A 55633-nucleotide genomic window follows, 5' to 3' on the forward strand; every position below is an offset into this window, starting at 1 on the left:
GTGTTTTTCAGCTCCATCAATTCACTTATATTCCTCTCTGTGTTGTCCATTCTTGTTAGCATTTCGTCAAATCTTTTTTCAAGGTTCTTGGTTTCTTTGCATTGGGTTAGAACATGTTCTTTTAGCTCACTATAGTTTCTTATTACCCACCTTCTGAAGTCTGATTCTGTAATTTCATCACACTCCCTCTTCATCCAGCCTTGATCCCTTGCTGGTGAGGAGTTGTGATCCCTTTTAGGAGGAGAGGAGTTCTGGTTTTGGGTGTTTTCATCCTTTTTGCGCTGGTTCTTCCCATTTTTGTGGGTTTATCCACCTGTTGTCTTTGTATTTATTGACTTTCAGATTGGGTCCCTGAGTGAACTTCCAGTTTGTGGATGCTGAAGTTACTTCTTTTTCTTTGCTTTCCCTCTAACGGTCTGGCCCCTCTGCTGTAGGACTGCTGAGGTCCACTCCAGGCCCTGCTTGCTGGGGGATCACCTGCAGCAGCTGCAGAACAGTAAGGGTTGCTACCAGTTTCCTCTTCTGCTATCTTTGTCCCAGAAAGATGCCCGCCAAATGTCAGTCTGTTCTCTCCTTTATGAGGTGACTCTTTGGATATATGGGGGTCAGGGAGCTGCTTGAGGAGACAGTCTGTCCTTTATTGGAACTCAAGTCCTGAGCTGTGAGCTCCGTTGTTCATTCAGAGTTGCTGTGCAGGTACGTTTAGGTCTGCTGCAACAGAACTCATAAACTCCCCCCCTTTTTTTTCCCCCACGTGCTCTGTCCCAGGGAGTTAGGGCTTTATTTATGAGTTTCTGTTGTGCTGCTGCCTTTTTTTTTCTTTCAGGGCTGCTCTGCCCAGCGAGGAGGCAGCCTAGTCACTGTCTGCCTGCAGAGGCTTTGCTGAGCTGCTGTGGGCTCTGCCCAGCTGCCTTGTGATCTTCCCTGCAGTCCTGTTTATATGAGTGTAGTTAGAACTGCCTCGGCAGTGGTGGCCTGCCTCTGTTATGGCGGACTTTCTGTAGTGGCAGGTTGCCTCAGCAATGGCGGGTTGCCTCAGCAACAACGGACTGCCTCAGCGATGGCAGACTGCCTCCGTAGTGGTGGAGTGTCTCAGTAATGGCGGACACCCCTCCCCCACAGAGCCAGACCGTCCTGGGTTCAATTGTCCTTGCTGTGAAACTCTCAACCCAGTTTTCAATTGCTGTTTTTTTTGGGGGGGGGGGTGGGTGGGACCGAGCCTGATCACCTGGCTCCCTGACTCAGAGTCTTTTGTTGTTGTTGTTGTTGAACGGTCGACTATCTCCCTGTTGAAAAGGCACCAGGATCTCCCGTGCCGCGACTCACTGAGCCGGCTGAAACAGCTGCGCTGAGATTCCTGGTGGTTTTTTTGCCTAGGAATCTCCTGGCCTGGCTTGCTATTTCAGATGAATGGGCAACTCTGCCATCTCAGGGCTCCAATCGCCAGCTAAGAGGGCACCCGGACCAGTGTCTTTTGTATGGAGAACCGCTGCGCCAGGGTGCAGGCAAAGCAGCTGCGCGGGCCAAAACAGCCGCACTGGCAACCCGTGGGGCTCCTCCGCCTGGGAATCTCCTGGTCTGTGGGCAATAAAAATCCGTCTGGAAATGCAGCATCCACTCACCCTCTGCACTTTCACTGGGAGCTGCAATTCTGAGCTGTTCCTAGTCGGCCATCTTCCCCTGATCTCCTTATTTTCATTTATACTTTAAACAGAGACTATTTCCTCCTAGTCAGTGATATAAATGGATATTTTTAAAAACTAGACTTTGTTTTTATTTTATTTTTTGAGACAGAGTCTTGCTCTGTCGCCCAGGCTTGAGTTCAGTGTCATGATCTCGGCTCACTGCAATCTCCGTCTCCCGGGTTCAAGCGATTCTCCTACCTCAGTCTCCTGAGTAGCTGGGATTACAGACACCCAACACAATGCCTGGCTAATTTTTGTATTTTTAGTAGAGAGAGGGTTTTGCTGTGTTGGCCAAGCTAGTCTTGAACTCCTGACTTTGGGTGATCTGCCTGCCCTGGCCTCCCTAAGTGTTGACATTACAAGCAGGAGCCACTATCCCCAGCCTAGACTTTATTTTTATATGGCAGTTTTAGGTTCACAGCAAAACTGAGAAGGTACAGAGACTTCCCTATGCTGTGCCCCCACACAGGCACAGCCACCCCCTCATCAGTATCCCATCCAGAGTGGTGTATAGAACTGGAATTTGAACCCAGCGCCCACAGTCCTTCATTCCTGTGACACTACCTCACATGAACCTCTGCACCTCAGAACTGCTCAGGCAGCCGAGCCACGGTTGGTGCCACAGGCCTAGAGCATGGGCGACTGCAGGTGCCTGGAAACAGCTAACTACACACAAATGGCAGATTGAGAGTCCTCATAGGAAAAAGGTGTCTTTCCTTGGAAGCAGAGCCTGAGACAAGGATTCTTGTGCAAGCACTTTACTGAGAAAGTACTTTCTGGAGAAACCTGAGCAGGAACCCGGAAAACTGGATAGGCTATGGGGTGAGGCCAATCAGAGAGGTGGTTCCAGGAGAGGCCTGGCCTCAGCCTGATCCCAGGAGGAACTTGAGGGTGTTGTTCCATCCAGACGATCCTGCACAGAGGCGGCGGGGAGGGGGTGGGGTGGCAATTGTACCCTCCATGGTATCAGTCTCTCCTGGCCATGGGTGACAGGTGGCCTCTTGATGGGAGGGGTGGGGTGGGGGCCTGGCAGCTCTCAGTAGACCAGGGCAATGCTCAGGAGAAGGAGGCTGATTGGAGCACTTGGCTGCCAACACCTGGCCTCACTCTGGAAGACGGGTCTTGGGCCTGGAGGGGATCTGAGTGGTCATCCACGCCGTCTGCTGTAACCTCTGTGTATCTGCTGTGGGCTCACCCCAACCACAGGCATGAATCGAGCACCTTGTTTGTGGGAAAACAGGGGAAACAGAGATGGCAAAGACATGGTCTCCATCTTCCAGAGGCTCCAGTCTGGTTGGGGGAGATCAGAGAAGTTCCATTTGCCACCCTAGGCCAAGCTTGGTAATGGCAGAGCCATGAAGCCAAGCTGTGGGAGCCTGGAGGAGGGAGAGAACCCTTGCAGCCAGGGAAGAGGAGTCAGCCCGGGGAGACTTCCGGAAAGTAGCCCTTTGACCCCAAGGAGGTGGGGATCAGTGGTGATTAAAGTAATAGCCATTCAGTAGCCCCTGGTAATTCACCCTGAATTACCAGTGCTTGTAGGCCGGACAAAGTACTCACGGCTCTGGTGCCTGCAGCCACAGAGCTTGTCTAGTGCTTCACCCAAGAGGGATTTCCATAGCTCCTTCTTGGTTCTGAGTGTTGCTTTCGGCACCAGGGATGCAACTGAGTTTAAGACAGGTATGGTCTCCACCTGCAGGGACTTCAGAGCCTGCCTGGGGAGAGGGTCACACGGCCAACTGTGTGGGGTCCCCAACACCTATGAGAGGCTTTACCTTACGACAGTGGAAGGCCTTGAGGTTTTAAGAGAGACAGCCACATGGACAGAAAGATCAATATTGCCCTTGAGAGTGGCTGTTCCAGTTGCAGATCTGAGATTACATTGGAGGGGTGAGAAAGGACCGGTGGGGGGCCAGCAGGTGGGGGACAGCCACAGACCCCTCCCCCCACCCTGATGCTTTGGTCCAAACACCATCCCTGAGGGCTCCCTGGCTTGGGCTTCTCCCAAGATTCCCATCCACCCTCAGAGGACACAGCTGCTGCCTCAACTGGGAGGCTCTGGAAAGCTTCAGAAGGTCAGCAGGCACTGGTAGGGAGTTCAGGGGAGGCTGGGACTACCTCCCCCAGGAGTGTTTGAAAAGCCAGGCTGGTTCAGGTTAGATACTGGGGTGGGGACGCTGGAGCTCCATGCTGAGGAACAGGGTAGAGGGTGTGGGCTTCTCCTAGCACCCAGGGGTCTGCCCCTGGCAGTGGGGCCGCCAGTAGAAACGCAGTTTCTTCTGGTAGGTGTCCAGATTGCGCTTCAGGCAGAAGGCCACGTCCTTGTCACAGGCACACAGCTGCTGCTCACACCAGCTTCCCTTGTCAGCTGTGGGTGGAGGATGGAGAGCTCTGTGTCTCCTTTCCCAAGACAGAGCCAGGTATGGGTCTAGCAGCCTCTGAAGGCAGTGCAGTTCCTGCTCAATCGAACCCCGGATGGGAACCTAGGGGTACTCGTCCCAGCGACCTTGAGTCTAGCTGCCTGACCTTGGCCACATACCGTAACCTCCCTGTGTGCCACTGCATCTTCACTTATTTATTCATCCATTCATTAAACAATTATTGAGCACCTACCGTGTCATGGCAGGAGAGGACTGAACGATAGAGGCATGGGAGAGAGGCAGGTATTAGAGCACCACAGGGAGGAATAAACAACTATGCAAAGTGGAAGCAAGGAACCATGCAGGGCTAGGAGAGAAGAAAACAGAGTGGAAGGGCCGATCGAGGTGAAATCTGAAGGGTCTGCTCTTCCTGGAGAAAGCCAGGGTTGGGGAGTGGGGCATGGCAACAGTGTATGCAATGCAAAGACTGAGCAGGAGGGATCACAGTTTCATTATCTATAAAGTGGGGATAATGGTAAGAGCTGCCTAGGGGCTGTTATGAGAGTTTAAAGTAAGGAAGACAAGGCACTCAGCCTATGGTAAGTGCTCAATGAATGTTGGATATTATTGTTACTGTTACTATGAGGTCCTCAATTAGCAGCAGCTGCCTTGATGAGCCCTCTTGATGAGCCTTGGAGACCTGCTACATTTCTACACTTGTGATGCTGGAAAGGATGCAGGGGCCAGGTGCCCTGGGTTCTAGCCCAGGCTCTGTCAATTGGAGGTAAACACTTCCCCACTCTAGTTTCGGTTTCCTGGTCTGTACAATGGAGATAATCAGGGTTTTGCTGATCCTCGACAGGCTGCCGTGAGCATCAATGATGATGAAAATCACAGCCAATCGGGAGCCCTGTGTAATTTACTGTGGCAGGCATCCTGTGAGGCCCATTCTGTCTGTTTCATATCAGTTCTTACAATAACTGAATGGGGTAGATTACAGATGAGGGTACTGGGGTTTGGAGAGGTCAAGCAACGTGGTCACCAAGCTGGTCAGTCGTGGGCCTGAATTCCGGATGTTAAAGGGGTCAATCCTCCCATGGGAATTCCGGATGTTAAAGGGGTCAATCCTCCCATGGACCTTCTCTGTACCCCCATACCCATTCTTGCCTCTTCCCAGTCCAGCTGCAGCCAGTGAGCCCGTGCAAAAAAGAGAGGTCTAGTGGCTGTGCTGTGAAGGCAGTGGGGCCAGAACGCCCTTTCTGGGTCTCCAGCTCCAACCCTGAGGTCTGGGTACTCACAGCAGTGGATTTCCCCCTGGGAAAAGTTGTATCTGTAATGGTCCGTGTGGAAGCGGCACCCGTGGGTCTTCAGGTGGGCGTAGCAGCAGTCATGGGTCCGGCAGCACCTGGAGCAGACAGGGTGCACAGCTGCACGGGTCCCCGGCCTACTGGGGTCTCTGGCTGCCCTCACCCGGGAGAAGAACCCATGTCCCCACCTGGGAAGAGTCAAGGCCTGCAGGGCTCCAGTCTTCCTTAGGATCATGGTAACTAACATTTTCTGAGCGATTCCTATGTGCCAGACACCTGCTTTATCTATGTATTCTGTCTTAATCTTTTAGACCACCATGGGATGGAGGTGCTCATATTATCCCCTTTTCAGAGATGAAGAAACTGAGACTCCAGGAGGTCAAGCCACTTGCCCAAGGTCACACAGCCTATAAGTGGCAGATCGGGGCAGTGCCTCCAGGCCTGGCTGCCTCTCACAGCTCCTCTAGCTGACTCCCAGCGTTGTTACGAAGATCAAATGAAATAATGACAAAAGGAGGGTGGGGGCTTTAAAAAAACAATGTCCATTGCAGTGGGGAGTGAATGTGGTCCTTGTAACTAGAGTAGGGGATGGGAGTGCAAGGGAGTGTCTGGCCTTCAGGGACCCTGGGGAACCTTCTGTAAGGGAAGCTCCAGGAGGGCTGGGATGGTGTCGGCACTCAGTGGTTTCTAGCACATAGTAGATGCTTGACAAAATGGATTCAACTCAACTAAATGAATAGGTTGGTGGAGAGGAAAGAAGAGTCCTGGAGTCGGGGGCAGAATAGGATTGCCATCCCTGGGAAAGGAGTTACCAGTCGGAGGCATCTTTGGGCTGGCCTCTGCCACCTAGTCCGCAGTGACAGCCGTAGGGCCAGTAGGAAAGGAAGGGTGTTTTCCCAGTCACCTGCTTGATCATCTTGTTCAGGTTCAGGATCCCGCCCTGGATTGGAATCACACCTGCCAAGCAGCCCAGCAACCAGGAGAGGAGAGAAGATACATTTCAGGGCAGCGCCAGTGGGCACAGGATGGCACCTCTGCTCTGCCTAGACCAAATGGGTGATCTCAAATGATGATGAAAATAAAATGACATCTATTACTGCTATTAAAAAAAAAATGACAGGCTAGGCACAGTGGCTCACACCTGTAATCCCAGCACTTTGAGAGTCAAAGTCTCACTCTGTTTCCCAGGCTGGAGTGCAGTGTCATGATCTTGGCTTTGGGAAGCCAAGGTGGCAGATTGCTTGAACCCAGGAGTTCGAGACTAGCTTGGGAAACATGGCGACACCCTGTCTCTACAAACGAAACAAAATTTAACTGCGTGTGGTGGTGCACTCCTGTCATCCCAGCTACTTGGGAGGCTGAGGTGGGAGGATTACCTTAGCCCAGGAAGATGGAGGCTGCAGTGAGCCAAGATCGCACCACTGCACTCCAGCCTGGGCAACAGAGTGAGACTTTGTCTCAAGGAAAAAATGCCAATTATTGAGTGCTTACTATAGGTCTTCTTGTGTATTGATTTCTTGACTCCATTTGGCTAGATAATTGCTGTTATATTAAATAAAGAAACTTTTTATTTTAGAGTAATTCTAGATGTAAAGAAAAGTTGCAAAGATAGAAAGTTCCTGTATACCCCTCAGCCAGTTTCCTCCAGTGTTATCCTCTGACTTGTGATTCATTTGTTAAAACCAACATTGGTACAATGAATATTATTTTTAACCCCCATCTTACAGATGAGCTGTTTGAGGCTCAGTAACTTGCTCAGAGTCTTGGTGGCTGGTAAATGGAGCCAGAATTCATCACTTAAGATGGTCTGGTTTCATTCTCTGTCTCTGGGCATTGATGTCCCACTCCACAATGGGAAGAATAATCCCAACTTACCCTTCTTAACCCCAGCCCCTAGAAAAATCTGAGTCTCTAATAAAGACAGTGTGTGGGTCTCCTGGGAGACAGAGTGATTTAGAAATTGATGCTTTTCACGGATAATTCTATTTCATTCATAGTAATTGCTGGTTAGAATTGATGGTAAGGGGAATTGATTTTACTGGAAGAGAGAAATGCATTATGTTGAGTTAGGAGAAATAAAATATATTAAGTCCATGAATTCAGGTGGGAGGTTGGGAGAAACAGGTAAGACAAAAGGGAACAGAAGTGCACATGTGTGCAACCCCAGGAGATGATTCGAGAATGCAGGCAGCACACATCCAGATGGGGCCCAGAGTCTCAGAGAGACGGGGCTGGGCAGCCCCGCTTCAAGGGAGCCTAGTTATGGAACCCGCACCCAACCTCAGGCAAATGAAGTCAATAGTACAACTTCCCTTCCCACCCCAACGGGCTCCAATGTGAGGTACCCTAACTTCTGTCTTCCTAGGGTCCCGCATTGGGGCCCGTTGGGGTGGGAAGGGAGGATAGGAGGAACTCATGCAGTGGACAAACAGTGAGACCACAGGTGGGTGACCTTGGGTTGCAACTAAAAGTGACTGGGCCTTCATGTCCCCAGTGTGTTCCCTCGAAGCGTGGGAGTCCATGTTGCCATGTCTGTTTGACATGGTGACCCCAGCTGTCAAGACATGTAAAAGAGAAGCCTTCCTAACCTTTGGCTGCACTGGTGAAGGATCCTGGGGCCTCTGGAATCATACACAATCCATCAGAGATTCCTGGATTCCATAAGGAACCCAACTGCAAATGGAGAGTCCACCTGGCAGACCAACCAGAGCCCCGTGTTCAGAATCTTGCCTTTCTTAGGGTACCTCTGTCCTCTTTTTCTAAATCTAGCTCTTTCAATCTGGGGTCAGAAATACAGAAACTGAAGTCACACCTGAATGATGCAGCTCTCCCTTGCCATGCAAGAAGTACATTCAGCTTTGATTCAGAATGCTTTTGGGTGGTCTTATTGGTCATATATATATGTTTTTGAGATGGAGGCTCACCCTGTCATTCAGGCTGGAGTGCAATGGCGCGATCTCGGCTCACTGCAACCTCCACCTCCCAGGTTCAAGTGATTCTCCTGCCTCAGCCTCCCGAGTATCTGGGATTATAAGTATGCACCACCACGCCTGACTATTTTTTGTATCTTTAGTAGAGACAGGGTTTCACCATGTTGGCCAGGCTGGTCTCGAACTACTGACCTCTTGATCCACCCGCCTTGGCCTCCCAAAGTGCTGGGATTACAGGCCTGAGCCACCGTGCTCAGCTTATTTGTCATAATTTTAAGATGAGGAGGACCCAGCCTGAGAACTGGAGCTGGAGCTGTGGCTGGGGAGGTGATGGTGAACTGACTCAGCTTGTCAGCAATTCTTGCCTGGGTAGCTTTTCCCACCCTTGGCTGCCACTGATGGGGATGAAGCTCCTTCTCCCAAGGGATGGGCACAGTGAGTGGGAGGAGGTGCCACTGCCATCTTTCATGCATGTGCCATGTGTAAAGCTATTATTTACGCTTACTCAACACTTAGTATCTATTTTCTCATTAGAGTCCTTCCTTCTAATAGCCCTATGAAGGGGGTTGTGCCCATTTTACAGATGAGGATATTGAAAGGTTGGGTAATTTGGCTAAAGTCATACTGCCAAGAGATGGCAGGGCCTGCATTTGACTGAAGGTTCATCTATGTATTTGATCTCTGCAGTCTCTTCCCTCTTTACATCTGAGAGATACATTTTTGCAGCTTGATTGCAAATTTCCTAACGGTTTTTGCTGTAATCCTGGAGACATGTTCCTCTAGAGAATTTCAGAGTCCCAAGATACCACAAAACTACATGTAAACATGCAAGTCCTTTCTCAATCACAATTTTGAGATAGATTGAGGAAAAAAAGGCCAATTTCCTAGCAAGTGCATTTTACATTTGGTCTGCTTAAGATCAAACGGAAACTGCTCCACCCCTCGTCGAAGGTCAAGGGAACCCTCTTCCCAGGTTATAGGAAGATCATGAACATGAAACAACTCTAAAAATATGGAGTGCTATGCATTAATAATGGTTGTTCTTTTTTTCTTTTTTTTTTTTTTTGAGATGGAGTCTTGCTCTGTTGCCAGGCTGGAGTACAGTGGTCTGATCTTGGCTCACTGCAATCTCCGCCTCCTGGGCTCAAGCGATTCTCCTGCCTCAGCCTCCCGAGTAGCTGGGACTAGGTGTGAGCCACCATGCCCAGCTAATTTTTGGATTTTTAGTACAGGTGTGGTTTCACCATGTTGGCCAGGATGGTCTCCATCTCTTGACCTCATGATCTGCCCGCCTCGGCCTCCCAAAATGCTGGGATTGCAGGTGTGAGCCATTGCGCCCGGCTGGCAATGTTGTTACTATTCAGTGGGAGAGGCAGGGGTGAAGTGATCTGTGTCCAAAGCATCATCATCACGGACCAGCAGGCCCCCGTTCTGGACTTCTAGTGTCTTACTGTCACAGCTTGGCCACCCATGGCTGAAGCTACCATGCTAGGAGACTGGCGGCCACTGAAGGCTTTTTGCAGAAGGGCAGAAGGATTAGGGAGTGGGGACCAGGGTCCTAGGGATCAGAGCAACAGCCCCCAATCTAGCAAAGACAGGTGCACTGGCCTCCCTCCTTCCCTTCCCAGTCTGGGTTCGGTCCCTGACTCACCAGCCATCACCACCAGCCCACACAGCAGGGCAAGTTCCATGATCACAGCTCAGGGCAGTGGAGGCAGCTGCTGGAAGTCCCTTTCCATGCAGGCAGCCCCCCCTTATATCAGACGCACCACACCCAGCCTTGTCCAGCCCTCCTCCCACCCCACTCTCATGGAGGCAACACATGCTTCTTTCGCTTCCACTTTTCTGGCACTGGGGAGGTTTTTTTTGTTTTGTTTTGTTTTTTTAACATATGGGCTTTGTTTCCCGCTTATTTATTTATATTCATATATATGTATATTTTGAGATAGGTTCTCACTCTGTCACTCAGGCTGGAGTGCAGTGGTATGGTCATAGCTCATGGCAGCCTTGACCTCCTGGACTCAGGGAATCTTCCTTCCTGAGCTTTCCAAGTAGCTGAGACCACAGGCATGTGCCACTATGCCTGGCTCATTTTTCTCTTTTTTTAAACAACACTGTGTTGCCCAGGCTGCTCTCCAACTCCTGGCCTCAGACAATCCTTCCGCATCAACCTCCCAAAGTGCTAGGATTACAGGTGTGAGCACCAGGCCTTGGCTTCCCCACCACGCCCTTTCTGATAAAAGGAATATACACTCGGTGTAGAAGATTTGGAAAACCTAAACAGTAAACTTAAAGTCACCTGTAAATTGATTAAGCACATTGGCATTTTGATGTACGTCCTTCTGTGGCCCCGTTGCTGCCTGCCTCTCTTTCTGTCTCTCCCTCACCATACTTTTCCCCTAACCAAAGTAGGAAAATGTTATCTATGCAGTGCTTCATAGCCTAGTTTTTCATCTGCTGACATAACTTGCAAATATTTCTATGTCATTAAATATTCTTCTATAGTAACACTGTGAAAGGCAGGTTCCTATTTCATTATACTGTTATATACGTTATTATAGTGCTACATCATTTATCTAATGAAGCTCCATTGATGGATATATGGGGTTGCTTCTGATTTTTTTTTATTAATCTAGACTGTACAGTGAAAGAGGGCCAAATTTCAGTTCATGTCCAGAATTGTTTCCATAGTATCTACTCCTAACGTGGACTTGCTGAGTCAAAGCACACACACAATTTGAAGGCAATTGATGTGTGTTGACAACTTCCCCTGCAGAGGTTTGCCCCAGTTTACATGTGAGAATCCTAACGAGGCTAACGGGGTGGAGCCAGTCCAATTTGGGTGGAGAAGCTGACGGGAGGACACACATGGCCACAGCATGGAGATGGTAACCACCAGGGCCAACCCAAGAACCTTGTCCCCCCACAGCAGAAATTGCTTCTTTGATACCTGTTAGGAGGCTAAAGAGAGAATGCCCAGGCTGACCTCTGCTGCCAGCAAACCAGCTCATCCAAAAGAATATGCCAGCAACAGTCACTGCTAGGAGCTTCTCTCTCTCCCTTCTCTTTTCTCTTCCCTCCCTTTTAAATCTGATTATTGCCTTTGTTCCTCGATTCAGTCAACCAACTGACCACCTCACATGGGTGCCAACAATCTACGTGCAAAATAACTCAACAGCAAGCAAAAGAGATGCCTCTGGCACGTTTTTTGATGCACCCCTGTCCACACAGGCTCAATATTCATTCCCTTGTGCACTTACCAGTGTGACGTCTTACCCTGTAGACAATCCTAGACCGGGGCTTTTGGTGGGTCACATGGCTACCTCTCAGAACCCACGCCACCCTCCATCTGGTACGGAGGGATGGGAGTAAAAGTAGCTACAAGCCCTTTGTTGATTCCAGAAGGCTTTTCCCTAATGGGAGAGAAGGGCTTTGATGCTACAAAGCGTCCTCATAAGCCCCATCTTCAGTGTTATCTCGGACACCTCCAGAAACCCCAGGGCACACCCAGCAGGCAAAGTGTGGGATCAGACAGATCTGGTTCAAATCCTCGTTCTTTGTCTTACCAACGGCGGGACCCTGGAATAATTACTTTACCTCCAGGAGCCTTAGTTTCTTCATCTGCAAAATAGGGTCAACAGACCCTCCCTTTCCTGATGGCTGTGAGATTTAGAGACAACATCATAAAGTACGTAGCATCAAGCCTCACTGATTCAGACAATGCCATTACAGTAGCCACAGCACGCCTGGAGGGTAAGAGGACTGGGGAGATGGGATTCAAACCCAGATTGCCTGGGTTAACAGCCTGGCCTCCCTGACATTCTGGCTGCTTACCTTGGAGCAAGCTGATTATTAGCTCCTCGTCTTCCTCTTGCTCCTGTGTAAGACAGTGGTGATGACAGTACCTACTTCGTAGGGTTATTGTGAGGATGAAAAGATGATATGTGAACAGGGCTTGGTTCATAGCTAGAGACCAATAAGTGTCAGTTGCAGTGACTCTCATCCTCCTCCTCCTCATCATCACTGCTTATAATAAGAAAACTAAATAACCTTTTCTTTTGCATGCTCTGATCTGCTGTCAATCCTATCCATTTTTTTTTTTTTTCATCTCATTGCATTTGGTCCTCTCTGTAAATTTGATCTAGGTCTTTTAAGTATCTTCCATGCTTCTACTGAACATGTTCAATCTTTACCTTTTTATTTATTTATTTAGAGATGGAGTCTCACTCTGTCAGCAGGCTGGAGTGCAGTGGTGTGATCTCGGCTCACTGCAACCTCCACCTCCGAGGTTCAAGCACTTCTCCTGCTTCAGCCTCCCGAGTAGCTAGGACTATAGGCATGTGCCATCATGCCTGGCTAATTTTTGTATTTTAGTCGAGATGGGTTTTACTATGTTGGCCAGGCTGGTCTCGAACCCCTGACCTCAGGTAAAACCCACCTCAGCCTCCCAAAGTGCTGGGATTACAGGCATGAGCCACTGCGCCTGGCTTCTTTTATCTTCTTAAACATATAGAAGCTACAGTAGTTCCTCCTTATCAGTTTCCTGGAAGTTTCGCTTGCCACGGTTTCAGTAACCTGTACTATACAGGACACTGAGATATTTTGAGAAAGACAAAGAGAGACCCACATTCCCATAACTTTTATTATTGTTGTGGAAGTTCAGGAGACAGGAGAGACCAATGGATGAAACAGGAGAACTTTATTTAGGTGCACCAGCTTAGTGGATTCGCATCCGAAAACTGATCGCCAAAGAGAGGGCTTGACCTTTTACATATACATGACGTACGGAGTGGGGAGAAAACAAGTTTGCAGGGGCAGAACAAAGAGAGTTTATCGAGCAATGACAGGCACATAATTCAGGCTTACCTATGGCTTTCACTGTGTGGCACAGATGCTTGTTATCTGCAGACCTCAAGGATTTTAGCATGGGCTTTATCTGTTGGCTTCTGCCACAGCGTATACCAACCTGCTTAGGCATTTCTCATGACCTTCGCTGTGTTACAGAAACTTACAGCTATCGGCTCTGGAAAACAAGAATACAAGAATTTGTAAACTTATAAAACTTATAAAGCTTGCAAAGCAGGATACAATTCCACAGGAGGAGGAAGGACTCAGGGAAGTTTGCTTATAGAAGAAAGATTTGATTTCTGCCCTTCTTTCCCACATTATTATAGTATATTGTCATACTTGTTCTATTTTATTATTTGTCATTGTTGTTAATCTCTTACCATGCCTAATTTATAAATTGAACTTTACCGAAGATTTGAACAAGCATAGTCTATCTGGGGTTCGGTCCCATCTGTGCTTTTAGGCAGCCACTGGGGGTCTTGGAATGTGTCCCCTGAAGATAAAAGGGGACAGCTGCAGTTGTAATTTTCAATGTCCTCCATCTACTAATTCTATTGCTTGTGTTATTACTGGGTATTTTTCTTTTGTTTGATGGTTTTTTTAGTATAAATTTCCAGAAGTGAAATTTCTGGGACAGAAGATATAAAGGTTTTTGGAGGCTGGGTGTGGTAGCTCACACCTGTAATCCTAGCACTTTAGGAGGCTGAGGTGGGTGGATCTCTTGAGCCTAGGAGTTCAAGACCAGTCTGGGCAACATGGTGAGACCCCATTTCCACTAAAAATTTTAAAGTTAGCTGGGAGGCCAGACGTGGTAGCTCATGCCTGTAATCCCAGAACTTTGAGAGGGTGAGGCAAGCAGATTGTTTGAGACCAGGAATTCGAGACCAGGCTGGCCAACATGGTGAAACCCTGTTTCTACAAAAAATACAAAAATTAGCCAGGCATGATGTTGTGCGCTTGTAATCCAGCTACTCGAGAGGCTGAGGTGGGTGGGTCACTTGAGCCCAGGAGATCAAGGCTGCAGTGAGCCAAGATTGAGTCATTACCCTCCAGCCTAGGTGACAGAGTGAGAGCCTGTCTTGCAAAAAAAAAAAAAAAAAAAAAAAAAAAAGAAGTAAAATTCACTGCACATGGTGATGTGGGTTTGTAGTCTCAGCTACTCAGGAAGCTGTGGTGGAAGGATTGCTTGATCCCAGGAGTTTGAGGCTGCAGTGAGCCATGATCAAGCCACTGCACTTCATTCAGCCTGGGCGACAGAGTGATATCCTATCTCAAGAGAAAAAAGCATTATATAATTTACATTTGAAGAATTAGCAATGAGGATGAAGATATAAAGATTTTCGTGCCTTTTCCTATCTCTGAAAGTCTGTGTGAATTTGAAATCCCTTTGCTTCTGCCCATCAGCAGGTCTTAGTGTCTACTGGGCCTGGCTGTTTCTTGGGACGTATCAGCAAGTCTGTGTGTTTTTACTTCCCTGGCAACAGTCGGAAAAACATTGATGATACTGTTAGGCCACAACCTGACAAGCTCTCCAGGTGGAGGGTGGAAGGGAGCAGGAAGGCTATCAGATGCTGAGAGGGGAAAATCTGTGAAAAAGAGCTACTACTGACTGAGTTTGTACTGTGTGTCAGACCCTGAGTTCTTATCTCATTTGGTTTTCACAGCCACATCATGAAGAAGACACTGTGATTCCCATATTACAGGTGAGGAAGCTGGAGCTCAGAGAGGTTAGAAACTTAACCAGGGTCACACAGCAGCTACAGGCAGAGTTTGGGTTAGACCACAGCTCTGCTGGAGCCCGCCTTACTGTGTGGGGGTTACTGCCCTAAGAATTCCACACATAATAAATATAAGCAGGTACTGTCATAATCTCCATTCTACGGATGAGTCACTGTGTCTTGGAGCTCTGCCATACGAATTCTCTTACCCGCCCAGCATAGACAGACGTGGAAGTCAGAAGAGTTGGCGGAACCTGGAAATTGGCTGCCCCCACCCTCACTGCAGACCAGAAGAGAGTGGACCCTCTTTTTCACCTCCTGAGAATACCCCCATGAGGTGACAACACATCCTCTCAGCCCATGGTATGAGACCTCCCCTGAAAAGCCCTATTGACCAGAATAGTCCCATTGCCTGGATTCCATCCACCATGAAAGCCTGCCAGAGAGTATCTGAAATGAAGCTCCAAATTCCCACAGGTCCGCAGGATGGGAGGGAAGCCAAAGGAGAGGGCCTTCCCCAGGGCGAGGAAGAGGGAGGTGGGAGAGCCCAGCTTGTGTGGGAGAGTGACCCACTTTTCTCCATCTGAACCAAAGGAAACGGTTAAACAACTGGAAACTGGAACCCTCCAAACGCCTGTCAATAGCAGAATGGACAGACCTGTGACAGTGTAGTCACCCGACGAGAACACCATGTCAACAAACCACAATGACACACAAGGACATGGATGAATCCCACAAGCATAGAATGTAAAATGAGGCCAGACACCAAAGAGCACAGAGTAGGAGCAGGACTCCATTGCCATGATGTTCCACAACAGTCAAGCTCATGTGTGATTTCACAAGTCAGGACAGCCGTTCCCCATGGCTCTGTGTGCTGATTGGAGGGGGTTACTACAGGTCTTCCTGCAGGGGGTGCTGCTGATGGTCTGCTTGGTGTTGGTTACATGGATGTGTTCACACTGCAAGAATTCATCCAGCTGTTCACTAAGGTTTGTGCATTTCCTGGATATATGTTACATTTCCATGCATCTGAATGATGATGATGATGATGATGGCTTAAATTTGATTTGTGGTATCTGTAATCCTAGCACTTTGGGAGGCTGAGGCAGGAGGATCCCTGGAGCCCAGGAGTTTGAGGCTGCAGTGAGATGTGATTGTACTACAGCACTCCAGCCTGGGTGACAGCTGAGACTCCGTCTCTTAAAAAAAAAAAAAAAAAATAGGTTCAAACTTCAGCAGGAAGTCCTTTGGATATCCTTCCAGATTATTAGGTATCCTTCCAAATTTGAATAACAGAGGTCGTGTAGTAGAAGGAAAGCCCCAGCTTTGATATCAGAATGTTCTGTCTTTGGCTTCTAGCTTAATAACTGTGTTACCTTGGTCTGGTTGCTTCATCTCTCTGAGTGGCAGTTTCCCATCTGGAAAATGGCGCCAATGATGCATCTCCTTTAGGCTTGTTGTCATGATACAGGTAGCATGATTGGCACATGGTAAGTGGTCAGTCATAGGAGGAAAAGGTCTAGGGTTCTAACTCAAGCAAGGGGCTGGGCAGACTGCCCTCTTTCTGCACCCCAAGCCCAGAGAGTCTTGTTTCGAAATGACACAGAGCTTGTCACATGCAATGGGGAGATTCTTGGGCCAGTGGTCACAAGAAGGCACTTTCAAAATCACTTGAAATCCCCATGCTCAGCAGCTTCCAGATGGCCACTGCTGGAAGGTTCTTTCCTGTGTTTAGATCCAGCCCAGCCCTCTGTTGTTTCATAGAGGCCACATCTGGTGGGAGGTTGCAGAGCCTGGGCATTCAGAAGGAGGCCTGGGGGTCAGACAGACCTTACGTGGATCCTGACTCCCCCTCTGTTTTCTCATCTGTTACAATGGAGGAAAGTGATAACACCCAGCTAGTGGGATTGTTATGAGGATTCCTAGACGTGTGGCATGCATGGCGCTTGACGATGTGCTTCGTGCAGAATAAACACTAGGTAATGATAGTTGGTGGTGCTGTTACTAGTATTAGCTCATGGGAGGAAAAGAGCACACTTCCAGGAAGTCCTACAGGAGCTCAGCATATGATTCCATTCCAAGGACATTCCTGAGCACCTACGCTGTACTCAGCACACTGAGTCTGCAGGGTGCAGAGACAAAGGAACAAGACAAGATCCTGCTCACCAGGAACTTCCGGTGTCCTCAGAGAGACCAGACACGTTTCCAGCTGGTTGGGACCTGGGCGGTGCAGACAGTTGGCTGCCTGTCTGGTGGGTGCAGGTGAGAGGCTCACACTGATTTGCATAGAGGTGGGTTGCCCTGCCTGAGGAGTTGGAATGGGGGCTGACACCAAGATGGTGGGTTTGACCTGAGCCCTGCAGAGAGAACCCTGTAGAAACTCCTGACATCCCTCTGGTCACCGAGAGAAACTCTGCAAGGCACAGGTGATAGAGGGCATCACTGTGGCATGAGATGGGACTGGGGGCACACACCTCTTCCATGCAGAGCGTGGTATGTATGGCTCTGAGGCTGGGAGGCAAGGCAACTTTCCTGGCACCCTGAGAGTCTGCAGCTTTGGGGGAATCTAAGGGCAGCACCCTGGGGTAGGCCCAATCTCTGTGGGTGCCAAGACTTCCATGAGTGGCTATGAGTGGATGTCAACTGCGGGGCAGGGGTGCAGAGCAGAGGGATATGAGTGGCTGGGGCTCCCGAGATGCTTCTGGAGATGCTCAGATGGGAAGGCTTTATTTTGGGAGGGGCGGGAACTGACTTATGAGGGTGGGACAGAGGCATTTCCTCCTGCTAATATGATCCCATAGGCACTCACAGCCTCCGGAGACCTGGCAGAAGGGTTGGCCTGAAGGGTTCACCATCCACTCCACAGGAGGTAATAGCATGTGGGCACGCACAAAGTCTTCCATCTTGCTTGCTCCTCAAAGCACATCTTATATTTGAGGCACGACTTTTTCCACGTGCAGATGAAGTTGGTGGGGCTCCGAAGGGTCTACTTCCTGTCTCTATGAATTTCACTAAGTACTTCACATAAGTGAAATCACAGAGCATTTCTCCTTTTCTACCTGACTTCTTTCATTTAGCACAATATTCCCAAAGTTCATCTGTGTTGTAGCATATGTCAGAATTTCCTTTCTTTTCAGGCTGAATCATGTAATCTATTTTTAAAAATAGCTTTATCGAGATATTCACATACCATACCATTCACTCAAGTGTATAATTTAATTTTTTTTGTAGATTCACAGTTTGCAACCATCACCACAATCTAATTTTAGAATATTTTTTTCTTTTTCGTTTTCTTTTTTTTGTGTGACAGGATCTCACTCTGTCACCCAGGCTGCAGTGCAGTGGTACAATCTCGGGTCACTGCAGCCTCAACCTCTCGGGCTCCAGCAATCCTCCCATCTCAGCTTCTCAAGTAGCTGGGACTACAGGCATGCACCCCCATACCCAGCTAATTTTTGTATTTTTTGTTGAGATGGGGTTTTGCCATATTGTCCAGGCCAGTCTCGAACTCCTGGGCTCAAGCAACCCACCCATCTTCACCTCCCGAAATGTTGGGATTACAGGTGTGAGTCACAACGCCAGGCCTAGGACATTTCCGACATCCCAAAAAGAAGGGTCTCCAGCCAAGGACTGATCAGAACCCATTATTCTCACCTGAAGTCTAATTTATCCCTCCAGAGGCCCACAGTCAGGAGCCATATGGTGATGCTATGGGCAGCACCACAGCCCATGTGTCCCACACCCCAAATTGCTATGTTCAGGTCCTAACCCCCAATACTTCAGAATGAGACTGTATTTGAAGATAAGGCCTTTGAAAAGGTGATTGAGTTAAAATGAAGTTACTAGCACGGGCCCTAATCCAAAATGACTGGTGTCCTTATGAGAAGAAATCAGGACACAGACAGGAACACAGAAAAGATCATGTGAAGACACAGGGAGAAGCTGGCCATCAACAAGCTTGGAGAGGGGCCTCAGAAGGAACCCGCCCCGCCGACACCCACCTCTTGGAAGTCCGGCCTCCAGAACTGTGAGAAAATCAATTTCTGTTGCATAAGCTACCCAGTTTGTGGGACTTTTTTATGGTGGCACCGGAAATCTAATACAGGTGTTAAGAGAGGCCAGAGGAAATAATGAATACACAGTAGGCTTCTTGGAGGAGGTAAGCAGTTGGTAGGTCATTGCTTTCTTTCTTCTGCCTGTTCCCTTTTCACTGGCCCCAGGTATACACCTAGGATCCCTGCGGGACAGAGGGACTGGCCCGGTCCTCGGGGAGCCGCCTGTAGTTGGGTCTCCCCTGGTTCATGGGGCTGAGACACATGGCTTCCCAGCTTGCTGTCTCAGTTTCTACCTCCATAAAATGGGAATAATGACATTTGATGCTTCCCTCTCCAGAGTTAACAGCTTAATGATTAGGAAATATTTGGTGAAATGGTCATTATCTAAATATTTTTGTTATAAAGGTAGAAATTATTTCTTATAAAAATTATTATTATTATTATTATTATTATGTAGATTCACAGTTTGGCAACCATCACCACAATCTAATTTTGGAATTTTTTCTTCCTTTTTTTTTTTTTTTGAGACACAGTCTCACTCTTTATTGAGGTACAATTTACGTAAAATAAAATATATCCACTTGAAGTTTCGTGAATTTTTACAAACATATGACATTTGTCAAGCATTTGTATGATAGTGACAGAAGTGGACCAGTGACAACTACTGGTCCATTTCAGTCACTGTAGGTGAGTTTTGCCCTCTCCAGAATCTCAGAAAGATGGAATCACACAATTTGAAGGATTTTGTATCTGGCTTCTTAGACTCAGCCTAATGCTCTTGAGGTGCATCTGTGTTGCTGCATGCATCAGCAGTACAGGAATTTTATTGTTGAGTGGTATTTTGTTGGAGGGATGTAACAGTTTGTTTATCCTTTCGTCAGGTGATGGACTCTGGTTGTTTGTAGTTCTGGGCTACTATGAATATGAGGCTGTTATAAACACTTGTGAATAAGTCTTTTTATGAACGTATGCTTTTTTTTCCTTTTGGATAAATACCAACAAGCAAAATGACTGGGTGTTATGTGATAAGCGCATGTTTAACTTAACAAGAAATTGCCCAACTGTTTTCCAAAGTGGTTGTACCATTTTGCATTCCCACCTCAGCGTAGGTAAGTTTCAGTTGCTTTATGCCCTCACTAAAATTTGATATGGTCGGTATTTTTAAATCATAGGTGTTCTAAGAGGTGATCGGTAGAATCTTATGTTTTTAATTTTTATTTATCTGGTGACTAATGAGGCTGAGTAGCTGTTCTATGTGCTAATTTGCCAATATGTATACCTTCTTTGGTAACATGTTAGTTCAAATATTTTGTTCATTTTTTATTTAGTTGTTTATTTTCTTATTAACGAATGTGGAGAGTCCTTTCTATATCTGGGATACAAAATCTTTATTGGATATGTGCTTTGAAAATTTTTTTTTCCACTCTGTGATTTTCTTTCCATTATTATAATTATTATTATTATTATTTTGGAAACAGAGTCTCACTCTGTCACCTAGGCTGGAGTCCGCTGGTGTGATCTCGGCTCACTGCAACCTCCACCTCCTGGGTTCAAGTAATTTTCTAGTGCCTCATCCTCCCAAGCAGCTGGAACTATAGGTGCACGCCACCGTGCCTGAGTAATTTTTTTTTTTTTGAGACAGAGTCTCAATCTGTCACCCAGGCTGGAGTGCAGTGGTGCGATCTCGGCTCACTGCAACCTCCGCCTCCCGGGTTCAAGTGATTCTCCTGCCTCAGACTCCCGAAATTTTTTGTATTTTCAGTAGGGACAGGTTTTCAACCTTGTTGACCAGGCTGGTCTCAAACTCCTGGGCCAAGTGATCCACCCGTTTTGGTCTCCCAAACAGGCATGAGCCACTGCGCCCAGCCTCCATTATCTTAACAGGATGTTTGAAAGAGCGGAAGTTAAATTTTCATGAAGTCCTTTTTATTGATTTTTTTTTTCTCTTACGTATTGTGCTTTTGGCGTTGTATTAAGAAATCTGCCTAATCCAAGGTCACAACAATTTTCTCCCTCATTTTCTTCTAGAAATTTTATAAGCTTAGGTTTTATATCTAGGTCAATGATCCATTTTTTAAATATTTATTTTTTAAATGGTGGTAAATACACACAACATAAAATTTACCATCTTACCCATTTCTTAGTGTACAGTTTAGTGGTGTTAAGTACATTCACATTGTCATGCGACCATCACCACCGTCTATCCACAGCACCCTTTTAATCTGGCAAAACTGAAACTCAGTACCCTTTAAACACTGACCCCCCATTCTCCCCTTCTCTCAGCCCCTGGCCATCATTCTATGTCACGTTTCCGTGAATTTGACTAAGTACCTCATATAAATAAAATCATAGAGTATTTGTCCTTTTCCAACCAGTTTATTTCACTTAGCACAATGTCCTCAAAATTCTTCTGTATGTCAGAATTTCCTTCCTTTTTAAGGTTGCATAATATATTCCACTTTTTAAAACAGCTTCATTGGCTGGGCGTGGTGGCTCACACCTGTAATCCCAGCACTTTGGGAGGCTGAGGCAGGAGGATTGCTTGAGCCAGAAGTTAGAGACCAGCCTAGGCAACATATATTCCTATACCATACCATTCATTCATTTCAAGTGTATAATTCAATGAGTTTTTTGTGTGTATGTATCCATAGTTTTGCCACCATCACCACAATCTAATTTTAGAATACTTGAGATACCACAAAAAGAAATTCTACCCAATTCCTGTCACTACATACTCCCTTTCCTCAGCCCCTGGAAACCATCAGCTACTTCCTCTTTCTGCAGTTTTGCCTACTCTGGACATTTCATAGAAGAAAAATCATGTGATATGTGGCCTTTTGTGACTGGTATCTTTCCTTTAGCAGTGTTTTCAAAGTTTGGCCATGTTATAATGTGTCACTACTCTATTCCTATTAATGAGTGAAGAATATTTTCTTGTATAAACATACCCTATTCATCAACCAATGGACATTTAGTTTTTTCTACCTTTTGGTTATAATGAATAATGCTGCTATGGACATTCGTACAGTTTTTGTGCATAGATGCAAAAATATTAAAAGTACAAAGTGCTAAAATGGAGACATTTCTCTTTTTTATATTGTATTAGTCTGTTTTCATGCTGGTGATAAAAGCATTCCCAAGATTGGGTAATTTTTACCGGAAAAAGGTTTATTGGACTTACAGTTCCACCTGGCTGGGGAGGCCTCACAATATGGTGGAAGGCAAAGAGGACCTCCTACGTGGATGGCAGGGGGCAAAGAAAGAGCCGATGCAGGCAGACTCCCGTTTATTTAAAGCCATCAGATGTCATGAGACTTATTCACTATCACGAGAACAACACGGGAAAGATCTGCCTCCTTGATTCAGTCATCTCCCACTGGGTGTCTCCCACAATGCATGGGAATTATGAGAGCTACAAGATGAGATTTGGGTGGGGACACAGAGCCAAACCATATCAGTTATATACCTAGGAGTGGAATTGCTGGGTCTTAGGGTAACTCCGTGTTTAGTACTTTAAAGAACTGCCAAGCTGTTTTCCACAGTGGTTTCACCATTTTACATTCCCATCAGCAGTGCATGAGGGTTCCAGTTTCTCCACCTCCTCACTAACCCTTGGTATCATCTGTCCTTCTGATCGCAGCCATCCTAGTGGGTGTGAAGTGCTATCACATTATGATTTTTGTTTGGATTTCCCTAATGACTAATGATACTGAGCCTCATTTCACATGCTTGTTGGTCATAAGTTTATCTTCTTTGGAGAAATGTCTTTAAATCTTTTGCCTGTTTTAAAGATTGTATTGTCATCTTTTTACTGCTGAGTTATAAGAGCTCTTTAGATATTCTGGATGCAAGTTCCTTATCAGACATGGTTTGCAAATATTTTCTCTCATTCTGTCTTTTTATTTTCTTGATGATACACTTTGCAGCACATATATATTTTTAATTTTGATAAAGTTCAAATTATCGTTTTTGTGTCGCTTGTGCTTTTGATGTACTATCTGAGAAACTATTGCTAACAGCATCACAAAGACTTACTCCTATGTAAAGTTAGTTTTTTGGGTGTGTGTGTGTGTATGTGTGTGTGTGTGTGTGTGTGTGTGTGTGTATGTGCGTTTTGTTGTTGTTGTTGTTTGACAGAGTCTTGCTCTGTCTCTCAGGCTGGAGTGCACTGGTAAAATTTCAGCTCACTGCAACCTCTGCCTCCCAGGTTCAAGTGATCCTCCTGCCTCAGCCTCCCAAGTAGCTGGGATTACAGGTGCCTGCCACCAGGCCCCGCTAATTTTTTGTATTTTTAGTAGAGATGGAGTTTCGCCATGTTGACCAGGCTGATCTCACACTCCTGACCTCTAGTGATTGGCCGGCCTGGGCCTCCCAAAGAGCTGGAATTACAGGTGGGAGCCACTATACCCAGCCTAAAAGTTTATTGTTTTTCTTTGAAACAGAATCTCTCTCTTTCACCCAGGCTGGAGTGCAGTGGCACCATCACAGCTCACAGCAGCTTTGACCTCCTGGGTTCAAACAATCCTCTCACCTCTGCCTCCTGAATAGCTGGGACTATAGGCATGCGCCGCCACGCCCAGCTCATTCTTTCATTCTTTTTTTTTTTTTTTTTGGCAGAGATGAGATCTCACTATGTTGCTCAAGCTGGTAAAAGATTGATAGTTTACATTTAAGTCTCTGATCCATTTTGACTTAACTTTTGTGTACGGTGTAAGGAAGGGGTTCAACTTCATTCTTTTGCATATGGGTATCCAGTTATCTAAATAATGTTTGTTGAAAAGACCATTTTTTCCCTATTAAATTGTCTTAGCACCCTTGAACTATGATGAGCTGAGTTTTGATTAATTTTTGAATATGGTTAGAGGTATGAACTGAAATCCTTAAATTCTTATTTCTTTTCTGTTTCTCTCCCTTCCTTCCTCCCCGATCCCTGTTCTGTTTCCCTCTCTCCTTCTCATCCTCTCTTTCTTCTTTCTCTCCCTCTGCTTCTTTTTCTTTCTCTCTCTCCCTTTCTCTCTCCTCTCTCTCTCCCTGTCTATCTTTTTCTCCCTCCCTTTCTTTCTCTTTCTGTTGATAGTTGACCTAGCAACATGGCTGAAAATGCTGTTCTTTCTCCATGAACTGCCCTTTGCATCCTTGTCAGAAATAAATTTTCCACACATGTAGGTCTGATTCTCAATCATCTATTCTGTTCCACTGGCCTATTTGTTTATCTTTATATCAATACCATACTCTCTTGATTACAGTAACTTTTTTTTAAGACAGTCTCACTCTGTCATCCAGGTTGGAAGGCAGGACACAAACACAGCTCACTGCAGCCTTGACCTCCCAGGCTCAAGCAATCCTCCTACCTCAGCCCCCCCAGGTAGCTGGGACTACAAGTGTGTGCCACAAAGCCACGCTAATTTTTTGTTTGTTTGTTTGCGGAGACAGGGTCTTGCTATGTTGTCTAGGCTGGTCTCGAACCCCCAGGCTCAAGCAATTCTCCCACCTTGCCCTCCCAAAGTGCTGGGATTATGGGTGTGAGCTGCTGCACCTGGCCCACTTTATAAATCTTAAAATCAGGTAATGTAAGTCCTGCAATATTATTCATCTTTTTATAGTCGATTTGGCTATTCTAGATCCCTTGAATTTCCATATGAATTTCAGGGTGAGCTTGTCAATTTTTATAAGAAAAGTCTGTTAGGATTTTGACTGAGACTGCATTGACTATAAAGCAAATGAGAATCGACATTGTAGCAATACTGGGCCTTCTGATTCATAAGCATGACATATCCCTTGATTTACTTTGGTCTTCCTTGATTTCTCTGAGCATCTGATACTTGTACAGATTTAATGTACAAGTATCCATTTTTTGGTCAATTTTATCCCTAAATATTTCATATTTTTTGATATTATTGTAAGTGTATTTTTAAAAATTTCAATATCCAATTATTCATTGCTAGTATGTGGAAGTACAATTATTATGACTATTTTGTAATTTTATCTTATATCCTGCAACCTTGCAAAATTCAGTTGTTAGTTCCAGTAGCTTTTTTGTATCCTTTGTAGAATATTTTACATGGACTATTATGCTGATGCCAATAGAGATCAACTCTCTTCTACCTTTCCAATCTGAAGGCCTTTCATTTATTTTCTTGCCTGTTGTACTATCTGAAATCACCAGTACAATGTAAAATAGAAGTGGTGAGAACGGACAGTCTTCCTAATCTTCAGGAGAAAGGCATTCAGTCTTGCACCATTAAGCCAGATTTGGCCATATATTTCTTGTAAATGTCATTTATTTATTTTTGAGATGGAGCCTGGCTCTGTTGCCCAGGCTGGAGTGCAGTGGCGTGATCTCGGCTCACTGCAACCTCTGCCTCCTGGGTTCAAGTGATTCTCCTGCCTCAGCCTCCCGAGTAGCTGGGATTACAGGCATGTGTCACCACACCTGGCTAATTTTTGTATTTTTAGTAGAAACGGGGTTTCACCATGTTGGCCGGGCTGGTCTCGAACTCCTGATCACAGGTGATCCACGTGCCTTGGCCTCCCAAAGTGCTGGAATTACAGGTGTGAGCCACAGCACCCGGCCATAGACACCCTTTTTCAAGTTGAGGAAGTTCTATTCTGTCTCAGTTTGCAGACAGTTTTTAAAATTGGGAATGGATGTTGGACTTTGTCAAATGGCGTTTGTTTTGTTTTCTTGGATTTGTTGAGATGATCATATGGCTTTTCTTCTTTAGTCTATTAGTATGGTATATTACATTGACTGATTTTTCATGCAAAAAGCAATCCTTTTTTATTTTATTCCTGGGATAAACCCCACTAGGTCATGGTATATTTGCCTGTTTGACAGCATTTGCCTGTTTGCCAATATTTTGTTAAGAGTTTTTTTAAATCTATGTTGATGAAGAATTGTAGCTTGTAGTTTTTATTTCTTGTAATGTCTTTATCTGGTTTTGGTATTGGAACAATGTTGGCTTAGTAGAATGAATTGGGAAGCATTTCCTTCACCTAAATTTTCTGGAAGAATCTGTGTGTAATTGGTGTTATGGGGTCCATTGTTTTCCCCTAACCCAGATTTGTAAGTTGAAGCTCTAACCCTGGTACCTTAGAACATGACTGGGTATTGGGAGACAATGCCTTTAAAGAGGTGATTAAGTGGGATCAAGGGCGGACCCTAACGCAATATGACTGGTGCCTTATAGGATGAGTAAATTTAGACACAGGAAGAGACATAAGGATGCGCAAGCGCAGAGAAAAGGCCACACGAAGACACGGCACAAAGGTGGCATCTTCAAGCCACGGACAAGGACCTCAGAATGAAATCAGCCCTGCCAGCATCTTAATCTTGGACTTCCAGACTCTCAATTTCTACACGAAGCCCCTCCCTTTGTGGTCTTTTGTCATGGCAGCCCTAGAAAATTCATACAATTGGTGTTACTTCTTCCTTAAGTATTTGGTCAAATTCACCAGTGAAGCCATCTGGAGCAGGAGTTTGTTTATGGGAAGGTTTTAAACTACACATTCAGTGGCTTGCATAGACACACAGCTATTTCCAGTTGAGTGACTATGTGTCTTTCAAGGAAATTGACCATTTCATTATGTATTCTTACATTCATTGTAATACCAAAAATTACAAATAAAAAAAATAAAAACCACCAGTTATTCCACTGTCTAAAGACATCTGCTACTAATGCTTTTACAATGTATCCTTCTAAATACTTGTACGGATGTGTATACCAACTCCTTTTTAAAATGCTATTACCTTGTAGTACAGGGTGTTTATTTTTGTATCAGCAAATATTTGAAAACATGATTATGGATGGATGGCTAATAATTTGCTTAACTAATCCCCTAATTTAAGTTGCTTCCAAGGGGGTGGGGGGGGCATCAAGAAAACATCCCTTCGTGTCCCTCTTCTGTCTCTACGAGCAGCTCAAGTTGGCGTCTTGGTTTGCAGTCCCAGAAGTGGAATGACTGGGTCAACCAGTTTATATTGACTTGCTATTGAGCACCCTGAGTTTGGTAGGGGGAAGGGGGAGGGAGAGGGAAGAGCCCGTCCTCCCCGTCAAGGATCAAGCCTGTCTGAGGACCAGCCCAACCAGCATGTTCAGTGGCAATTCCAGTTGAGAAAGTAGCAATGATGCTGTTCAGAGGCTCTCAGGGGTCCCCGGCCCCAGCCTTGGCCTCCTCGACCTCTGTCGAAGCGGCTCTAGTTATCTGCAGGTTGGAGGCTGTATCTTCAGAATTTGAACATACCGGGCCTTACTTCTCAATACTTCCTTCTTTGGAGTGTGGTGACATCACTAAGTGGTGCGTGCAAAAATGGAAGAAAGAAGCCAAATTTTGTGCAGACGAGCGAAGGCAGAGACTAGCCTTGTTGTCCAATGACTCCCAGCCTGATGAGGCAGCTGCAGCCTCGTCCCAAGGGGGAAGAAAGGCTTTTAGAAGAAACAAAGGCCCCTTCCTTCCCAGATCCCCAGTCTGAGGGAAGTGTCACGATTCACAAACCAAAACATATACAGGTAGCTACAAAGGAATGCATCACCAAATGCAAATGAACGTCCCATCAAACAAGGACGTGTGATTGGAGGCAGTGGCGCTTTTCCGGGAAAACTTCCAGGAGAGGAGACGGACCTGGATCCACAGAGAGGAAGCTGGGCAGAGGAAGGGTGGGGGTGGGGGGGTGACATGTAGACTGTGGTTTGAAACAGCCAGAAGAGGAGGCTGGCAAAGCTAGGGGCAGGAAGGGAAGCCCCAGGGGTCTCTTCTGTCCCTCGTCAGCAGGTTTGAGGACATCGAGAGAGATGGGTCACCTTGAAGGTGAGTGGGTTATCTGCAGTGTGAACTTCTAAGAGTCCTCTTCTCCCACCTCCCGGCATCTCAATCCTCCCCAAGCTGGAGATCAGCGCCTACTTTGTTGTCGTTTGTAGACATGGAGTCTCACTACGTTCCCCAGGCTGGTCTCAAACTCCTGGCCTCAAGCGATTCTTCTGTCTTGGCCTCCCACAGTGCTGGGACTGTGGGTGTGAAGGATAATGCCGGCCCAGGCCTCTACTTTGTAACAATCAGATCTTTACCTGGGCACCGACGCCCGCCCCCCACCACATGCCACCCCACTTCTATGAGCATCATCCTCATTCCATGAGCCCTGTTATGTGCACTTACAGCTGGGGACTCAGAGACCAGGGAAAGGAGCTCTCCTGCCAAGATCTCACAGCTGGGAAGTGGGCACGGGAGGCTCTATGAGTGTGACTGTGACTGCTCAACTCCCAGGCTCAGCCGGGTGGCCCAGCCCTCCTCCCAAAACTCACACCCCCTTGGATTTTCTCCGGCCCCATCTTTCTCTTACCACCCCGTCTTCAAAAAAGGCAAATGATGCTGACAACCAGGCCCCGCCCCCAACCTCTCCATCAGATGTAACAGTGCCCCCTACAAGGGCAAATCTGGCAGTGGCACAACCCTGCTAATTTGGTTTAGGGAGAATCCCCAATTTTGTCCTCCACATCTGGTTGTGTTCCTCATCCTCCAGGGCCCCAGGGTGGTGCCTGAGCAACCCACCTGCCTTCAGCAGGAATGGTACTGCGTTGGTTTAGCCAGAGTCTCCCAAACCCCCGAAGATGCCTGATGCTTCTGGATAACTTCCCATCCTCAGACTCTACCCTGCTCCTTGGCTGTCAATTCCTGCTTTTCCCTGTTGCATCTGCAGTTGAGTCCAGCCTCTCTTCCCCACTGCGGAACCCACTGCCATGTCCCTACACCTGACCCCATGACCCCTTTGAACAAAGTCTGCCTTACTTTGCTTCAACAAGTGTCACTGAGTGAGTTTTTTTTTCTTTAACATCTTTCAGATGGAGAAAGAAAGGCCTTTAGGCTAATTTCCTTTCGGATGCCTGGCGAGAGACCAATTCTCCTATCAGGTATGCAAACCCCCCAGTCAGCCAGGCCAGAGTGCCCGGGGGTGGAGACTGTACCAGCCAGCTGTGGGCAGGGCTGTGGGGGTGGGAGGAGGAGGTGGAGTCTCCTTTTTCTAGGGCATGTGTCACCTGCCTCCTGCCCAGGGGCATTGCCCCGGCACTCCCCTGCCAGTGTGCGAGGCAGTGTGAAGCTGGGGCCAGCTCCCCACAGCCTCTGGAGTGCATCACAGACCTTTCAAGACCTATGTTGCTGGCCCCCCAGAACCCAGAACATGGCAGAAGGGGAGCAGGCCAACCCCAGAGGGTTCAAAAAGAAGGTGCTGGGTAGATGCCCCTCTGGGGGGAGGGGCCCATGCTTCAGGGCCTCCTGTCCTTCAAGAACCTCCAGGTAGGTGCCTGCTGCCCTGAGATGGAATCTCCCAGGGAGGGGCAGGGACGGGGGTGAGGGACTGGCTCCTAGAATCCCTTTCTCCAGAAAGGAGAGCTCTGAGAGTCAGCATGGTGGACTGAGATGGTCACTGCATTTCCAGCACTAGAAGGGCCTTTGGGATCACGTAGTCAACCCTCACGCAGTACTCCTGTGGCCCAAAGAGAGTGACGCCACAACCCTCCTGTGGCCCAGAGAGGCTGAGGTCACACATTTTGGAAGCAGTGCTGGGACTGGAATCCAGGGACTCAGGACTCCTGGCTTTGGGTTCGAGACTCATCTGCTAGGCTGGGTCACGTGACTTCCTTCCTGGACTCCCTCGGGTGTGCATGGGAGGTCTGGCTTGAGACAGCGGGCTTCCTGTCCTGGAGGCTGATGTGTGTAGGGGGCTCCTGCCAGAGTTGGGGGCAAAGAGATGCTGGTGCCTCCTGGCTCTGCTATCTGGGGTGTGCTCCTCCAGGAGGGGCTGGGCAGGTGCTGATGACAGAGCTAGGAGCAGCAACTAGGACGTCAAAAGACAGCATTGAGGACACCTGTCATGAGGCTCGGGAAGGCGGCAGCAGGTCCCGCTCTGCCAGGGGTGGAGGGGATGGACTTAGGCCCTGGGTTTCATCCTCCCACAGGGCTAGCCTGGGTATGAAGAAGCTCTTCGCCATGGCCATCCTCGCTGGCAGTGGTGAGTAATGACGCCAGGGGGACTCCTCCCTCTCTCCCACTCCTGGCCTGTCGCCCTTGACCTTGGGAGCCTGAGTTATGGTTTCACTGACTGGCCTAGGTTCCTTCCTCTCTCTGGGCCTCTGCTTCCTGGCTCAGCCCAGCAGGCTGCACCCAATTCTGGAGCTGTTTACCCCTCCAGCCACCTGTAAACAGGCATTTATGAGCCCCGGGGGGGCAGGGCTCAGAGCTGAGCAAGCATCATAAAATGCTGTTGTTAGCTGGGCATTTGTGTACCTGAGTGTGTATCAGTGTGTGTCCATCAGACAGGAGTTAATGATTTTGTGTGCAGACAGATGCAGGCATCTGTGTGTAGGTGTGTCTGAGCACGTGGTGATGTTTATGTGTACAACACGAATCAATAAAGTATGTGACAGTGTAGGCACCTCAGTGTGAGCCCATGTGAACATGTGTTAATTGGGGTGTGCCTCCAGAGTGGCCTTACAGATGTAGGGTGCATAGATCTGCAGGGGTGTGTGTGTGTGTGTGTGTGTGTGTGTGTGTGTGTAGGGTGGGTGTCTGTGTACCACAGAGTGGTGGGAGGTCAGGGGCTTCTTTCTGGGGTTGGTACCCAGGCGTTGTGTTTGGGTAGCTGCCCCTTAGGATTCTTGCATGAGGCCCTTGACGCAAACCTGACCCTGCCATGTGTCCTGACATCATTTGTGTGGCGGGTGCCCCAGCTCCACAGACCATCGGCTGGGCCTCTTGCTGACATTTCATGCAGCCTGTTAACCTCCCAGAACACAGCCTGGCTTAAGGAAAAGAAATAACGGCCAAAAACAAAAGTAAGCTTCCATGTGGCCAGACATGAGAGAGGGCTGGTTGCATTCAGTCAAAATGACCTATTGTTTAGAAGGCTACCACTGGAGTCCAGCCCAAGTTAGGGCAGAGCCTTCAGCCCAACTGAACGTGGACTTGGATTCCTTCACTTGGAGTGCGAATGTGGACACGGCCTCGGGCCAGGCCCGATTCTCCCCTGGATGCATTTTGTATGTCAGTACGTCTGTAATGCATGAGCATGTGAGTGTACAAGTGTGTGCGTGTATCAGGTGTGTGTGGGTGAGTGTGAGTGTATCAGGTATCTGTGGGTGAGTGTGAGCATATCAGGTATCTGTGGGTGAGTGTGAGCGTATCAGGTATCTGTGGGTGAGTGTGAGTGTATCAGGTATCTGTGGGTGAGTGTACACACACCTGATACACTCACATCCCTGCTGTAAGCCCTGCAGTCCTGAGAAAACAATGCAGGCCATCCTTGCTGGGGGCTTGCTCCATGCCAGGCACTGTTCCAAGCCCCTTCCATCCATGAACCATTGAAAGCTCACTGCAACCCCATACGTGGTCCCTTGTAGATTTCTTTCCTCCTGCTTAGCTGCCCACCCTCCTTGTCCCAGCTTCCTTTCCTGCTTCCTCTCCTGCTTCCTCCTGCCTTCTCCCCCTACCCTATGTATCCCTAGGCATTGGGAGGATGATCAGTCCAGACTCTCAGGATGAGAGAGGTTGGGAGCTGCCAGCCACGGGGCAGGGGCTCAGAGCACCCCCTGGTTCTCTTGCAGTTCTGTCCGCAGCCCACGGCAGCCTGCTCAACCTGAAGGCCATGGTGGAGGCCATCACAGGGAGGAGCGCCATCCTGTCCTTCGTGGGCTACGGCTGCTACTGTGGGCTAGGGGGCCGTGGGCAGCCCAAGGATGAGGTGGACTGGTAGGTACCAGAGACTGGGCTCCTGTCAGGGGCCAAATGAGGATAGCTGAAGGTCAGACTGAACTTGACCTCCATCCCTGAGAGGGGCAGACTTTCTTTCCCCAAAGAATTTGGCTTCTTTAATGAGTCAGTGACCAGAGCCTGCTCTTTGACCATGTTCTTTCCAAACTGTCTTGGACGCTTTCCGTTGTCCATCTCCAAGGTCATGGGCTTGGAAGTGTTTCAGCCCCTCCTCTCCCAGGAAGGGACTTCTGACTTGCTCCAAACACACATGGGAGAGCAGTCAAACAGCTGACACCCCGCAAAGGCAAGGGCTGGGACCCCTGCCCGCCTGAGATGGGAGGCTCTGGAAGACAGGACTGAGAGTTCCCGGAAGCCATGCTTGTCTTCTGCTCCTATCTCCCCAACAGCTGCCAGCACCAAGCTGGTATCACAGAAAGCTTAATAAATGCACATTTACTCCACCAGAGGTGACGGGGACAGCCACACTGCCTGTGCTTCCTGTCCTGCATCCCACCAGAGCTTTGTCCCTCCCTGGCCATGAGGCACAGCCGCGGTAGCCTCCACATATAGTCGATGCTCCTCCAACCTTGACTTAAACCCAGACAGGCCCCTGACCCCTCCGACAGCTGCAGCAAGGACCCTGTGGGAAGAGCTGGGAGCCCTGTGGATAGAACAAAGACACAGGGGAGAATGTGTCCTGGGGTGGGCAGCTCTGGTTGCAGCCATGAAACTGAAGCTGTGAGGATCAGAACCTGGGGTGCTGGTCCCAGCTCTGCTTGGCTGTGTGACCTTGGACAAGTAACTGTCCATCTCTGGGCTTCAGTTCAAACGTTTGAGTTGTGAGAGATTGGAATACATGATCAGAGGTCTGTGCTGGTGGGAGATGGGCCAGCCCGGCCATGCCTGTCCACTCACCTCTGCTGGTCCCTAGGTGCTGTCACGCCCACGACTGCTGCTACCAGGAACTCTTTGACCAGGGCTGCCACCCCTACGTGGACCACTACGACTATACCATTGAGAATGACACTGAGATCGTCTGCAGTGAGTCCCTCCCCTGCCACCTGGACCCCCGGAGAAGGGAGTGGCCGGCTCCATCAGCTTGTGCTGGGATGGTGGACAGTCTTGTCAGATGAAATACAGGCTGCCGGCTGGACGTGGTGACTCACGCCTGTAATCCCAGCACTTTGGGAGGCTGAGGCCGGTGGATCACCTGAGGTCAGGAGTTCAAGACCAGCTTGGCCAACATGGAGAAACCCCGTCTCTACTAAAAATACAAAAATTAGCCGAGCATGGTGGCGGGCACCTGTAATCCCAGCTACTCAGGAGGCTGAGGATGGAGAATCTCTTGAACCCAAGAGGCGAAGGTCAAAGAGAGCTGAGATTGTGCCACTGCACTCCAGCCTGGGTGACAGAGTGAGACTCTGTCTCGAAAAAAAAAAAAAAGGAAAGACAGGCTGCGCAGTGAAATTCACATCTTAGATATATAATGAGCAATGGTTTAATATTAAGTGTGTCCTAAATACTGCATGGGACGTATTGATACTCAAAATTAAATGCTCATATAAAATTAATTAATATTTATAGAAAATGAAACTTTTGAGACATACTTTTACTAAAACATGTACTATTTACCTGAAATTTTAATTAATTAATTACAAAGACTGCTCTGTTGGCCAGGCTGGAGTACACTGGTGCCATCATAGCTCACTGAAGCCTTGACTTCCTGGGCTAAGGTAATTCTCCTGCCTCAGCCTCCCGAGTTGCTGGGATTACAGGCAAGTGCCACGCACCCAGTTGATTTTTGTATTTTTTTGTAAAGATGGGGTCCCTCTATGTTGCCCAGGCTGGTCTTGAACTCCTGGCCTCCAACTTTCCTCCCACCTCTGCCTCCCAAAGTCCTGCGATCACGGGTGTGAGCCACCAGCCCAGCCTGAAACTGAAATTTAACCAGCCATCCTGTGTTTTGATGTTGGTTTTGCTCAGTCTAAATCTGACCAGCCTAGCTGTGGCTCTAGATCGTCTCCCTGAGGTGCTCTGATGCTCAGTCCTAGAATTGGCATCCTGGTTCTCCTGTTCCCCCAAATTCTGAGTGGTTCTGATTCACTGGGTCTGGGTGGGGCCCAGGAACTTGGCCTTCAGCCAGCTCCCCAGATGGTTCCGAGACTGCAGCTCTGCAGAGAGGTCGAGACATGCTGGCCGGGGACCTGGGAGGCCCGGGTTTGAACTCGGGTTCCGGCCCCTTGCACCGTGTCGACCTAACCCCGCCTGGCCTCCGTCTTGTCACTCATGGGTCTGTTGACGGGTTTGGATCAGAGCAGACTCTTTCCCTTCCAGTTCTGTCACTGGGACCCCACCTACAGAGGTAGCTCCATCCCAGGACACCCAGTGTTTCCAAGGATCCAAGGTATTAGCACCAGGCCTGGCAGGTCCCCTCATTTACTATGAGCTGGCTGTGACTATTTCCCAACATGTAGGTAAGCGCAGGTGGCATCCAGGTAGCAGCGCCCAGGTGTCCCTGCCCTGCCCCACTCTATGCCCCTCTCTGTGGGCAGCCCCTGAGCTCTCTTTGCCCCCATGTCTTCACTTGGCACTACCAAGTTGCTCCTTATTAATAGATCACAAGCAATGCTGGCTTTGCAAAGACACTCAAGTCTCCTGTCATCTGGGGAGGAGTTTAGTGGAGAATGGGGTGCATTTGGGACCCCTTGGGAGCCCAGAGCTCTGTGGTCCTCACGTTCTTCTGGTCAAACATGAGGTGGAGGGGCTGGCTTGAGATAGCAGATGTCCCCCTATTAACGCAGTTGGAGGAGAGAGATTCTCCCCCACCCACCACCCACCGAGGGTAACGGACTAACTTAAAGCAGTGACTTTCACATTGGGTTTTGGGGATCCCTGGGGCCATCAAAGCTAGCAGCCTTGAGAGGTGATGGTCACATAGTCCCTGAGAGGTTCAGCTAGCACTTTAGTGTATTTTATCATTAAACAGCGTCTTCTGGGGCTGTCTGATGCACTGGCCTTCTTTAAAGAGTTTCGTTTAAGAGACAAGATTTTGCTGATATAAAGTGTGAAAGGTTTGCAGACCGATGGAGCTAGTTGGAGGTTCTCTAAGGGTATTCCCTGAACCAACGACAGCAGCAGCTACGGCACCCAGGAACTTGTTAGAAGTGCAAATTATCAGGCCCCGCCCAGACCTACAGAATCTGACACTTAGGGGTGAGGTCTAGCAGTCTTTGTTTGAACAAGCCCTCCAGCTGATTCTATGGTGCACCTAAGGGTGATCTCTGAAATCTAATAATTATAACAAGGCACAGGGACAAGCCACAGGAGCATTAGCCCTCCACTACACCTGTGCTAGGCTCTTAGGCATTCACTAGGCTGTTGACAAGTGTTTTTCTCACTCATTTCTTACCAATAACTCCCTCTTTTTTTTTTTTTTGGAACAAATTTTTACTCTTGTTGCCCAGGCTGGAGTGTAATAGTGCAATCTCAGCTCACTGCAACCTCCGCCTCCTGGGTTCAAGCAATTCTCCTACCTCACCCTCCCGAGTAGCTGGGATTACAGGCATTCACCACCATATCAGCTAATTTTTTATATTTTTAGTTGAGATGGGGTTTCACCATGTTGGTCAGGCTGGTCTTGAACTCCTGACTTCAAACAATCCTCCACCTGCCTTGGCCTCCCAAAGTGATGGGATTACAGGTGTGAGCCACCGCGGCTGGCAATAACTCCCTCTTGAGTGGGTGTTCTCTGATTCTGTGGGTGAAAGAAAGACGTCTAGGGTGTCAGAAGTAACAGGCCTGGGGGTGGGCCTTCAGTTCTCTGTGTGACTTACGCAAACCCATCCCCCTTTCTGGGGCTCAGTTTCCCCAGCTATGCAATAACTGTGTTAGATGTCAGTGGTTGCCCAATTTTACATGCACCAGAGTCACCTAGAGAGCTTGTTACAGCAGACTGCTGGGCCCCAGCCCAGAGCTGCCGACCTTGCAGGTGTGGGGTGGGGCCCATGGGTGGCGCTGGTCCTGCCGCCCTGGGACCACATTCCGAGGGCCACTGGGCTCTCCAAGTCTGTGCCCCCCCTCCCCAGCAGTGGTCCTGGGGGGCCCCTGCTCCTTTCACCCACAGCCTTTGCCCATCCATCCGCCTCTAGGTGAGCTCAACAAGACAGAGTGTGACAAGCAGACGTGCGCGTGTGACAAGAACATGGTTCTGTGCCTCATGAACAGGACGTACCGAGAGGAGTACCGAGGCTTCCTCAACATCTACTGCCAGGGTCCCACGCCCAGCTGCAGCATCTACGAACCGCCCCCCGAGGAGGTCACCTGCAGTCACCCATCCCCGGCGCCCCCCACCCCTCCCTAGAGCCTCTGAGGTCTGAGAGAGAAGAGCGGGTGGAGGGTCTGGCTTGGGGACCAGACAGAGGAGCAGGGAGGGTAGGAGCCAGGCTGGGAGCCCCAGGGTTGCTGGCTGCCTCCTCCCTGGCGCCCTCCAGCGAGGGCTCAGCAGCCCCCACCCCCGAGGACTCAGGAAGGCCTGGGTCCTGACTCTGGCCATGTTGCTCCCCCAGCCCAGCCCCAGGCACGGTTGCATCTCACCACTGATTCTGCTTTAGGTGGGAAGTACGGAGCTTTAGGGGTCTCTCCTGATGAGAGTGGCCGGGGAGACCCGAGAGAGAGAGAGAGAGAGAGAGAGAGAGAGATATTGAGCGAGAGAGAGAGAGAGAGAGGGAGAGACAGGAGGGGCCTCTGAGTAGAGCCTCTGTTGTGGCCCCAACTTGACTCCCAAGAGCCTTAGAGAGTCTGAGCCACCAGCCCAGGCCTAGAGTTGGGTGCAGCCTCGGCCTAAGGTCACAGGAAGGCAGATTGCTGGTCCCAAAGCTTGGGTTCCAGAAGCCCCTCGGCTGGTCCCACAGGATGGTCCAGGGTGGCGGTTACTTCGGGCTTGAGGCTCTCTAGAGCCCCATTCACAGAGCAGGTGGCCTCACCCCAGCCCTCACTAAGGTGGCCGTGAGTCCAGGCTCAGACCCCAGGGTATAGCGCTGTGCTGAGTGTCCCAGCCCCAGAGTCCAATCTCAGAGCAGGCTCCTGGGCAGTGACAGAGCCACACCCAGGGACACCCCCCAGGCTAATATGGGGACACATGAAAACATGGCCCCAACACCTACAAGTCTTCTCTGTACCCCCCACTGACCCATGCGTGTCACCCCAACCCTGCCCCACCACACCATGTGGCTCTGAGGAGCACCCTTACCCCTGCCCTCCGGGTCCCTGACAGACACTGCCCTCCTGGCCTGCCCCTGGAACGGTGAAGGGGGGACCCTCACCCTCTCTCCCTGGGCTGTGGGCAGGTGTCACAAGTCCCATTGGTGGGGAAGAGGCTGAGGGCTGAGACCGACCTCAGTGAAGAGGGAAAAAAAGAGGGAGAACATCAAGGCAGGACGCTGCGTGGAAGATTCTAGAAGAGGGTCAAGGTGGGAGGCTGTGTGGAAGCTTCTAGAAGGCAGTGGGGAGGGAACAGGGTGGTGAAGGAGAGGGGAGAAGATGGAAGCCAGAAAGGACGAGGTGAGTGACAGCCACCAGCAGGGAGGGGCCTCCAGGCAGCACTGAGGAGCTGGGGGCAGGGCTTTGCAGGGCTGTTTGTGTAGGGCCTGGAACCAGGCCGAGGTGGAGGGGATGCCCCTGTGGGCCCCCAGCACTGTTGTTTCTCCAGGTGCACCTTCCCCTGCTTCTTACCTGTCCGAGCCTCAACTCAGGGTCGGCGGCCTCCACGGAGCCAGCGCCGCCAGCCCGAGGACCACTGAGGCCACTCTCCGCCTGGACTCAACAGCCACCAACAAGCTCATCTGGCAGTGCCCCGGGCACCATTGTTGCTGGGGAGGAAAGGCAGAGGAGGGACATGTATGAAAAAGAGGCCAGGGAGCCTCACCAGCCCCAGGTTCCAGAGCCCCAGCCATGGAGACAAGGACACTGCCCCCCAGTGCCACCGTCAGTGTGTGAGGGGCCCATGCCATCCTCCTCCCCACCCCACTCCCCCCCCACGCCCCCACCCCCCCACACCCGCCTCCGCCACAGCGCCGCCTCCTGCTGGCCATGGTCCTCCAGCTAGGGGGAACGCAGGTTCCCAGCTACGCCCCTCGACACACACGCACACACCCTCCCCTGCCCCTTGGGACGTCCAGGCCAGGGTCTGGGGATGGGATTCTGCTGCCTGGGGGTCCTGCCCACCCCCACTCACCCCAGACACTTTGGATGCTGCAGCTCCCAGAGAATCTCCACAGGACTCAGCTTCCCCTCCTCAAATGAATAAAGGCCTCCTACCTCAACTTTCCATGGCTGGGCCCTCCTTGGCCAGGCGTTGGGGGAGGGCACAGTGACTCCCCCTGCTTCTCCAGCTCTGGGGAAGGTGGGTTCCCATGCCCAGTGGCTGGCATGGCCCATCTCCCTCCTGCCCTCCGGCCTGGGGGTGAGAAGTGGTGCCAATGCCACGGACCCTAGGCCCCGTGGTCCAGCAGTGGGGCGATGCCCCGTGATGATGCTAACGGCGGGCTAAGTGCTTTTCAGGCACAGATCTCTGCCGTGCTCTCCGCACCCATTTCTGCTGATAACTGAGGCCCAGAGAGTTCAAGTCACACAGGTCACAAGTGATGGAGCTGGGCTCTGAGTCCTCTGCGTCTGACTTTTTGTTTGTTTGTTTTCTTTTGAGACAGAGTCTTGCTGTATTATCCAGACTGGTGCGATCTCGGCTCACTGCAACCTCCACCTCCTGGATTCAAGTGATTCTCCTGCCTCAACCTCCCAAGTAGCTGGGATTACAGGCGTGTACCAGCACGCACAGCTAATTTTTGTATTTTTATTAGAGACAGGGTTCCACCATGTTGGCCAGGCTGGTCTTCAACTCCTGACCTCAAGTGATCTGCCCTCCTCAGCCTCCCAAAGTGCTTGGCTTACAGGTGTGAGCCACTGCGCTCAGCTGGGTCTGACTTTTAACCCCTGCTCCATGCAGTTCCTGAATGATAATTTGGGCAGCTGGGGCGGTGGCAGGAGAGACTGGCCCGTCTGGTTCTCCTTCCAGCTCTGCCGCTGACATCTGTCGAGCCTTGGTGGGCCCATCTGTGAAATGGGACTACATATCTACAGTGCAAGGTCCCAGGCTTGTTGTGGCAGCCACTGAGACAGCGGGGAGGAAAGGGCTTTGTGAGCCTAGTGGGGGGGAGGGGCAAGTGGGCAGGAGATGATTACCGCTGAGATCATTTGTATGGAGGCCGGGTATTTCTTCAGAGTGACAGTGAGTGATGGTGGGGCCATGAGGGTCCCACAAGGCAGCTGGGTCCTGGCCCCTTCCCTGACTCAGGCTCCTTCCTGTATGGGCATCGGTTACCTCCCCCACAGCAACCAGAACAGTTTCCCATGCTCCCTAAAGCCATGGGCTTCCCTGGGGACATCAGCGGGGACCACTGTGTTACATGGGGAAGCTTTCACAGGCGCCGCTGGAAGAGGAAGTGGGATTTCTCAGCTCTCTCTCTCTCTCTCTATTTGAGACGGAGTCTCACTCTCTTGCCAGGCTGGAGAGCAGTGGGTGATCCGGCTCACTGCAACTTCCAACTCCCTGGTTCAAGTGATTCTCCTGCCTCAGCCCCCCGAGTAGCTGGGACTACAGGGATTCACCACTAGCCTGGCTGATTTTTGTATTTTCAGTTCAGACGGCGTTTTACGATGTTGGCCAGGATGGCCTTGATCTCCTAACCTGGTGATCCGCCCACCTCGGCCTCCCAAAGTGCTGGGAAGATAGGTGTGAGCCACCGAGCCGGGCCTCAGTATTTTAAAAGTTTGAAAATCCCTGGACAAGCTCACCCGCAGATTTGTTCACTCAGCGGCCCTGAGTCCCCGTGTGCCAGCAATGGAGCTGGGCTTCCGGCCTCTGCCCATGGAGCCCGCAGCCCAGGCGGGAGGCAGACAGTGAGTTCCTAACCTTGGCACATGGTGCCAAGTAGCGTGGCTGGGAGCACAGGGGTGAGGACCCGGGTCTGTGTGGCAGTCCCAAAGGTGCCCAGAAGGGGATGGGGTGCAGTTGGGGTCTCCCTGGCATGGGGAGGAGGAGCAGAGAGTGGGTCTCATTTTGGGAGGAGGGGCCCATTCTACTGCCCAGGGATTTCCTGGCAGTAGGACCCATGAAGACTCCATCCGAGGTAGTGAGGTCTTCCACGCTAAGGCGTGAGGAGGGGGCTGTCCGTGCTCCTCCCTGGCCTGGGGCTGCCATCTCTGCCCAGACCTACCTCTGCCTGCCTCCTCGGGAGACCCGTGCCCCTCCCAGCTCCTTTCCTGGTTCCTGGGACCCGGCGGCCGTCGCTGACAGCTTTTCCAGAACGCGGGCGACACCTAGTGGACATCATGGGTCACAACCGGTGCTCCGCTCCACCCTTCCCACACCTCTGCCCCGGACCCAGAGTGGAGATCTGCTGGGGGCCTGCCCCACAGTGCCCAGGAGAGCACAGGAAGCCATCAGTGTGGCCTCTGTCATCTGCTCATTGCTGTCACCACCGCCTCACAAGAAGTGCTGCCCTTAAAGCAAACAGCACAAGCTGGGTGGCACCCTGACCCTGCCTCCTCAGGGGCTGTGTAGAAGCAATCGCTTCACCCCTCCCAGCCAGTTTCCCCCTTCTACAAAATGTGGTTGATAATGAAACACATCCCATAGGGTTTGAGGATTACATGAGGTCAGGGATGAGAACGCCCCTCACACAGGGCCTGGCAGGGAGAAAAGAAACTGTCAGAGCTGGTGACTGGTGCCCTGGGCAGAAGGTCCTCGGGTCGGGGAGGCAGATAGCGGCAGGAAGAAGAAGGCGTTGCTGATGGAAGTGGGCTGCCTGTGACATTCTCCCCCAAACAGAAACCTGGCAGAAGCAAAGCTGTGGTTTAGCCAGAAAATCTGGCTCCCTGCCCTTGAGTGTGAGGGGAAACGGGAGGGAGTGGGAGGAGGAGGAGGGGGAGGATGCAGAAGGGAAGGGTCTGTCAGCCCTTGCTGCCCCTGAGCCACAGCCAGGCGCCCGGGTCCTTGACTGACCCTGCTCCCAGCTGGGCCAGGGAGCTGCCCCTTCCTCAGCTGGGCCCTGACTGTGAATGCAGAGAGGCGGCCCTTCCTCCAGAGGTTGGCGCGGTAACACTAGCTGTCGGCTTCCTCAGTTGTGGCTTCCTAACAAGCAGCTGATGCCACCAACTGTGACAACAAGGAAAGTTCTGGAGAGAAATACCAAGGCTCCTAGCAACAGGAGACAGGGGTTCACAGTTTTTAAAAACAAGACATATTGCCCTGTCAATGGCAACCCTTCTAAAATACCCATGCTCTGGTGGGAAGGGGGCCTGGGATCTCAGGATGTCAGGGCCCATGTAAGAAAGGCAGAACACGTCAATCACTGAGCTGAGAGCCTTGGTGGGGACTATTCATAGCTTTGCTTCTACAGGGAGGAAACTGAGGCCCAGACAAGCCAAGTAAATGACTCCAGGTCACACAACAAATGCAGTCTCTGACTGCAGAGCCTGAGACTCAGAGGGCATCGGATCCAGCTCCCACATTTTGAGAAAGAGGGTGGAAAGCAAGAGATCGGGAATCAGAAGACAGGGGTTCACACCCCGGCCCCGCTGGGCGCTAGTTGGCCATCCACAACAAGTCACAGTTCCCCTACCCGCTTCCCTAGTCTCCAGTTTTCATCAGATGAGTAAAGGGAAGGGCAAAGGGGGTGGGCAAGGCTGGTGGGAGAGGGCAGGATTGAAGGGAAGTCAGCATAAGTCTCATCAGGAAGGTGCAACTCCAGCCCAGACTTGACCGGGTGGCACTGTAAAGACAGCCCAGAGGGAGCTGCCGGGAGCGTGAGCAGGGAGTGCCAGGGCTGGGCTTAGTCACTGCTGGCCTACTGCTGTGTGAGGCAGAGATGGAGGGGCCGAGGGTGGGCACAGAGAGAACAGCAAAGAGCAACTGTGGTGACCCAGGCACCAGCGATGGTGGCTACCACCAAAGAAGGTGGCGGTGAAAGTCATAAGAAGTGACCAGCTTCTAGATTTTTCCCCTCTTATTTTTCTTTTCATGTAAACATTTGATGAAAGCATTTTACAAATACAGAATCTAGATGCATGAAGGCAGTGCCAACAGATTGGGTGTGGGATGTGGAATATGAGAATCTGTCACCCGGGTTTTGGCCTGCAGGGACCGATGATGGAGAAGAGCCCTCAGCAGAGACGGGCAAGGCAGGCACGCAAGGAGCTGGCGCGGGCGGATGCCGATTCTCTCCAACCCTCGACCTGGGAGGCTCTGCGTGGCCCCACTGGCCCTCCCACTCCTCCTCATCTTCAAGTCTCAGATGAGATGTCAGACCCCCAGCAGTCCTCAGGGAAGCTTCCCTCACCCTCCTGGAGGTAGGCTTTGCTCCCCAAGCCCACCCTGATCCCGGCACCCCCAGCTTGTTCTGCAATCCCCTGCTTACTTGTTTTCCCTTTGGTCTGAGAGCTCTGTGGAGTCTGGTGCAGAGGGCCTGGCCTGGAGGAGGTCTTCAGTACACATGTGCTCACGGAAGGCATGACAGTGTCGAGGACAGCAGGCTTTCTCAGTGAGAGTCCACACATCCCTCTACACTCCCACCGCAGTTCTCCGAGAATCAGGGCATCAGTGCCAAACAAATGGGGCTTGTGTACCATCAAGGGCCCATCCTTTCTATCTTCTAGATTAGGGGATGGAAGAGAGAAGGGAGTGAAGACAGGTTGGGCATGGTGCTTCATGCCTGTGATCCCAGAACTTTTGGAGGTCTAGGCAGGTGGATTAATTGAGGCCAGGAGTTCGAGACCAGCCTGACCAACGTGGTGAAACCCCGTCTCTACTAAAAATACAAAAATTAGCTGGGCGCGGTGGCACACACCTATAATTCCGGCTACTCAGGAGGCTGAGGCAGGAGAATCGCTTGAACCTGGGAGGTGGAGGTTGCAGGGAGCCACGATTGGAGCCACGATCATGCCACTGCACTCCAGCCTGGACAACAAAATGAGACTCTGTCTCAAAAAAAATTTTTTTTAAAAAAATATGGTCTGGATCTCACCCAGGAAACCTGTCCCCCAGCATTGAGCCTGCCCCTGGCCCTTTTCCTTCCACTGTGTCGGTTGGCCAGGCATCTTCACAGTCTGGAGCTGGTCTCTGCGGTGGTCAGGATCCCCGAGGTGAGGAGGTGCCCACTGGCTTGGGCCGGCCACCCTGGTTCCACGTCCACCTTTCTACACCTGCTTCCCTCACGGCCTGCTGACACTTTCCCTGATGCTCATAAACCTCAAGCTTCCATCTGCAGTTGCAATTTCCAACCACGCATGGGTGGGGGAGAAGGGTGGGCCAGTCACCCACTTGATAGTAAAAGCCGAGCCAGGCGGAGCGCAGGAGTCCGAGCCCCCAGCCCCTCTGCTGCCCCTCACTTCCGGTGTTCCTTTCTGTCTTCACCTCTGTCCATTTCTCAACCCAGAGTTTGCGTCTGAACTCCTAAAAGTTGGTACCACTCTCAGCATTCTCCCCAGGAGTTTCAGATTTGATTTCTGTTTGTTTTCTTTAAATCTCTGAATCCCTACTTCCTGGCACTGTGCCTGGCACATAGCAAGTGCTCACTAAATGCGTGTTGCCTGACCGAGCAAAGGATTACAGCTGTGTGTTCTCTGTTATTACATGAACATGACCTCTTTCTACACCTTCAAGGAAAGGAACAAAGGCCATGTCCACAACATTTCCTTGGCCTCTAAGTCCAGCTCAGGGCTGAGAACCCACCAGTCTCAGTGAATAAGGGAACAGGACTAATTACACCAGTTAGTTATGGCTACCTAACAAACCATGCCAAAACCCAGCGACTTAGAACAAAAGCCTTTACCTATTTAGCTCACAACTCTGCACGTTGGCAGTTCAGCCTGGGCTCAGCTGGGCAGTTGTTTTGGTCTCAACCAGGTTCCCTCATGCATCTTGTCAGGTACACGCCACTGCTCACTGAGCTCTCTCTCGGTGTCTGAAGTCAGCTGAGGCCACTGATCCCAGCGGCTCTCCTCCAGCAGGCTAGCCCGGGTTTTTCCTCAGGGCGGGGGCAGCTGTCCTAAGGGAGAGTAGCAGTGCCCCAGACCTCCTGAGACCTAGCTCAAAACTGGTAAAGCATCCCACCCACCACTTTCTATTGCCCAAACTAAGCCACAAAGCTAGTTTAGATTCAAGGGTGGGGCAAACAGATTCTGCCTCTTGATAAGAAAAGCTAAGAATTACATCGTAAAAGGTGAGGACGCAGGGACACAAGGACAGTGGTGGTTTTCTTCCCAGCTAGAGCTGGGTGTGGGCACCTGGGCAGCACACAGCCAGGGTGATGGCAGCGTTTTCCCAGAGCTCATCTCGTGTTTCCAGCTGCATGCTTCGTATCTCACTTGGATGTCTCAGACATCTCCAACTTGAGGCGCTCACAAGGGAACCTGTGGTTTCCTAGCGCTCCCTCTGCCTGCGAGTCCGTGCTTCACCCACATTCTCAGGAAACCAGGAGCCGACCTCACTGCCTCCGCTTCTTCCACTTCTCACAACCAGTCTGCCAGCAGGTCCTGCTCATCATCTCTGTGTTTAAAACAGCCCATGCTCTGCCCTCTTCTCTCCATCTCTTTGGCCACTGCCCAAATCCCTGTCATCAGCAGCTTTTCCTCCTTCATGGAAGGAAATAAGCAGGGGCTGTCTCAAACTGTAACCCAAGTTGCATTCACTCTCTGGCTTACAGCCCCAGTGTGGTTTCCTATTCGGGAAAGACATGTGGAATCCTTCCGTGGCCAGGCACGCTTGCCGGGAACCCACCCTCACCAGCCTCTCCACCCTCGTCACCCTCCACTCTCCCAGGCACACCAGGCTGTTTCATGTCACAGCTCTTGCTCTGTCTTGTCCCTGGGCCTTTGCACTTGCTGTCGTTTTTGTCTAAAATGCTTCTCCTCAGGATCTGCAAGCGGTGGGATCCGTGCCACCATTCGGGGCTTGGTCAAATTTGACCTCCTCAGAGACGCGCTCCCTGACCGCCTGATCTAAAGCTCTCTCTGGCCGCCCTCCACACCTGTGTGTCTCACTCCATGCTTTTCACTGAACTTTTACTGGTTTCCTGGCTTGTGTCTGCCTCCCCTCAATGAAGCATAAGCTGTGTGGCTGGGACCTTGTCTGGTTCATCATAGTGTCCCCAGCATCCAGGACAGATGCTCAAGAGAATCCATGAATGAAGAAGAGAAGAGGTAAGGAAGCCTCTATGGGCCTTTGGGATTGAGTGCCTGTACTTTAGCCAAGTCACCACTAGATGGGGACCTTTTGTTTACCTACTAATCAGAGCTGTAGCACCGCGTGCGGGTGTATGTGTGTGCCTGTGTGCCTGTGTATGTGTGTGTACATGTGCATGTGTGCATGTGTGCGTGCATGCACTGTGCATGTATGTGTGTGCATGTATGTGTGTCCATGTGTGCATGTGTATGTGTGCATGTGTGCATGTCCATGTGTACGTGTGTGTGTGTGCATCTGTGCATGTATACATGTGTGCAGGTATGTGTGTATGTGTGTGCATGCATGTGGATGTGTGTGCACTGTGCATGTGTGTGTACATGTGTGCATTGTGCATGTATGAGTGTGTGCATGTGGGTATGTGTGTGTGTGCATGTATGGGTGTGAGCATGTGTGTGTGCCCATGTGTTTATGTGCATTCATGTACGTGTGTGTGCATGTATCCATGTGTGCATGTATGTATGTAGGTGTGCATGTGCATGTGTGCATGTCTGTGTGCATGTGCATGTGTGCGTGCATGTGCATGTGTGCATGTGTGCATCGTGCATGTATGCATGTGTGTGCATGTGGGTCTATGTGTGTGCAGGCATGTGTGCATGTATGGGTGTATGTGAATGTGTGTTCATGTGCATATGTGTGTGCATGTATGTACGTGTGTGTGCATTTGTGCATGTATCCATGTGTTCATGTATGTGTGCACATGCATGTGTGCATATGTGCATGAAGTATGCATGTGTGCATGTATCCGTGTGTGTGCATGTGCGTGTGCATTTAGGGTTTTCAGGTACAGCTTCCTCTTTCCAGATAACTCCACCTAGTCCACTCTCAGGGTCGGCAGTGAGGAGGGGAAGCCACCAGACGCCCTGGTTTGTGACCTCGGGGAAGTTAGCTTCAGCCTCCTCATCTATGAAATGGTGCTAAAACCTAGTCATTCCTGGGGTGTGGTGAGGATTGCTGGTGTCTATCATCAAGTGCCAGATGTGCCTGGCACGCAGAAGATGCCCTATGGGTGCTCGCTGCTGTCCTCAGGGTGATGCACACCAGCTCCACATGGAGAAAAAGAAGCACCCTGTGGAGCCGGCCGGAGCTGGCTGCAGTCAGCCTGTTTGCTACTCTCCCTCTGCAAAGTCTGTGTCCTGCAGAAGCTGCCCTCCCACGCCTCCCTGGAACTTCTCACGTTGTGCCAACACCACCGAGCTTCCTGCCCCCTCCGCTCGCCCGCAGGAAATCTGCCAGAGCTGTTCACTCCTCTGGCTCTCCGATCCTGCAGCTCCCACTGTTCTAGCGCCTGGGTGCCCTCTGTCCTCCCACTCCCCCACTTCTGCCTCTGAAGATCCTTCCAGATGCATCAAGCCCAGCTCCCCAGGTAGCCCCCACCCTCTCAGGGGGTGAGGGCTACTTGAGCTCAGGCCTCCCAGTCACTGTCCATCCAGAGGGCCCAGTCCAGGCGCTGTCACCCTGGCAGCCCTTTTCTCACCTTCTTTCTCGTCCCTCTCTCTGTTGATCTGTCTTCCGGCCCTCCCTCTTCTCTTCCATCTCTTGTTTCCTTCATCTCGAGTCTCTAACCCTCCTTCCTTGCTCCCTGTCCCCCTCCCTCTCTCGTTTTGCGTTTTGTCCTCCTGTCTTTTCTGGTGCGTGCATCTGACATCCAGTTCTACTTCAATGGCCTGCCCCATCCCCAGACCCTCCAGAACTGATCTGGAGCAGCGGTCTTTCACAGTGGACTGTCACTTCTGTGGCATTCCTCAGCCGCGGACCGGGCCTGTCCTGACCTGGATGACGAGACAGACCGAGGCCAAGAAAAACCATCGTTGGAAGCCACCTTTTAAAAACAAGCCCAACTCCAGACCAGGCATCTTTTAATCTGCTAATGGAGAAACTGAGGCATAAAGAAAGGAACTGAGGGCTTTGGAACGCCTTTCTTACCGCATGAACGACATCTCCACAAATAAGACGAGGCAGCAAGTGTGCAGTCCTGCCTGTGGCTAGCCCCTTGCCTCAGCCCTGCTCATCCCTGAATGATCTCCTGGGTGTTCTTGGTCAGTGTCAGAACTCTGAATACTCCTAGGTTGTCCACTGCAGCCCACACCTCTCTTTTGGGCTCCGGACTTCTGTACACGTGTCCACCTGCGTTCCCCTTACATGTCCAATACGTGTCTCAAACTCAGTGTGGCTCACACCAAACTCTTGCAGTCTTCATCATCAGCTCTCACCCCATCTTCACGAGCTCAGTATTTGGTGCCACTATCTACAGCCACTCAGGCCAGGAGCCTGGGATGCAGCCTCTGTTCCCCTCACACCCCACACCAAACCCATGAGCAGGTCCTGTCAACCCTGACCCGACCCGCATGGCATTCTCAGCATCTGACACTTCATCCCCACTGTCGCCGTGCTGGTCCCAGCTGTGGCAGTATCTCCCAGTGCTTTGCAACGGTCCCCTACTGGGGCCATTCTTTCCTCCCTGACTCTCCTCCTTCTCTGCACTATAGCCAGAGTGATCTTTCTGGGGAAAAAGTAGAGCATCCTCTGCTTCACACGCTCCGATGACTCCTTTGCCTTTGACACAGAAGGCACGTGTCTTGCCCCATCCGACCCCATCGCCATTCTTTCCCAAGGCGTCTCTGCTCCTAGCCCACTGGCCCTGAGGTCTCAGACCAAATGGCACCTCCCCAGAGGGGCTTTCTTCGACCACCTGAAGCAGGCACTCTTCTGTCCCCGACCCCCGATCTCTGTCATTCTACAGCATGTTGCTTTGTCTGAGGTGCTTCAGAGCACTTGGCCCTGTTTGACTGTGTCTTTATTAATGAATATGCTACGGTCTCCTGCTCTTTTTGGAAGGCAAGCTCCTTCAGGGCAAGGATTTTGTCCTCCTCAGATCTCCTGCCCCCTAACATGCAGTAAAGGCTCCTTGCCGACCACCTCACTGGCCACACTCAAATGGCCTACCAGAGCTGACCAGTGCCAGTGCCAGAGCTGACCCCTAGGAGACAGGAAGCCAGGCTCTTGGGCCAAATATGCTGCTTCTGTGCTCTGGGGCCTCAGGCAAGTAGCTTCCCTCTCCAAGCCCGATTCCCCAGCTTTCAAATGGGGATAAAGATACGTGCACTGCCTATTTCATGAGTGCTTTTGTTCATTCACTCATTAAGCAAGTATTGAGCTCCCAACACGTGTCTGGCCTTTGGCTAGGAGCGAGGGGGTGGGGGTACAGGTGCAAGCCAGCAGACCCCACACTGCTTAGTCCAGGGGTATGGTTCTCTGTGGGCTCTATGAGAACAAGAGCCCTCAAACAAGACGGTCTTGCGCCCTGCTCTCACGGAACTCTCTAGTTGTGGGAAGAGTCGTTGCACATGGACACAGAGAAATAAACAAGATCATTTCCGGTAGAGATGAATGCTGGAGAGACAGCGGGTAGCGTGTCGGAGAGTGGAGGCTGAGATGAGGAATGCATTCAGAGCAAACGAGAGAGGTCTTTGGAATTCGCAAAATACGAATTCCAGCAGTTACCATTTTCATCTTTTCCCTTTGGCAGAGGGAGGCAGTCAGAGGCCGGGAGATGGAGATGATGGATGTTCAGTTGGCTGGAACCCCATCTCTGCCTCCCACACCGGGTCCTCCCTGTACCACACATGTGTGTGCGTGTGGGCGGAGGGGGTGTCACTGCCGGGTAAGCTTAAAGTCCCTTGCAAAAATGCCAAGTACTTATGTAAGCCCACTCAAAGGAGGGATAACCAGATGGCCTGAGGGCAGCTGTCCCCACCACCAGGCAAACTGGGCCCTGGGCTCTGGTGACAGGTCTTTCTCTGCACTGATCTCTCAGTGACATTTAGAGTCGTGGACAGACCGAGTTGTTTTCTTCCTTTCCCTTCCCTGCTTACCTACTGCATCCCAGAGCAGCCCCTGGTTGCTAGGCAACCTGGGACCAGGCCTGGGGCAGGATTTTAGAACTCAGGGGAGGCTAGGGAGTTGGTTAACTCTTGCAGGGCAGCTCTTTGAACTGAGGTGCAATTAGGCTAGGGAAACAGTTGTTTTTGTTGTTGTTTTTTGAGATAGGGTCTCACTCTGTTGCCCGGGCTGGAGTGCAGTGGCGCAATCACAGCTCACTGTGGCCTCATCTCCTGGGCTCGGGTGATCCTCCTCTCTCAGGCTTCCGAGTAGCTGGGACTACAGTTATGCACCACCAGACCTGCTAATTGTTTGTATGTTTAGTAGAGACAGGGATCTCAGTGTGTTGCCCAGGCCCGTCTTGAACTCCTGGGCTCAGGTGATCCTCCCATCTCAGCCTCCCAAAGTGCTGGGATTACAGGTATGAGCCACCGCGGCCAGCCAGGAAAGGGGTTTTATTCCATAAGGGGTTAGTGACCTTAGCCCGATAGGTACAAGCACAGAGCGGACTCTTCAAAGAAACAGTAATAGAGAAAATCCCAGTGCTGTCAGCAAAGAGGAAAAGAAAACTTGGACAGAAAGAGGAATTTCCACATCTAAAGGGAAGGGCAGGAATGGAGCACCTAGGTAGGCCGCCCCCGTAGCTGGGCTGCTTTGGCCAGTCCTTCCAGCAGCCTTCTAAGTACCGGTGATCAGCTCCATTTCACAGAGGAAGAGATTAAGGCTCAACCATGAATATAAGGGGTGGAGCTGGAATCAGACCCAGCGCTGCCTGACTGCAAGGCCCCTTAGCAGGAGCACGAAGTTCCATGGCCTTACAGAGAAGCAAACTCCATCTGCCCCTCGTTCCTGCCCTGGGCCAGGGCAGACCATTCTGAGCAGTTTGCTGCAGATCCTGAGACTTAACACTGTGTGAGGGCCTCCAATCACGCACACACCCAGCACCCTCCACAGGGCAGGCTGGTGCGAGACAGAACGCCTGGGGTTTGAATCCCAACTCCTCTTTCCCTGGCTGTGTGGCCTTGGCCATCGTGCTTACCCTCTCTGAGCCTCAGAGTCCTCCTTGACAATGGGAGATAGTGCTCACCTCAGAGGTTTATCATGTGAGTTCAGGTGCTGTGTGTACAGCAGCTATCACAGAGGCTCGTACACTGAAGCTGCTGTTATTGGACCCATTTCATGGATGAGAAAAACAAAGCCCAGATGACTGAGGCCAGATGGTATGTTCCAGAGCACTGAAAAGGTTCAAGACACATGCGTCTTAATTTTGTCTGTTTCATGGATCAAACTCATCCCCTCTGTGGGTCTCAGTCTCTTCATGGCTACAATGGGGGGCTGATCTAGGTGGTCTTCAAGGGCACTTTAGCTCTGGAGTTTCCACAAGGTCATGAACGCCAGAAGAGCAGGGACTGGGTCTGTCTTATTCTGTGCCCCTGGTCCCTGGCACAGCACTGGCACTGGGTGGGTACCCAGTGGATGCTCACTCAGTACTGGACAAGTAAACCAATGGGCCTGGGGCTCAGCACATGTCAGCAGCAGACTCCTGATTACAACCCAGGTCACCTGGCTCTCAGCCCTGCTCCCGGAAGTAGGGGCTTGGCAGGGTGGGGGCAGGGATGACAGAGGCTGGCCTGGTCTTCACCGGCTGGGTCAGCTGTGGACAGGGGTGCTGATGCCTGGTACTGACGCAGAAGCCTCCTCCATGCTAGTGCCCTGAGCAGGGCTCTGGACTCAGGAGCCCTGGTCAAGGCTTCAGGAGCAACTGGCTGCTTCTGCTTTGCAGGGGCATCATGAGAAGAAAGCACAGCTCAGGTCAGGTACTTTCTGGTCCAACTCCCAGCCCCTCCGGCACCTCCTGCCACAGCCCAGCAGTGCCACCGCCTGGGGCTCCAACCTCTGCCCCTCAACCTTTGCTCCACTTTTTCTCATCTCCAGGGGTCCTGGGCTGGGAGGGTGAACAGCATTGAATAGAGAAGCTTCCCTGGGGAGTGCAGCCAGCCCACGGGAGTGCAGGGTGGAGGCTTGGGCTGGGCCAGCGGGGCGTCCCCACCCCTGTGGCGCAGACAGGTGGGAAGAGGCATGGGAAACTCAGTCCCTGGAGACCTCCTTCTCCAGTCCCGTCTCCCCATCCCTCTTACCAGGCCCTGATCCCTTCCCCTCTCCTGAATGTGGTCTTGGAAGTGTCATAGAAGAGACACTTTGCTTTAGGTCTCAGAAGGACCACACCAGAGAGCTCCAACTCAGGAAGTCTTCCTGAGCTCATACAGGGAACACAATAGGGTGCTTTCCCTGTCAGCCACGTGCTGGTGGCAGTGAGCTGAGGCAGTTCCTCCCGGTGCAGGAGGCCAAGCCCCCAACCCACACGGCTGGTGCCAGGAGCCTCACAGTCCTAACTCTGGGTCTTGATGTGTGCTGAGCTGGAGTGGTGGGTGGAGGGAGCTCGGGAGACCAGGGGTCTGAGCTCTGGCACCCACTATGGGATGGAGGATGTATCCCCTACCCTAGGGGATGAGTGGCAGAGACATAGTAGTTTCCTAACCTCGGGAGAAAACAGAGGAACTCCAAGATGCACTCACAGCTGTGAATAAATATACCTGGGAAGGAAAGCGATTCATACAACCCGAAGAGGCCAGGCAGGAAGTGAGCCACACGCTGTAATGGGCCACATGTTGATTCAGTGCTCTTCACCCTCCCAGCCTGGGACCCCAGGACCCTCCCTGCTATGCTGGAAAGGATGGTGCTCACCAAAGGCCACCGCTGGGTGCCTCTGAATGTGCCTGCTGTTTAGACCAGGATTGCCCTGCACATACCCATACCCTACCAGCCCCAGAACACAATCCGGATGCCAAAGCCCCCCCACACTTGCAGGGCACTCTGCCCACTTTCCCTTGTCCTTGAATGGTCTCAGTAACATGTGAGTCCCCCTGCTCTTCTTACCTATTTGCTTTGGTGGCCCTGGTGGCACCTATCCTAGTGCTTGAGATGCAGTCGCCCTTGATAAATATTTGTCCAACTGGAGGGCAGCTGAGCCGTTTTGTTAACACGTGACAGAACCAGGGAAACACGTTCTCAACAGTAACAGTTGTCAAGGGAAGCTTCAACATTCAGTGTAAGCTCAAGCGAACAAGTATTTATTGAGCATGTACTATCTACCAGGCTCTGGGTCCCCAGAGAGTGTAGGAGATACACTCACGGGCAGGAGAGGCCGGGGCAGGATGAGCATGGACGTTCGGAGAAGCTCTGGAGCATCAGGAAGCAGCTCAGGATTGCCTCCTTCCAAGCACTTGGAAGCATTTCATTTTCTAAAAGATGACCGGGTCAAAGAGGAGGTGAATGTTAAGGAAAGGCCCAGGTTCAAAGACCTTTCCCTACAGAAGAAGCTACTCACAAACCACGGTGCCATTGACGGTGTGGGGCTGTAGCCAGTCAGCACAGGCTGGCGGCCGGACTCCTTCAGCTTCTCACAGCAACAGTCACTTGCCCGGCAGCATCTGGGGTGAGACAAGTGGGAGACAGGGATGTGCCTGGGAGTCGGTCCCTTGGGATGTTGCTGGGGGACCTTATCCAGGGACTGGAACGCATTCACCTGCCTCCTCCTCTAGGCAGGAAGGCATTGAAGGCGGGGAGGTGAAGTTATCAATAATATTAAAACTGGTCCTGGTGGCTCATGCCTGCAATCCCAACACTTTGTGAGGATGAGGCAGGAGGATCGCTTCAGTCCAGGAGTTTGAGACCAGCCTGGGCAACATAGGGAAACCTCCTATGTTTTTTAATTAAAAAAAAAATCTGGGCATGGTGGCATCCACCTGTGGTCCCAGCTACTCAGGAGGGTGAGGTGGGCGGATTGGTTGAGCCCAGGTGATGGAGGCGGCAGTGAGCTGTGATGGAGTCACTGCACCCCAGCCTGGACAACAAAGCGAGATGCCATCTTCTAAAAAATAAATAAAATAAAATAAAATTAAAAATAATAAAACCAACCAGTAGCATTTCCTGAGCCCTTTCTAGTATCTGTTGCTAGCTCATTAGCTACTCACAGAAGCCTATGAAGTACACTCATTGTTGCCCTTTTGTAGGGAAGGGAATGAGATTCCGAGAGGCCAATTTCCCAAACTAGGCAGCTGGAAAATGATAGACCCAGGACACAAATCTAGGTCCCTTCATTCATTTCACACTTTGACTGAGCACCTACTATGAGCCGGGCACTGTGATGGTGTCGGAGGAGACAACTGTCTGAAAAAGCAGAGGTAGTCCTTGCTTTCATGACACCCAGAGGTGGCTGGGAACAGGATGGGAGAGCACTGGAGGAGAAACAACATCTGGAGAAATAACATCTGGCTCAGTCCATGTCCTCAACCACTGCACAAGGGACAGGAAGGCGGAAACTTAAGCTTGGATTCTAAGGCCTGAAAGGCCAAGAAAAATGTTTCGGTCTCCCTCTCTCACCGTTGCCATGTGCCAGTGAGGTTCTGCTGTTGATCAGCGTTGGCCAGTGATGTTCAATTTTGAATCAGCCTTTGGACTTTGACAGGGGACGCACAGAGCATCAGTGAGGGGTGACAAACTTTGAAATAGGCAAATTCTTGTTCAATCCTAACTCTGCCCCTTAGAAGCTGCATTGCCTTTGGGAGGTGGTTTAGCAACTCTGGGTCTTGGGTCCTCACTGTCCTCACCTGTCAAATGGGCTGGTATCACTTTCTTGTGCATTCCCTGTGAGAATTAAATTAGGTTCATGTGGGGCCCGGTGCGGTGGCTCATGCCTGTAGTCCCAGCACTTTGGGAGACTGAGGCGGGCAGATCATGAGGTCAGGAGTTCGAGACCAGCCTGGCCAACATGGTAAAACCCTGTCTCTACCAAAAATACAAAAATTAGCTGGGCATGGTGGCGGGCACCTGTAATCTCAACTATTTGAGATGCTTGAACCAGAAGGCAGAGGTTGCAGTGAGCCAAGATCACACCACTGCGCTCCAGCCTGGGTGACAGAGCAAGACTCCATCTCATACACACAGACACACACACACACGCACACACAAAATTAGGTTCATGTGCCAATCACCAGTCCCAGTGCTTGGCACATAATGGGCATTTCATAAGTGTCAGTTGCCCTTCCAGGGCTCTGAGGTCCTTGCATGGTTCCATGAGCCCACCCACGAGACTTGAGTTCCAGGAGTGATATTTAAGGCCCCACTGTGGGGACATATTTCTCCACACTAGGTTAAATGTGGCAAGGAACATTTTGCTTTCTTATTTCTTCAAATGAAATGACATGCAAACTGTCCTGTTTCCTACCTCCCCACACATATACTCACCAGGAGACACCCACCTCTACTTTTTCTAGGAACTCACACTCCCCCACCCCCATCCTTTGGAGTAGGCCTGGAAGCCAGGTTTGTGCCATGCGACCTCGCCCAGATGGACAACCTCTCCAAAGTGGGGCACTTGGATTCGGTCTCCCAGAATATGGAATTAGGACTGGTGAGTCAGTTGTGCTGTGCCTATAGTCCTAAACGCTGGAGGGCTGAAGGCAGAGCACTTTTACTGTGAGGATGAAACAGCTTCCAGAGCTCTGGGCAGGACCGACGGCATAATTGCAGAGGCCAAAGCAAAATGAAAGCACGGGGCCCTTTATTAAGAATTTCAAGATGGCAGCAGCAGAGCAGTAAACCACATTTAGGCCCTTAGGAGTGCCAGCCCCTGCAAAACTTTACAGGTCACACACACACTCAAGAAGCTGGCCCTGACACTGGGTTTCTCAAGGCCCATCCTCAGAGTCACCTTCAGTTCTTCCTTCTATTAGCCTGAGTTTTCTGTTCCTGACACTCCCTCTCTCTGGCTTCGAGCATGAACTTTAATGCAAAAGAAATGATAGGTGGCCTCAGAGCCTCTGCACCCACCTGTCAGTGTCATCCACAGGGAGCCCTCTGCCCCCAAGCCCACAGTAGCAGCCGTATCTGTAATAGGAGAAGAAGGCACTCCATCCCGTGATGTGTTTGACCATCCTCTGACACTGCCAGAAGCTGCTGTGGGTGGGGACTGCCACTGCCAATGAGGAAACAAGAAAGAAGGACAGTTGCAATGTGCATGACGCTGCCTTGACGTCCCCTCCCCTTACTAGAATGCTTAGTGTTCGGAGTATCACCAGATCTCCAAAGCAAAGTGCAAGGGGGCATGACTGGAATCAACAGCCCCTTTCCTGGGGAGGAAAATAGGCTCAGATCTGCTCCCGTAACACAGCTAGTTTTTTGCTAACCCGGATGAATGCCCAGTTTCCATGAGGTTCAGGACAAGGCTCTCCTGTCAACCACAGTCTTCCCCCTCCAAGCAGGAAACCACCATCCTAGGCAGAAACACCCTCGAGTCTGATGCAACATTAATGGGAAAAGTTCAAAGCCAGAAATGCCAGCCCCTCCAGATGTCATCAGGCCTTTGCAGTCTCACAGGAGAAACACAATACTTTAAAGGGAGGAAAGGTATCCTCCATTCTTTTTTTAAAAATGGCAAGAACACATGAACTCAGCTGTTTTTGCTTCTCCAAGAGGCTTATGAGAGTGGGCACAAATGCATACACAAAGTGGTTTGCTGAAGCATCATCTGTGATACCAAAAATTGGAAACCACCTACATGTCCACCAACAGGGGGATAATAACAAAATTATGTGTCTCAAAAATAAACTATATTTAATAGTGCTATCTCTAGGCGATTGGGATGGAAGAGAGAGAAACAGGCAACATTCATTCTATACATGTCTCTGCTGTCTGATGTCTTTTCACAATAAGCATGTGTTCCCCTTCTTTTCTTTTCTTTTCTCTTTCTTT

The 55633-nt window shown here is 50.5% G+C and overlaps 2 protein-coding genes and 1 long non-coding RNA gene across 9 annotated transcripts in view; 1 reads left to right on the forward strand and 2 right to left on the reverse strand.

The window, feature by feature from the left end:
- Positions 1-1766: 1766 nt before the first annotated feature.
- PLA2G2D (phospholipase A2 group IID) lies at positions 1767-10078 on the reverse strand. 2 transcript variants are annotated; one of them, XM_017506292.2, is made up of 4 exons: positions 9931-10078; positions 6162-6306; positions 5341-5447; positions 1767-4050 (listed from the first exon to the last, which is right to left on the reverse strand). In XM_017506292.2, exons 1-4 carry the CDS (start codon positions 9968-9970, stop codon positions 3905-3907), a joined length of 438 nt encoding a protein of 145 aa, XP_017361781.1. In that variant the 5' UTR covers positions 9971-10078; the 3' UTR covers positions 1767-3904. The 2 variants fall into 2 exon arrangements, with proteins under 2 accessions (XP_017361781.1, XP_037586868.1); XM_037730940.1 differs by lacking the exon at positions 5341-5447.
- An 18900-nt stretch (positions 10079-28978) lies between these two features.
- Positions 28979-37969, forward strand: PLA2G2F (phospholipase A2 group IIF). The gene is made up of 6 exons (XM_037730425.1): positions 28979-29190; positions 29853-29905; positions 31497-31641; positions 32576-32685; positions 35793-36014; positions 37352-37969. Exons 1-5 carry the CDS (start codon positions 29075-29077, stop codon positions 36002-36004), a joined length of 636 nt encoding a protein of 211 aa, XP_037586353.1. The 5' UTR covers positions 28979-29074; the 3' UTR covers positions 36005-36014; positions 37352-37969.
- Positions 37970-43510: 5541 nt separating this feature from the next.
- LOC108287747 overlaps positions 43511-55633 on the reverse strand; it is a 22657-nt gene continuing 10534 nt past the window's right edge. For 2 of the 6 annotated variants that reach the window (XR_005196511.1, XR_005196509.1), the window contains 5 exons: positions 54713-54857; positions 53010-53096; positions 52209-52311; positions 44183-44331; positions 43511-43745 (listed from right to left, as the gene is read on the reverse strand). This is a non-coding gene — a long non-coding RNA (uncharacterized LOC108287747). The remainder of the gene's footprint in view (positions 43746-44182; positions 44332-52208; positions 52312-53009; positions 53097-54712; positions 54858-55633) is intronic. The other 4 variants (XR_001818460.2, XR_005196516.1, XR_005196517.1 and 1 more) reach the window with 4 other exon arrangements.

Source organism: Cebus imitator, unplaced genomic scaffold, assembly GCF_001604975.1.
Source record: "Cebus imitator isolate Cc_AM_T3 unplaced genomic scaffold, Cebus_imitator-1.0 Scaffold15, whole genome shotgun sequence".
In the NCBI taxonomy this organism is placed as follows: domain Eukaryota; kingdom Metazoa; phylum Chordata; class Mammalia; order Primates; family Cebidae; genus Cebus; species Cebus imitator.

Coding starts and splice junctions, on each gene's coding strand:
- PLA2G2D (XM_017506292.2), bottom strand. CDS start 9,970: ATGGAACTTGCCCTGCTGTGTGGGCTGGTGGTGATGGCTG. Junction 6,307..9,930: donor TGGGCTGGTGGTGATGGCTG/GTGAGTCAGGGA, acceptor GCTGCTTGGCAG/GTGTGATTCCAATCCAGGGC. Junction 5,448..6,161: donor CCCAAAGATGCCTCCGACTG/GTAACTCCTTTC, acceptor TGTCTGCTCCAG/GTGCTGCCGGACCCATGACT.
- PLA2G2F (XM_037730425.1), top strand. CDS start 29,075: ATGGCAGAAGGGGAGCAGGCCAACCCCAGAGGGTTCAAAAAGAAGGTG. Junction 29,191..29,852: donor TGTCCTTCAAGAACCTCCAG/GTAGGTGCCTGC, acceptor ATCCTCCCACAG/GGCTAGCCTGGGTATGAAGA. Junction 29,906..31,496: donor GGCCATCCTCGCTGGCAGTG/GTGAGTAATGAC, acceptor GTTCTCTTGCAG/TTCTGTCCGCAGCCCACGGC.